The sequence below is a fragment of the Oncorhynchus keta genome, chromosome 34 (genome assembly GCF_023373465.1).
Source record: "Oncorhynchus keta strain PuntledgeMale-10-30-2019 chromosome 34, Oket_V2, whole genome shotgun sequence".
Lineage (NCBI taxonomy): Eukaryota > Metazoa > Chordata > Actinopteri > Salmoniformes > Salmonidae > Oncorhynchus > Oncorhynchus keta.
Genome location: NC_068454.1, coordinates 71,792,722 through 71,864,306, shown reverse-complemented (window position 1 = coordinate 71,864,306; position 71,585 = coordinate 71,792,722). Strand labels below are relative to the sequence as shown.

The following is a 71,585-nucleotide window of genomic DNA, read 5'->3' as shown; positions in this document are numbered from 1 at the left end:
CAAAGCAGGGCAATGTGTTCCTCTGGCTGCTCAATGGAGAGGGGGAACGTGGCATACTATAACCATGACTCATCCCTCCTACCCACAGCCACAAAGTTAGCAATAGCAGCAACAGCAGCTTCACTGTTTAAAGTAGTCATACGGCCCTCTCTTCAAGGGAAAGACTTTGGTGTTGCTTTGCTGTCATTCTGAGGCAGGGAGGCCTTGAAATAAGCTATTCATATATCTGAAGTAAAGAGTGATGTTGTTGCTATGGTGAATGTGTGATGAACCCTAATTATCTGAATCTGAGTCAAATGAGCCTTAAACTGAGGAAATATAGAACCATGGCTTGCCTATCTTCTCTTGTGATTTGTAATGTCTCACAGAATAAATGAGAGGCAAACTCTGTAATCACACTGAATCTCTGAAGGGCCTCACTTTTGAACGCTGCTCGTCAGTATTTAAGGTCTAGACAAACATTGTATATGATTAGAGCCGGCAGGCAGTAGGCGACTCACTGAAGGCGGTAGAATACGTTTAGCCTTTGAGTGTGCGATAAGATGTATATGTCAGTTATATGTCCATCTGTCAGTATCAATCACCTTAGCAACAGCACTGTGCTGGAGAAACCACAGTGAATAAAGATCAGTCCAGGATAACAGCTCTATCAGGCTTATCAGTTAGGCTGTTTGCACTGTACCAGAACCCCAGACCCATAAGCATAGCTTACAGGAGACTTGGGACATGTAGTTTTTGTATCAGACTTGAAATAGAACAGCAATTTCATAATGACATGTCTGTCTACTGATCAATCATCCATACCATTTCAAAATGTCTATTAGCCTACCCATGTCACACTAGTGAGCAGAACATAACTGAGCCATGCTGTACTGTGTTGGCCTGGTTACGCATCACCATAGTTGCAGGAGCCATGCTGAAAAGGACAATGTGAAAATAAAATATCCAAGCCTGCAAGCCTACGGTTTGGGTTAGCACAATAGCGTGTGAAGGGTACCACCAAGATGTTGAATAGAAATGGTAATTCAAATGTAATTCCCCACACACCACTGCATGTGCACTGATGCATTTTCCATTACAGAAGGCCAGCACACCAACTAGTCTACCAGTCCCAAACATATTATCTTGCAACATTAATTTAACAAAATACTAAATATTCTGATTTAGTAAAAAAAAAAAATCAATAGGCTAATGGGAGAGGATATGTAAAGCTATTATCCCATCATTAGGCCTGACCACCCCTCCAGCCATCAAAGCACAGCTGGACCACAGCTGGATGATGAGCACAACAGACATTAACAATCTGGCTCTAGAAAAATGTATTGAATACAATAAAGGAAGGACCACATGTTATGTTGTTTTCCATGAGCGTAATGCCAGATAAAATACTGAATCTCAGCGGATTTAACTGGGTCCTCCCTCTTGTATAAGACTGCCTGGACACCAGCGCTAAACAGAATAGAAAGGGGAAGAAAAGTTGCCGATGGCCGAAAAGTTGCTTTAGGCCTATAGGTTACGGACTTTTTGTTTGGATATTACAAACAACATACAGAACACTGTTATAGAACAGCGTGAGTAACGAACTGAATTCATAAAAGCAGGTTTTTACAAATACGTCTGCGTGACGAAGAAACAGTATTTATAATACTTGGACATGGCTCTGGCTCATATGCGCACGTTCTGTCTGTCTCGCATAGGCCTATACTATAGGCTACAAACTGAAAGCACATTACATGCAAGTTCGATATTTGTTCTATAAACACAATTAATAGCCTAATAAAGATGGTACACTTTGGAGTATTTTAGTTAGGCTACTCAACGTTTTCCCAAATCTGAGAAACTCTTGTCAGGAAATATAATAATATGACTATAAAGAAAAGCATATGCCTATAAAGGAATTAAAGTTATTTTAAGGTCTTACTAGAGATAGGCTACTACTACTGGAAAATAGAGTGATAAGTTTGTCTTGGTTAAAGATGCGAAAAAAAAACATTTTAGAAATTACTTAGACAAGATTAGCCTATTGTTTTCTTTAAGGATGATGTAATGAATATAATAAATAACGGTTAACATACTTTTGATGAAACTACAGCTGAGCATTCACTCGAACTCTAATTGTTAGAAAATGAAAACTTACCTCCAACACGCGTTAAACCCAAATGGAGATGTGTGTAGGGGGAAAAACAGGAAATGTCGGGCATGGAGCGACACACAATAGACGAACGTACTCTTAAATCAGACAGACGCCAACACCCTTTTTTCACTGAGGCTCAACAGGTTTGCTCAGCTTGAAAATAGGCTGAGTTTAAATTGAAGTTGCATGCGTTGGATAGGAGGAGGATTTTATTCTTTGTTTGTCATTGGTTGCTTTCAATGACCTGTTGTTGATATACCAAATCATTAGCCTATGTAAAAACGGTGATATGGCAGATACCAAATCGAACATTATCACATCAATATATTCAAAATAGTTGTGTACAGTACCTGCTTTGGTTACATATTGTATCGTGAGAGCATGCACAGTGCACATCTCTGAACACAAACAGTTGAACATGTTGTTTATTTCTAACAATGGTGTTCCGTGGTATTTATTTGGCTTTTCATTAATAAGAATTTAAACAAACAATTGAAGGCTAATCGTTTTAGCTCAATACAACTCTGTTTGACCATAATGCCTAGAGCCTATAGCTAAATGAAATGTATTTCAGTTGTTCATTCATACATCTCACTACCACCGTAAAACACCTTAAAATAAACCCATTTCTTTTAGCCAATAAAGAAACAAAACAGTAAATAGATGCATTGTGGTCCACCCTCCATCCACTCTCACATCCATTCAGGTGTCATTACATTGTCATGGCCAGAACCCTGCCCCATTCCCACCCCCGGATATTCATCATTAGAACAACAGCAACCAGTTAGTCAGATTCCATCTGAGATGCTTAGAGTTCACTTGTGTCATCTTCAGATTTTCTTGAGTTGTTGGAGAAAGAAAATAAAAAATGGAGATTGGAACAAGATACATTTTTTACACACACAGTACAACAGTACAATGTGACAATCATATGAAAGGAAATTTCTGATACAGTATAAATTAGTTGTGAAGCGTCTATGTAGGCCTAGTATAAACATATGGATAGAACATAGGCTCTTACTTGTTCTTTCTAGTGCATTTGGGATCTGAAGAGAGAATAATGAGATGTTACTACAAACACTGTTAGAGTCTGGGTTTATCCTCTTGAGTTACATTCATAATGTAAGAACGTATTAGTAATTGGACTATGTGTACTTACTAAGTAGGACGAACAATCCACCTGCTACAAGCAAGCCTGCAATGATCAGGCCTCCAATTCGTAGTCTCTCATAGTCTGGGAAAGTCAACATTCAACAGCTCAGGGTCACACAGGTACAATGATTCATCCAATGACAGAAGCATATTTCTGATGTCATTTCATATCCAATAAGAATATGGTCACTATGTTCATTTTGTTTGGTGGTGGTGATTTATCAGTTCCATTTGAACGAGAGTAGAGGAATGAGCTACTTACTGTAAACAAATGGATCTGCAGAGGGGGGGGGAGGGGAGAACAGATAATGAACCTCAAGCAAATAAAACACATGTTGCTCTGACTGTCTGCACAGTGTGTGACTGGTTTACGTGGCAGTGATCAAATCTGCTGAAAATAGTTAGTTCTCATTCACAGTCACATAAAAATAAAACCTCATGAAAAACAGAGTCTAACAAAGGGCAAGTTTTGACCAACCCGCCAGACAACTGGAGACAACACTAAATCACATTTGTCTTACTTGCTTCAATTTCCACGAAGAATGCACAGAGAACTAGGAGAGAAAAAGAATAAACATTTTTTAAACATTTGGCATTTGGTGGATGGATCTAAGTTTATATGTAGTTTTGATCATGTTAAGGGTCAGGGTCAACCGTCATTTCTTGGAAGGACACAAAAGGTCAATGTCAAGTGCATTAAAACAATCCTTCTAAGGCTAAGCAGAACTTGTCTGTTGTTTCACTGATTTGTAGTGCCTACTGTAGCTTTCCATACTAATGTCCATAAAATCTTTAATAATATTTATTTATTTTGAAGAATTCATCTGTTGCATTACCCCATACATTTTTATCATGAAAATGTCTGATTTACCTGCCAGCATAACCAGAACTGAGAATTGGCTCATCTTGCTTGGGGGCAAAAGGAGAAAGGCATCTGTTATAACAGCATAACATCTCACAAGTTTAGGTCCAAGAGGCTTCTAAACAGCTTCTACCCACAGGCCTGAAGACTAATCAAATGGCTACCCAAACTATTTGCATTGCCCCCTTGTTTTACACTGCTGTTCCTCTCTGTTATTATTGGGCCAATAGTCACTTTAATAAAACAGTTTCTTGAAACTGCATTGTTGGTTAGGGACTTGTAAGTAAGCATTTCACTGCTGTATTCGGCTCATTTGACAAATAATATTTGATTTGATTTGACATACCAGTAACAGTTGTGGCCATTCCTAGAATTTAACACCATTTTGAATGAACCCTTGTTATTCCTAGCTGAAGAGGGATTATACTGTTTAATTATACTCGTATGATCAATAATGAACTAATATCATTAAAACCATTGTGTCTATGTTGCCCTCCTGCACAGTCCCATCCTTGTTCCCAAACACAGTGAGGATGAAGGGGTAAAATGTCCTTGTGGTGCGAGACAGACACCGAGATGCAGCAGGAGGGCATTGTGGGTGTTTGGAGAGAAAACAGCAGAGGGAGGAAATGTGGGGCGGACGCCACAGGCCTCAGGACACCCTTGGCCCGACCTTGGTCACTCACTGGAGTTTACACTGCAATGTTTTGGAAATATAGAAATACGACACCCATCTCCTTCATTCTGGTAAAAACTAGTTTGTTTAACAATGGACAATTCCACCATTTGAAGACCGAGTCAAATGTAGTAATCCAACTTCTCCTACCAGAGTTTTTAGAATGAGTTTTCTACTTTTCTAATACCCCAACTCCAACTCACGATGTTGGGAATGAATCCTACATTTAAATACTAGTATGTGTATGGTTCACATCAGATACACTATGGGTGACATTGTGAACTACAAATAGTTATTTATTTAAAAAAAATAGCATTTATATACTGAAACATAACACATACATTTGAATTTATAGAGGGAAACAGAATATTTCCGATCTTATTCTAATATTATATTCCAATATGCCCAGAATGCCATTTTCCTTGTTGCAGACTAATAGTAGTGAAGGTCACCATGCTGATCAGCATGTCTTCACTCAAGGTCAAGGATACCTATCCATATATTTACTACCTGACAAGTGCCTTTCGTAGGGAACACACCAACCTAGCTCATATAACAACACAGATGGTTGTAAAACAGGGCCTGGGAAAGCCAGTGAATCCCCTTCTTACCTGAGAACGAGGTCTGTCTTGGCAAGGGGTCTGGGGATGTCTGCTGGGTAGCTCAGGTCGTCCTGCTGACTTCACACACCTAGTCTTTTCTCTTTCCTTTTACCTTGAGGAATAGTCCCTCCTTTTTGTTGTCACCTAAAACACACTATAGGACGATGAGATCCCGTGTGCAAAGCGTGTGTGGTGCATCCAGTTGCACTGTTGTGACCCAAACACAGGCCTGTGCCCTTCTGTTTAGGGTTAAAAACACTGGGTGGGACGAGGTACTGAGTTGCAATACCAAGACCTACTGAGCTCTCATACTGATCACTATTTCATTGAATGTCTTTCGGTGGATTCGCTTTATGGTCAGTTATATTAAACCTTGTGCATGTCCTACTGATAAGCAGAATGAATGATAGAGAAGCATACAGTTTGAGCGGGAGAGAAATGGATTTGGGGCGTTCTTGAAATATTTGAATGCCTTACAATAAATCACCATGATTACGCCACAGTGAGATACATTAATCCAGGAAGTTTCCTTCCAGTCCAGTAACCATCCTGTCAGCCAAGAACCTTTCAATGTCATTCTGAGACATTCTAAGATGTCATTCTAAGAAGACAATCTAAGAGGACACAGAGACATTATGTACAGTACAGAATCGTAGCTTTGGCTGAAGTAGGAGTTAGAAAAATCTAAATATTTTTGTAGTCTCTTTGATAAATGGATGTGTTAAAAAAATGTTATATGGGTAATACAAAAGGCCAACACACAACACAGTATTAACAGGAGTAGCCATTAGCCAGAATGTATTGCATCAATACAATCTAATAGGTTCCCTAGAATAGAGATGCACTACATAATGTGTGGACACCTGCTTGTCAAACATCTCATTCCAAAATCATGGGCATTAATATGGAGTTGGTCACCCCTTTCCTGTAGGCTCGTAACGATATCAACATTTTACAAACGATAAGATACCCGGCCAAGTATCACAATGCCACTCGGGCTCCTGAGTGGCGCAGCGGTCTAAGGCACTACATCTCAGTGCTAGAGGCTTCACTACAGACACCCTGGTTGGAATCCACGCTGTATCACAACTGTCTATGATTGGGAGTCCCGTAGGGCAGTGTAGGCCGTCATTGTAAATAAGAATTTGTTCTTAACTGACTTGCCTAGTTAAATAAAGGTTAAATAAAAAATAAAACATATATATATATACCACGGTGGAAAGAAATCTGTGGCCAAGCATCCTTTTTTGTCCTGTCCCCCGGACACTTGTTCACATTTTCCAAGCGTTGTCCAAGAACCAGTCACTGAAATTCACACCTCTACTCAATACAAAACATTGAATTTAACTTCACACTTTCTAGTGTATAATAGAATACTGCATAGAATGGCTGATTTGCTCATATTCACAAAGACCTACCTGTGGTTTGGCTGGAGGAATGGGAGGAAGGAATAAACATGCATAATGATCTTGTCACGTTCTGACCATAGTTCTTTTGTATTTTCTTTGTTTAAGTGTGGTCAGGGCGTGAGTTGGGTGGGCAGTCTATGTTTTCTGATTCTATGTGGGGTTTCTTGTTTGGCCTGATATGGTTCTCAATCAGAGGCAGGTGTTAGTCATTGTCTCTGATTGAGAACCATATTTAGGTAGCCTGTTTTCTGTTGGGGTTTGTGGGTGGTTATTTTCAGTCTTTGTGTGTCTGCACCAGATAGAACTGTTTCGGTTGTCACTTTTGTTGTTTTGTAATTTGAAGTGTTCAGTTTTTGATTATTATTAAATTAAGATGAACTCTAACCACGCTGCATGTTGGTCGTCTCCTTCTTCCACCCAAGACAGCCGTTACAGATCTGCATGTCATTGAGTCAGTAAGGTGAAAACACTACATGAAACCTTATTGCCTCTTCAGTTAACAGACACACTCTCCCTCCCTTCCTCACACACTCTGTCTCCCTCAATCTTATAAACACACACATACACACCACTCTCTCCCACAGACACACACATACAGTGCAGCATTCAGACACGTTCATTATTCCACATTATGTTACATTACAGCCATATTCTAAAATGTAAATTCCCTTCATCAATCTACACACAATACTCCATAATAACATAGCAAAAGCAGGTATTTTTTTGTGTGCAAATGTATTACAAATAAAAACCTGAAATACCATATTTACATAAGTATTCAGACCTTTTACTCAGTACTTTGTTAAAGCACCTTTACCTCCTTGAGTCTTCTTGGGTATGACACTATAAGCTTGGCACACCTTTATTTGGGGGGTTTCTCACATTCTTCTCTGCAGATCTTCTCAAGCTCTGTCAGGTTGGATGGGGAGCGTCGCTGCACAGCTATATTCAGGTCCTCCAGAGATGTTCGAGTCTCTGGCTGGGCCACACAAGGACATTCAGAGACTTGTCCCGAAGCTGTCCTATTGTAAAGTGAACCCTCGCCCCAGTCCGAGGAACAGGTTTTCATCAAGGATCTCTCTGTACTTTGCTCCATTTGTCTTTCCCTAGATCTTAACTAGTCTCCCAGTCCCTGCCACTGAAAAACATCCCCACAGCATGATGCTGCCACCTCCATGCTTCACCGTAGGAATGGTATGGGCCAGGGGATGAGCAGTGCCTGGTTCCGTGGCAGTTAGTATTCAGGCCAAAGTGTTCAATCTTGGTTACATCAGACCAGAGAATCTTGTTTCTCATGGTCTGAGAGTCCTTTAGGTGCCTTTTGGCAAACTCCAAGCAGGCTGTCATGTGTATTTTACTGAGGAGTAGCTTCTGTCTGGCCACCCTACCATAAAGGCCTGATTGGTGGAGTGCTTCAGAGATGGCTTTCCTTCTGGAAGGTTCTCCCAGCTCCACAGAGGAACTCTTGAGCTCTGTCAGAGTGACCATCGGGTTCTTGGTCACCTCCCTGACCAAGGCCCTTCTTCCTCAATTGCTCAGTTTGGCCAGGCGGCCAGCTCTAGGAAGAATGTTGGTGATTCCAAACTTCTTCCTTTTAAGAATGAAGGAGGCCACTGTGTTCTTGGGGACCTTCAATGCTGCAGAAATGTTTTGGTACCCTTCCCCAGATCTGTGCCTCAACACAATCCTGTCTCGGAGCTCGACGGACAATTCCTTCTGCCTCATGGCTTGATTTTTGCTCTAACATGCACTGTCAACTATGGGACCTTTATATAGACAGGTGCCTTTCCAAATCATGTTCAATCAATTGAATTTACCACAGGTGAATTCTAATCAAGTTGTAGAAACATCTCAAGGATGATTAATGGAAACAGGATGTACAGTATCTGAGCTCAATTTCGAGTCTCGTAACAAAGAGTCTGAATAATTATGTATTTTTATTTTGTATAAACATGTGGTATTGTGTGTAGATTGATGAGGAACATGTTTATTTAATCCATTTTAGAATAAGGCTGTAATGTAACAACACGTGGAAAAAGTGAAGGGGTCTGAATACATTCAGAATGCACTGTAGGCACACTGCTCTCAACGTTTAAAATGTTAGGCAACAAACAGAATTGAAATAGCCCCAGAAAGAAATAGATTTTTGTATATAGTTTAGTCTTCCATTTGGACCTACTGTATATGAACCCTCCCTTTTGAAGCACATCTCATGAGTAGCAGACCCATTTCCTTCCTTCCTGTGCAATGCCCAACAATGTTGTTTGTTGTCAAACTAATAATTAGCAACCCGGGATTAGTTTGTTAAATTATATTTTTTTAAAGACAAGCTGTTTTCTTTGCTGTAAAGCTGCAAGCATGCCTGTTGCGTGCTCCATTTCCCCTCTCTGACACTTATAGGCTGCATGACAGTGAACTGGTCTGTGCCCTAGGTTATAACACTCCATTAAATGATCCAATGTATTAACATTGCTCGCTTTGTCCGCAGCTCCAATGTAACACAACTAACAGAACACTCATCAGGGTCTGGGTCTGCAACCCCGCTGATATGCGCATGAAAATGATATGGATATTATTGGACCTACACATACAAGAGACTTGTGGCTGTTCCTTAAATTCAACTGAATTTATAAACAAAACAGACTTTTATAAAAATGTTATAACAGGCGCCAGCAGGTTTTTATAGCGGTAGGTTTAAAAAGTCAGTTGTATCATATGAAACAGTACTACAGTATTCAAAAATTCAACAATGTTAGTATTATCATGACATCATGGTACCATAATATTACCATGGTACCAGTATACCGTGCAACACTACTTTGCTGTTATAACAGACTCCACTCTTCTGGGAAGGCTTTCCACTAGATGTTGGAACATTGCTGCGGGTACTTGCTTCCATTCAGCCACAAGAGCATTAGTGAGGTTGGCACTGATGTTAGGCGACTAGGCCTGGCTCGCAGTCGGCGTTCCAATTCACCCCAAAGGTGTTTGATAGAGTTGAGGTCAGGGCTCTGTGCAGGCCAGTCAAGTTCTTCCACATCGATCTCGACAAACCATTATGGTGAAACAGGAAAGGACCTTCCCCAAACTGCCACAAAGTTGTTGGAAGCACAGAATCATCTAGAATGTCATTGTATGCTGTAGTGTTAAGATTTCCCTTCACTGCAACAAAGGGGCCTAGCAGGAACCATGAAAAACAGCCCCAGACTGTTATACCTCCTCCACCACACTTTAAAGTTGGCACTATGCATTGGGGCAGGTAGCATTCTCCTGGCATCCGCCAAGCCCAGATTCGTCCGTCGGACTGCCAGATGGTGAAGCGTGATTATTCACTCGCGAGAACGTGTTTACACTGCTCCAGAGACCAAAGGCGGCAAGCTTTACACCACTCCAAGTGACGCTTGGCGATGCGCATGGTGATTTTAGGCTTGTGTGCGGCTGCTCGGCCATGGAAACTAATTTCAAGAAGCTCCCAAATAAGTTATTGTGCTGATATTGCTTTGAGAGGCAGTTTGGAACTTGGTAATGAGTGTTGCAACCAAGGCCAGACGATTTTTACAAGATTCAGCACTCAGCGGTCATGTTCTGTGAGCTTGTGTGACCTACTACTTCGAGGCTGAGCCGTTGTTGGTCCTAGACGTTTCCATTTCGCAATAACAGCACTTATAGTTGACCGCGGCAGCTCTAGCAGGGCAGAAATTTGACTAACTGACTTGTGGTAAAGGTGGCATCCTATGACGGTGCCACGCTAAAAGTCACTGACAAACCCAACTTTTATTACTGATGATAAGTGAACAACAAACAGTAAGACCATTCTACTGCCAATGTTTGTGTATGGAGGTTTTATACACCTGTGGCTGAAATAGCCAAATCCACAAATTTGTAGGGGTGTCCACGTACTTTAGTATATACAGGTATAGTGCATCTTGTCCAAATGGCTCTATTGTTATAAATAAATGATAGATAATCACATACAGATCTACAAGTGGAGATAAAAAAAACTGTCCCTCCCAAGCCAGTTTTGGAGTGAAGAGAAGCATGACAACCGTCAGATTGAGATCATGCTCACCACACAGAGAGGGAGGGGCCTTGAATACAATATAATCCTTTGGAATATTCCACCTCTATTCCCAACTCACAGACACAGCTATCATAGCTCAGAGATCAGAACTCCTGTCTGTCTGTCTGTCTGTCTGTCTGTCTGTCTGTCTGTCTGTCTGTCTGTCTGTCTGTCTGTCTGTCTGTCTGTCTGTCTGAAAACAAATAAAATTCAAATGTATTTGTCACATGCTTCGTAAAAAACAGGTTTGTCTTCCTGCCTGCCTGTCTGTCTGTGTGATCATGTGCTTCTCATTTGGAATAGTGTGGAAAGTAAATGAAAACACAAAGCCATGAAAAAGGCTAACACAGTGAACTGAACAACAGAGTCAAGAACCTTATGCTCACACCTCTATGGTGGCTCCTCAGAGGGGACACATGACTGAACCTCTGCACATTATTGGCATGGTGACATGCTGCTATCTGGGACTATTTATATCCCCGCGGCATCTGCGGAGGAATACGTATCCAGTTCTTCACGAGTGATAATACAATGATGTGAGTGGTTATATACTAGTTAGAGGGACCATCAGTGACATATGAAGACCTGACATGAGAAAGAGGGGGTTACCACCATGAAGGACTGATAAAACTGTGAGATAAAGTCCATTCGGTGGTGTCCAAGTTTGTGTGTGTATTGGGGCCAACATACGTGTGTTCCATTGTTGTACTTAACTAGTACAACTGCATTCCATGAAACCAGAATAGTTTTAAGACATTTATTACTGATGATAAGTGAACAACAAACCCAACTTTTCCACAATGTTCAAAACTGACCATATAGCAGAGAGGAGGAAAAAGCTGTAGAACACAAACACATCTATCACTAATTGATTGGAAGACTGCATACCTACATACCCAGTGGTGTAAAATACTTTAAAGTACTACCTATGTAGTTTTTTGGGGTACCTGTAATTCACTTGACTATTTATGCATATTTTTTTGCAATTTATACTTTTACTTCACTTACATTTCTAAAGAAAATCATGTACGTTTTACTCCATACATTTTCCCTGACACCCAAAAGTACTCGTTACATTTTGAATGCTTAGCAGGACAGGAAAATGGCCCAAGTCACGCATTTATCAAGAGAGCATCCCTGGTCATCCTTACTGCCTCTGATCTGGTGGACTGACTAAACACAAATGCTTTGTTTGTAAATTACTATATCTGAGTGTAAGAGGGTGCTGCTGGCTACACCCCCCACCCCCCCCCCAAAAAAGGTTTTTGATGCCGTCTGGTTTGCTTTTTAAAAGAAATGTGAAATTATTTATACTTTTACTTTTGATACTTAAGTACATTTTAGAGATTACATTGACTTTTGATACTTAAGTATATTTAAAACCAAATAATTGTAGTATTTTCCTCAAGTAGGACTTTACAGGGTGACTCACTTTTACTTGAGTCCTCTTCTATTGTGGTATCTTTACTTTTTCTAAAGTATGACATTTGGGTACTTTTTACACCACTGGGCATACCTCAGCTACAAAGTCTACAGAACCAGTGGCCACAGGGAAAGGATTGTTGTATGCTCACACAAGAGACAGTCAGGGTGGGCTATCCAAAGGTTATAGGGTAAAGTAAACACGCAGGTACAACACAAACATAAGACATTCCCTCCACAAAAACCCTTCTCTCTTCTTAGCACAACAACCCTGAAACAGGTTCAGTATTTTTTTTAAAGTATTCAGACAGTGACACATTTTTTGTTGTTTTGGCTCTGTACTCCAGCATGTTGGATTTGAAATTATACTATGACTATGAGGGTGAAGTGCAGCTTTAATTTGAGGGTGAACCGTTTAGAAAAGTGCATAGTTCAATTCATCCCAAAGGTGTTTGATAGAGTTGAGGCCAGGGTTTCCCCATAGTTCCCCATGTTAAGGGACATTAAAGTAGTGTTAAAGTTATTTACCATTCATTTCTATTGGGCACAAAATAATGTGAAACACAACCAAAACAAGCAGCAAAAGCATCTAACAAATTTGTAGAGTCACACGCTTGATGTAGTCATTACGTGCTGTGAATATGGGACCAAATACTTAACTTTCTACTACTTTAATACACATATAAGTGGATTTGTCCAACTGGGGGGACTATGTACAAAAAGTGTTGTCATTTCTAAAGAGTTCACCTGATATGGATACACTCAAATTAAAGCTGACTGTCTGGACTTTAACCTCATAGTCATTGTATCATTTCAAATCCAAAGTGCTGGAGTTCATACCCAAAACAACAACTATTTTCATTGTCCCAATACATTTGGAGCTCACTGTATTCATATATGTCTGCATCATCACTGACACAACTATGGTGCATAGCTTAGACTTAAATAAAAGTGTGGTATGTAGGCATTTATGCATGCACTGACACAAGCACGCTAGTGCTGGCACACTCAAAACGTACACTACTCTTACTTGTTAGGAGGCATATTTGTCACTAAACAAACCATCTAAAGGTCGTTGAGCATTTGACCATATCCGCTGACAAGCCACTCTGAAGATGGGGAGCATGCATAAAAATATAAATACATCTCAAAGAATGTATGTAATTCTAAACAAATTAGCAATGCATATTGTGGGATCTGGAGTGATGTGAGTTGTGTCTGTGTCAGAGTCATACCAGAGCATAGCAGGCCAGCTGAGTCAACATCGCACCACCTCTACTGATCCTCCACTGGAACACTTTAGACAGCTACTCAGACGTCCTGCTCTCTATTGTTTATGCAGTGAAAACAGGTGTTAGCTGGCTGCCAGCATAACGGTAAAACAATGAATGGAGCTATAAAACGCAGTATAAGAAAGGAACATAAACTTCAGTATTCCCGGAGAAGAGGAAAAGTCAGAGACGCACAATTATAGTACATTATTAACACGCTTTAGTAGTATCCCAGCATCATTGAACTTCAGTTCCTGTACTGTCATGGCTGCTCTCTGCTGGACAAATAGTAGAACTGCGGCTGAACTAACGAAGGCAACAAAAAAAACTAAAATCTTAGGAGAGAGAATATGATATATGGTCTTTGGTAAGAAGTTTTCAAAATGCAACATTTAGCTTAACTTCCTACGTTAACTAAAAACACAGGAATCTGATGCTAGTATCAGATACTGCATACTGCTAGATAAGCAAATAATAAAAACAAAATAGAAATTACAATAACAATGTTGCATATGTTAAAACCCCCCACAAAGTGTCAACTTAAGAAGTTGAATAATTAAATCCAACATTATTGAAAGGTGTGTGTTTAATCCTTTGTCACCATTGTGGTGATGTCATCCTCACGGTCTTTTCCCCCTGTTGACACAAACACAAGAAAAGAGACGAGAACCATATGAATATCGCAGGGCAGGGCATCATTCTCTGGCCCATCCTCTGTTAGGGCTGAAGGAGAGAGGTACTTACTGAAACAGAGCTGGAACCTCTCAGATCTCCTGAGCACAGTGTATGACAGACCAAAGACGATGAGGATACCAAAGAAACCACCAATGACGCAGCCAATGAGGGTGGCAAAGTAACTGCCGTCCTCTGAAAATGTATCCGAAGAGGACAGACAGACAGACAGACAAACAGGATAGAGAGACAGACCGACAGGATATGCAGACAGACGGAACAAACAGGATAGAGAGACAGACCGACAGGATACGCAGACAGACAGACAGGATATGCAGACAGCCAGACAAACAGGATAGACAGACAGACAAACAGGATAGAGAGACAGACAGACAGGATATGCAGACAGACAGACAGACAGACAGACAGACAGACAGACAGACAGACAGACAGACAGACAGAGAGACAGACAGACAGACAGGATATGCAGACAGACAGAGAAACAGGATAGAGAGACAGACAGGATATGCAGACAGACAAAGAAATTAGGGTTAGCTAATGATGACAATGTCCAATACCATGCTCAGGGAAGGTGTATTAGAGAGGTGTATTTACCGTACACCCCGAGGTATCCATCCACTAGTGGTCGCTCTGAGCTCTGACATACCACACGTGTGTTATTGTCAGAGCGGGATGTCCCACTGATAAGCCATATTGCAAAGAGCTGCTTACCTGTGTTATCACAGTACCCTTTTATTGACTGAGAGGGAGAGGGAGAGAGAGAGAGAGAGAGAGAGAGAGAGAGAGAGAGAGAGAGAGAGAGAGAGAGAGAGAGAGAGAGAGAGAGAGAGAGAGAGAGAGAGAGAGAGAGAGAGAGAGAGAGAGAGAGAGAGAGAGAGAGAGAGAGAGAGAGAGAGAGAGAGAGAGAGAGAGAGAGAGAGAGATTATATCTTATCTGGTGATGCATAAAGACTCCAATTAGCAAGTAATAAAGAGGCAATGAAAGTCATAGTTTTGCACTCCAACAGGCCTGCTGAATTGAGCTACTGTATGGATTTCTCAGTGATTTCAGCTGTACCAATCGTCATGCTAATTAGGACACCTGCGTCATCCAGGCCTGTACAGAGCAAATACATGCAACCTGGATGGTTGGTATAATATAAGCTAAGGCTGTGCCACTCACCTGGGCAGCAAGGTACTCAGTGTGGTCTCCTGGGCAGATAAGGGTTCTGTTTCCATGGCTACCATAGAGGGTGAAGTTGAGTTGTCTAGGAGGAGGGGACACACCACACTGGAAGGCAGCAGGCTTGCCAACAGTCACTGTTATGTTATTTGGTAGCGTAGTGTAGTTTTTCTGGGCTGGAGGATGGATGATGAGGGGGTATGAGGAAGAGATGGGTACAGTGAATGAGAGAAATGGGAGGGGAGAAGTGACAGCAAGGAGAGAAGCGCAACATAATCAGTCATAGCCTGTGACACAGCCAAGTCCTCATTTGCCTAGGAGGCAAAGCACACTAGTTCTCTTGGAAAGGGTTGTTTGACTGTTTGACTATTCCAATGTGAATTGGTCTGAGATTGTATTTTCCTAATATGAGGGACATCAGTGAAACCAAGGCACCACTGCAAATATTGCTGTCTGTGTACATTCTCAACCTGTACTGTAATATCAGAACACAATTATCTAGGTCTGGATGGCTGCTCTTGAGCCCAACCAATATTGGCTAAAATAAACACAATATGGTAGCGTTACAGTAGCTAACTTTACATGTATGATTGGCAAGACAGAACCAAAGGTCAACCAAGTCAGTCCTACCTGAGCATTGAAGATGAAGCAGAGCCAACAGGAACACAGACAGACCAAGCCCTGGTCCCATCATCCCACATACAGACATTATTCTTCTCTTCATCAACAAAACAACGTTCTACCAACCCCTCCAAGACATCCGCTTCAGTGGACATTCATGTCCTGAGACTCAAGCTGCTGCCAATGATTCCAGCCTGAAAACACAGAGAGAGAGAGAGGACATACAACTCTCCTTGAGCTACGACCTAAACAAATGAGCAAACAACATTATCTATGATGAAGGAACTCTCCGGACTGATTTGCAACAAAGATTCCTGGGAAAGAAAATAATGTGAACAGGTTGAGCAGGGCCGCATTTATCACAGGGAGCGATGAGGTTCTTTCACGTCCTCCTCCAGGTGATCCTGCCAATCCTTTCTCTCTCTCTCTCTGTGTCTCTCTCTCATTCCTTCTCAGAGCACATCCGTAATTTGAGTAAAGACATTTCACTTCCAAAGCAGACACCCAATATTGTCCTTTTTTCCCAAGGGAAAAAGAGACAGTGTCTCACTAAACCACACAGTATAAAGTTCATATTCAAGTAATGCTAAAGCCTTTAGGTTGAAAATATGTTATGTACTTTAGGTACCCTTTAGGTTTACTATCAACAGATGTATTTGCATGGCCAGTGGACATAAATCTATAACACATTTGGGTCTGGGAAAAAACACAGGCTAATGGGGTTGCCTGGCAGGGGTCATGCAGGGCAGTCATGAGTTATCCAATGATTTAATGATATGTTAGATCACATTGACTGTAGAACTGATCATATAGTGAGCCATTTATAGTATCACCTTTCAGGATGTCTGAATAGTTCCGTTCCTGTAAACCAGGAATATTTAGATTCCATAAAACCAGTTTCACAAATGTTTCCAGATACAAGGTGTCATGTGTTACGGAAATGAAAGGCTTTTTACTGAGGCTTCAGCCGCAAAATATAATACTGGTACAGATGTAAGATCTTAATTTGATCACCCGGTTGAAGGAAATGTACAACTTTAAAAAGGCTTCTGGATGTTTGTAATTTCCACTTGATTTTCCATTACGGAAAATGTATCAACCCCGACAAAAATGTACATTAATTATAGTCCACATAATAATTCACATTTCCTGTTGCTGCAGGATTATTTTCCTTCTGAAGCCAACTGTCTCAAATTAAGATCCTATATCTGTAGATGACATTTGACATACTTCATCCAGTTTGTTAAATTAAATCTTTATTTCAATAAAATATTCAATAGAACAATTTACATAAGGAAGAGAGTTTAAATCAGTAACAATAACATCCGTACTAAGAATTTCATAATTTCTTCACAGAAAATATATATACATTCACATCTGTTGAAGTCATCTGCATAGAGACTAGACTTCAAACAATATAAAATGAGGAAATGAAAGCATAAAGACCATCAAAAAATCTTGATAAACTACATCACAATAAACTACAGCAAATTGAGCCATGATGATCAACAGACAATACAGAGTTTTTCTAGTGTTGCTGTGTAGCTACCAATAAGGTAGTTGTGGTTCTCAGCAGGTAATAGGCCCTTAACTGACAAAACACAGCTGAGTATGATCTCTGTAGTGTAGTGCATCATTTTGTGATGAATATGTAATATGACTTGGGGTTGCTAACCGTAATTCCTTAGTAACTTATGAAGCAGAAATGGTTAATAAGAACATCATTCTGGTTGTTATTGCACATTTGAGATTGAAATCCATGGATCACTTACAAATAAACATCCATTGTCAAAAAAATGTGTTACTAATATTTACAATCAAGCCAAACAAATACAACACTGATTTAACTATGAATATCTCATACGTTCTAATTTCTAATCTACACATGTTATAGAAATATCCTTTACATTTCACCTGTTTACTTGTCCCTAAATTCATGTCCCCACCAAAAACAAAACGAAGAAACATGTGTCATTACAGAGCGTAACATTCACTCTGAACTGCAATCTGTGATACAAACAAAGGATAGAGAGACAACTCAAGAGCTGAATATCTGACACCAATGTTTTATTTGTTACAAACATTTTAGGTATCATGGAATTTCAGCTACATGTTGTCTATGTTAAAATCTCTTCAGTAACTTTGGCAATATTTGTTCAAGGGAATCATATAAAGGAGAAACTTCAAGGCAAAACTATCCAGAATGTTATTTAACATCTGTTTGAGCCTTACATTTTGATACACAGGCTTGATGTGTATCATACGTTTGTTGCACCTGAAAAGAGTCAAACTGTAAGGAAACCCTGAATACAAAAATGAACCCTTTGATGACATACAACTAATCCCCATGACAGTAGAACCTGTACATTGGCTGGCAGAGTGGTGATTTTCTATGACTTTGTCATGCAAGTCCCATAAGTCTTTTCATTTGATGCTTTCTCATTTCACAAGACCATAAACATGTTGATAATTCTTTGGTCAAGCTACCACTTCAAGGCTTTCCTCAGGTAATCTAGTTGAATTTACCTATACATCCAATTTCTGCACAAGGTTCCCCTAATAGGATGGGTTTTTGGACAGGTGAAGTGCAGTAAGTCTGAATGGATAATACTTAAAGGTCAGTGCTCCCATGTACGCGCCATTTTGTGCACTCCTGGTGAATTGTGATACGTCTGTGAAGATAAGACAGGAAAAGAAGATTATACTTCCACCTGTGTGCATCTGTGTGTGTGTGTGTGTGTGTGTGTGTGTGTGTGTGTGTGTGTGTGTGTGTGTGTGTGTGTGTGTGTGTGTGTGTGTGTGTGTGTGTGTGTGTGTGTGTGTGTGTGTGTGTGCGTACATGCGGGTATGTCTGTGTACTGTACTCACCCTCATGGCTGAGGAGATCCAGGGTAGGAAGCGGGACACTCTGGTGTAGACGCCAGGCTTCTTGGCCATGGCACAGCCTGTTCCCCAGCTCACCACCCCCAGCAGGCGGTAGCGGCTGGCCTTGGACAGGGAGTCCTCAGCCACAAACGGGCCCCCGCTGTCCCCCTGAGATTAAAAAAAAATAGTCAACCACTCACATACAGTACATTATGGGGCAGTGGCGTAGCCTAGTGGTTAGAGTGTTGGACTAGTAACTGAAAGGTTGCAAGTTCAAATCCCTGAGCTGCCAAGGTACAAATCTGTCTTTCTGACAAGGCAGTTAACTCACTGTTCCTAGGCAGTCATTGAAAATAAGAATCTGTTCTTAACTGACTTGCCTAGTTAAATAAAAAAATAAAAAATCAGTCTCACTTGGGTGGATGGATTATATAAATATTAGCAATTTCTCATGTAGAATCTGGATAGAGAGCAACGGCACATTCAGATGTCAATAATTTACATGTTTGTAAGTGGAAGACAGAATATGGATGGAAGATGTAATTTTTTGTTCAAGTTTATTCATTGACTGCCAGAGCAGGGAAATTAGATGTCACTATAGCTGGTTACCTGACAGGCATCGGTACCACCCTTCTCAAAGCCAGCACAGAACATGCTGGTGGTGATCTGGTTGTCATAGTAATCAGGGGCGTTACAGACAGCGTCGTTGATGATTGGCACGTTAGCCTCCTGAAGAACGTCAGCAAGAGTCCCTAAGAGAGAAAGGGAGTGAGAGATATAGAGAGAACAAAGAGAGAGGAAGAGAAAGAGAGAGAAGGTGTGAGGGACAGTGAGAAAGCGCAAGAGAGAGCTATTAATCACTCCATACACATTAATGATGGCGTGATCCGACAACCATATCTGACCAAAAGATTGTTGATTCCTGGTCAATAGTGCTTGGCACATCTACACACTATGACACTGTCCCTGTTTACATATTCAAAGGTCATGCAGAAAGAGAGAGGAGGGAGAGAAAGAAAGATATAGGGAGAGGCTGTCTTGTCCAATGACAACAATGATACAGCTACTCTGTCTCTCTATGGTTCCAGATGATGTTTTAAACCCAGCTCCTACAGTATCTGGCTCTGGGACCAGATGATGCTTTAAGTCCATATCCTACAGTATCTGTCTCTGGGACCAGAATATGCTTTAAGCCCATATCCTACAGTATCTGTCTCTGGGACTAGATGATGCTTTAAGCCCATATCCTACAGTATCTGGCTCTGGGACCAGATGATGCTTTAAGCCCATATCCTACAGTATCTGGCTCTGGGACCAGATGATGCTTTAAGTCCATATCCTACAGTATCTGTCTCTGGGACCAGAAGATGCTTTAAGTCCATATCCTACAGTATCTGTCCCTGGGACTAGATGATGCTTTAAGCCCATATCCTACAGTATCTGGCTCTGGGACCAGAAGATGCTTTAAGCCCATATCCTACAGTATCTGGCTCTGGGACCAGAAGATGCTTTAAGCCCATATCCTACAGTATCTGGCTCTGGGACCAGATGATGCTTTAAGCCCATATCCTACAGTATCTGTCCCTGGGACTAGATGATGCTTTAAGCCCATATCCTACAGTATCTGGCTCTGGGACTAGATGATGCTTTAAGCCCATATCCTACAGTATCTGGCTCTGGGACCAGAAGATGCTTTAAGCCCATATCCTACAGTATCTGGCTCTGGGACCAGATGATGCTTTAAGCCCATATCCTACAGTATCTGTCCCTGGGACCAGAAGATGCTTTAAGTCCATATCCTACAGTATCTGTCCCTGGGACTAGATGATGCTTTAAGCCCATATCCTACAGTATCTGGCTCTGGGACTAGATGATGCTTTAAGCCCATATCCTACAGTATCTGGCTCTGGGACCAGAAGATGCTTTAAGTCCATATCCTACAGTATCTGTCCCTGGGACTAGATGATGCTTTAAGCCCATATCCTACAGTATCTGGCTCTGGGACCAGAAGATGCTTTAAGTCCATATCCTACAGTATCTGTCCCTGGGACTAGATGATGCTTTAAGCCCATATCCTACAGTATCTGGCTCTGGGACTAGATGATGCTTTAAGCCCATATCCTACAGTATCTGGCTCTGGGACCAGAAGATGCTTTAAGCCCATATCCTACAGTATCTGGCTCTGGGACTAGATGATGCTTTAAGCCCATATCCTACAGTATCTGGCTCTGGGACCAGAAGATGCTTTAAGTCCATATCCTACAGTATCTGTCTCTGGGACTAGATGATGCTTTAAGCCCATATCCTACAGTATCTGGCTCTGGGACTAGATGATGCTTTAAGCCCATATCCTACAGTATCTGTCTCTGGGACCAGAAGATGCTTTAAGCCCATATCCTACAGTATCTGTCTCTGGGACCAGAAGATGCTTTAAGCCCATATCCTACAGTATCTGTCTCTGGGACCAGAAGATGCTTTAAGCCCATATCCTACAGTATCTGTCCCTGGGACTAGATGATGCTTTAAGCCCATATCCTACAGTATCTGTCTCTGGGACCAGAAGATGCTTTAAGCCCATATCCTACAGTATCTGTCTCTGGGACCAGAAGATGCTTTAAGCCCATATCCTACAGTATCTGTCTCTGGGACCAGAAGATGCTTTAAGCCCATATCCTACAGTATCTGGCTCTGGGACCAGAAGATGCTTTAAGCCCATATCCTACAGTATCTGTCTCTGGGACCAGAAAATGCTTTAAGCCCATATCCTACAGTATCTGTCTCTGGGACCAGAAGATGCTTTAAGCCCATATCCTACAGTATCTGTCTCTGGGACCAGAAGATGCTTTAAGCCCATATCCTACAGTATCTGTCTCTGGGACCAGAAGATGCTTTAAGCCCATATCCTACAGTATCTGTCTCTGGGACTAGATGATGCTTTAAGCCCATATCCTACAGTATCTGTCTCTGGGACCAGAAGATGCTTTAAGCCCATATCCTACAGTATCTGTCTCTGGGACCAGAAGATGCTTTAAGCCCATATCCTACAGTATCTGTCTCTGGGACCAGAAGATGCTTTAAGCCCATATCCTACAGTATCTGTCTCTGGGACCAGAAGATGCTTTAAGCCCATATCCTACAGTATCTGTCTCTGGGACTAGATGATGCTTTAAGCCCATATCCTACAGTATCTGTCTCTGGGACTAGATGATGCTTTAAGCCCATATCCTACAGTATCTGACTCTGGGACCAGATGATGCTTTAAGTCCATATCCTACAGTATCTGGCTCTGGGACTAGATGATGCTTTAAGCCCATATCCTACAGTATCTGGCTCTGGGACCAGAATATGCTTTAAGCCCATATCCTACAGTATCTGGCTCTGGGACCAGATGTACGTTTAAGGATGTAGATGCTTACACAGTCACTTACCATAGTAACCTACATTTCCCCAGCCTGTCACTGTCCCCAACTGGCCGTCAATCAGGCGCTGGCCGTAGTGGGGTAAGCACACCGGCTGGATGTAGTCTACAGAAAAGAGAAAGTAAAGAGGAGGGAGGGAGAGATGAGATTGAATTTAATTTAAATGTATACTTGCACAAAAATGGTTAAGATAGTTTATTTGCTGGCTTGTGTGTTGTAATCACTACAGACAATGTTAATCTTGTCGGCTGATGTTGTGTGTTCTTAATTTCCCCACCAGCGTGATATTTTATCATTAGAATAGCTGCAATTCTGAGTCCAACCACCAGATGTCAGACAGGGCCCAATATATCTGTCCTTGATAAACAACAGGAAGTTCACTGCATTGGGGTCCAGAGGACCGAGTTTGGGAAATGCTGTCCTAGAGAGTTTTCGCTCTCACATTATAACAATGTAATGTTTTTCTATGTACTTACAGCGATTCCAGGAAAGGAAAAATTACAGTGAAACAGAGGGCAAACTATTCTATCCAATTCTGATATCATTGTCTTTTGTCCAGGCGACTGCAGGCAGGCAGTAAAGAGGGCCTTTGTTTGGTAGTCTGACTGGAAACCTGAACCCTGAGGAAGGGAATTACCATAGTGACTCGTCCCTCATCTCTATTTCGCTTTATCACTTCTCTCTCATCCCCTTCTCTCTATCTCTCTCTCTCTCTCTCTCCCTCTTCTACCTCTAAGCACACGGTGGCTTTGTCTGATGTGCCTTGAAAAAGAACAACAAATCATCACAGTATAATAAGAATATAACAAAATGGGCCCGGATGTGTTTACCTGTGAAGTGCAGAGGCTGGGCCAGAGCCAGGACAGCGATGTCTCTGCTGTTGTCGTCTATGTTGGGGTCTACAAAGGGCAGGTAGCTGCTGTGATACACCACAGTCTTTACCTCAAGAACTCTAACATTCTTATGGGTGAGCTTGTTGTAGATGGAGCCCAGTAACACCCTCCATCGAGACACCTGTCGGTTCCTCCTGAGAGAGGGCAAATAGAATCCATGAGAATAAGTGTGTGTGTGTGTGTGTGTGTGTGTGTGTGTGTGTGTGTGTGTGTGTGTGTGTGTGTGTGTGTGTGTGTGTGTGTGTGTGTGTGTGTGTGTGTGTGTGTGTGTGTGTGTGTGTGTGAGAGAGTGAAAGAGAGTGAAAGAGAGTGAAGTAGAAAAAGATTCAGGGCTTACTCTGGGAAGCAGTGGGCTGCGCTGACGATCCAGCGGTCTGAGATGATGGAGCCTCCACACTGGTGCACCCCGTCATACTGCAGACTGACCTGCCACGGCCAGCTACCCTGCCTAGCATCTACACCACCTACTATACGGTCCTCTGTCAGACTACGCCTGCCACAGTCTAGACAGACAGACAGACAGAAAGAGAGGGGAGGGAGGGATAGGGAGGAGAAAGAGATATGGATGGGGACGGAGAAGGAGGAGACAGAGAGAGGTAGGGAGAGAGAAGTAAAGAGATAAATAAGAGAGGGAGAGGTACAGGAGAGAAAGAGAGATAGGGAGGAGTAAAGAGAGAGGTAACAGGGGGGATGCAGGAGAGAGAGAGAGTTAAGCTATCCTGTACAACTCTCAGGTTGCTTCTCATCACTTTGTGTAAAAAGAGTATCACGGGACCAAACCAAACCTCTCAGCTGAACCTACCTTGACAAAGCAGACTTAGAACCTGGCCAGTTTCACAGTCACTGAAAAACAACAACAACAACAGTTAGACACAGCAGCCTGGAACCCTACATTCCTGCCCTTCTCTACTTTTCAGCCGGCTGCTGCTTTAATAAACACTGCCTTAAGGTAATCGTCTAGGAGATTTAAGAGTGTTAAAATAATGTCTTACCATGGATATAGAGACTCTTTGATCTTCTTGCCATAGGTCAGCTCCTTCTCATTGACACAGAAGAACTCCTCACGGTCGTTACTGCCTTCAGGGATACTGGACACAGAGTAATTCACCACGCTGGAGGGGACATAAGGCATGCATCTCTTTATTGCAGAGACTTCTATCACTGACAGATCAGTTGAAAGATCCCTGGCCTAAACCCAATGAAGTTACTTAGAGGCGCAGTATGTATAACTTTTTGTAGGACACAACCAAATCCACATAGCAATGTGAGGTAAAGATCTGTCAATCTCATTGAAAGAAAGTCTGAGAAGCGGTAGATCCATTTTGTATCCTATTTTTATGCTTCCTGTCCTTAAATTTAGATTTCGCCTCTTTTTATTTTCAGCTTTGTACACCAGCTGAAAATACGATCTTTTTTGATTTTGAAAATACATTTCACAGCTGTTTAGATTCTCTAAACTATACATTGCTTGCTTTGTGGCCATAAACTTAAATTAGGTAAACCATTAGAATTTTAGCAACCAGGCAAGGGTGGAGCAATTTCTGTGCAGCCTTCTTGCATGGCATAGGGGTATCAGCCCCCCGCACCTCTCTGATTCAGAGGGGTTGGGTTAAATGCGGAAGACACATTTCAGTTAAATGCATTCAGTTGTACAACTGACTAGGTATCCCCCTTTTCCTTTTATCATGCTGTAGATAGTGACTCCCACTTTTGTATTTAATCTAAAGCCTTTCATATCACAATCCATCAATCTCCTCACCTGACAAAGCCCATCTCCTCACAGCTGATGTTGGCCAGGAGCTGGTTGGCCTCTGAGGAACAGAGGTGTCTCCACCGTCGCTCGGCCGAGTCAAACACCCGGAGACGCAGGTCCGAGCTTGGATTGGAGTTCACCTGGACTGGGTTGGAGCAATGAAATACTGGATCAAACAAACCATTCTATCGATTCAGATACGATATGAGGTTGGCTTTGGTGGAGTGGTTTCCCTCTCACTTACCATCATATAATCCTGTGTCTTCTTCTCTGATACAAAATGTTACTAGGATTTGAAAAACAAACAAACCAAAGTCAACAACATGTAATATAAAACTGTAAAGTGCATACACACTCTGTTGATGAAACAGCAAACCTCACAGAGACTGCAAACAAATCCACTGACTGCAATCAAACAATGTTGGTAATATCTGTACCAAAGATGGGAGGATAAATTAAGATAGTTCACTCAGGCCGTTTACCATTGAAAAAATTGGTCAGTTACTGACTACTTAAGGGGGTGGCTCTCCCATAGACACCAATGTGATAGCAACTGGTTCTGGTGTACTTAGTTCATTGACTTCCATTCAAACAGAAACAAATGAGGGAGTGGGATGTTTCCTCTTCCGTCTCTGTCTGTACTATGGAAGAACTAAAACTACATTGCCCATAAAGCACTGCTCATTGCCAAAAGGTACACATCACTACTATGTGAGAACAGAAGCAGAGATATCTCACCTACAGCCCAGACAGCAGCTCCAATCCCCCCCAGTAGCACCACGGTCAGACACACGCCTGCCACGCGACATGGTGTCAGGAAGGTCACCCCCGCGCTTCCTGTAAAAGACAACACACACAACAAAAACAACACACACCACAAAAACATAACATTACGTTCAACATCACACTGAAGGTAGTCTAGCCCAGGAGTGTGAAGGTGAACAACAAGGCACTGGAATGACAAGCCACCCTTGCTGTCTCTGCAGGGCTCCCCTCTCTTCACTGGGATTCTCTGACCCTATCAAGGTTGCTGAGTCATTGGCTTGCTCGCACTTTCCCATTCCGTCCCTAGGAGGGGTACATTACGTTGTGCCAGGCTTTTTTCGGTGGTCTGTCTGTCCTATCTGGTGTAATTATCCTGTCTTATCTAGTGTCCTGTGTGATCTTAAGTATGCTTCATCTAATTCTCCAATCTCTCTCTCTCTCCCTGTGCCCTATGACCATGCCTCAGGACTACCGGGCCCGATGACTCCTGGCTTTCCCCGTCCCCAGTCCACCTGGTCGTGCTGCTGATCCAGTTTCTGCTGTTCTGCCTGCAGTTATAGAACACTGATCTGTTCACCGGTCGTGCTACCTTGTCCCAGACCTGCTGTTTCGACCCTCGCTCCCTCCCCCTTCTCTACTCTGCTGTCTCGACCTCTGAATGCTCGGCTATGAAAAGCCAACTGACCATGTTGGTCATCTATGAACGTTTGAACATCTTGAAGAACGATCTGGCCTTCATGGCCATGTAATCTTATAATCCCCACCAGGCACAGTGAGAAGAGGACAGGCCACTCCTCACAGCCTAGTTCCATTCTAGGTTTCTTCCTACGTTCCTGGCTTTCTAGGGAGTTTTTCCTAGCCACCACTTTTCTACAACTGCATTGCTTGCTCTCTGGGGTTTTAGGCTGGGTTTCTGTATAAGCAATTTGTGACAACTGCTGATGTAAAAAGGGCTTTATAAACAAATGTGATTGATTGACATTTACTCCTGATGTGCTGACTCTTGCACCCTCTATAACCACTGTGATTATTATTTGACCCTGCTGGTCATTTATGAACATTTGAACATCTTGAAGAAGTGAACGTGTTTTAATCAGATAGGTAAAAAGGAAGAGAGAGTGTCTTAATAACACACTGGCAAATTGGCACATTGAAAAAGTACAAATGAATAGGATCAATAGTCCAAAGTCTGCTCCATTTCCATAGAGCTAAAACAAACTGCAAGCTTGATTTCAGTGCCATCTCAAGCCCCAACAAATTGTCACTGTGTCCCCAGCTAGAACACAAGGTTGGGCAGAATGAGAGGTCATTTCATTACATTAAATTGCTGATGATGATGAAAGGTCCATGAACTGACCAGTCACTAACTGTTACAAGTTTGGTTGAACCAAAACAAAGCCACACTTGATCAAGCACCGTTTACAACTTAAGTCACACTTGTGAGACACACTTATGTGCCGCACACACACACACACACACACACACACACACACACACACACACACACACACACACACACACACACACACACACACACACACACACACACACACACACACACACACACACACACACACACACACACACACAGGTGGCATGCGTAAATCTTCTGTGTTTGCAGACAGGAATCTGAGGTGCAGAGAGTGGAGTTCTGGAGTGATCATTAACCTTGCAGGCTGGCCAGCCAGCTTCAGCCTGTGTGGAGACATGCCACACACCAGACCAAACCAGCAGAGCAGACCACAGCAGAGACACTGACTGCAAGGCATGATAAGTTCCTGACTCAGCGCAAACAAACCAACTGTCTGTGTGTGGATCCAACTCAGGTCTAACACATGTCTATAAGAATGCTCTGTAGGTAATACACAGTTCTACAAGTCTGTTCTTACTGTGTAAGTATACGCAAGTCTTTATGTATGCTATTGGGCCAAGACGTTTCACTGATCTGGTCGTGTGACCCTAGCTATGTGGGCAACAAACCAGTCTGATGGACACTTAAGAACAATCTCCTAAATACACACATCAATACATGCCCAATAGTGAAGACATCATTCAACCATTCGACACCAACAACACAAACAGTTGCACCATATTTCAAATTTTTACATTTTAGTCATTTGGCAGACGCTTTTATCCAGAGCGACTTACAGGAGCAATTAGGGTTAAATGCCTTGCTCAATGGCACAGACAGATGTTTTACTTAGTCGACTCAGGGATTCGAACTAGCAACCTTTTGGTTACCAAAGCTCTTAACCGCTAGGCTACCTGCCACCCACTACCTGGATCACCAAAGCTGCTTGTACAGATACAGCCTGCTGGATGAGCATGTCTCTTATCAATAACATAACACTCTTTCCCATTGTATCTTAAACAAGGAAAATGAGCATCAACCTGATACTCTGCCAATTAAAAGAGAGGAAAATCAACATTGCAAACAAAGGAGGGAGACTGGAATTCAGTGAGAAAACACTGGGGGTCCTGTAAGGCCATGGGGTCTGCCGTCTGTACTCAATACCTCAGGATATGGGCACAGTTTACAGGCAGCTGATGACTCTTCAGAGTGATGGGGAAATCCTCCACTTTTTTCCCCCTTACTCACCACTGTCAATCAGTGTGGACCATGCATCAACAATAAGATACATGGGTTTTTACTGAGAGAGCGTTAAAATAAAAACATCAAGTACAGTTGCTCTTAAGATTAAAAAATGTATTTGGCTTTTGTATACAGTACGGTTTTCATTTTTTTTTTTTTACCAATATTTAATTAGGCAAGTCAGTTAAGAACAAACTCATATTTACAATGACGGTTTACCAGAAGGCAAAAGGACACCTGCAGGGCGGGGACTGGGATTAAAAATATATATAAACCCAGCAAAAAAAGAAACGTCTCTATATCAGGACCCTGTCTTTCAAAGATAATTCATAGAAACCCGAACAACTTCACAGATCTTCAATGTAAATGATTTAAACACTGTTTCCCATGCTTGTAAAATGAACCATAAACAATTAATGAACATGCACCTGTGGAACACTAACAGACACGGTCATGTTCTGACCTTACCTCTTTTGTTATGTCTTTGTTTTAGGATGGTCAGGGCATGAGTTGGGTGGGTTGTCTATGTTAGTTTTTCTATGATTTACTATTTCTGTGTTTGGCCTGGTATGGTTCTCAATCAGGGGCAGCTGTCAATCGTTGTCCCTGATTGAGAACCATATTTAGGTAGCCTGTTTTCTATTGTGTTTCGTGGGTGATTATTTTCTGTTTTCTGTTGTGTGTCTGCACCAGCCAGAACTGTTTTCGGTTGTTTCTCTTTGTTATTTTTGTTATTTCCGTGTTCATTCTAATAAATATGGACACATACCACCTTGACCTTGGTTCTCACCTTCTTCCACCAACAACGGCCGTTACAGACAGTAACAGCTTACAGACAGTAGGCAATTAAGGTCACAGTTATGAAAACTTAGGACACTAAAGAGGCCTTTCTACTGACTCTGAAAAACACCAAAAGAAAGATGTCCAGGGTCCCTGCTCGAGTGAACGTGCCTGTACTGTGAGACACCTAAGACAGTGCTACAGGGATACAGAACGGACAGCTGATCATCCTCACAGTGGCAGACCAAGTGTAACAACACCTGCACAGGATCGGTACATCCGAACATCGCACCTGCGGGACAGGTAAAGGATGGCAACAACAACTGACCGAGTTACACCAGGAACGCACAATCCCTCTATCAGTGCTCAGACTGTCCGCAATAGGCTGAGAAAGGCTGGACTGAGGGCTTGCAGGCCTGTTGTAAGGCTGGTCCTCACCAGACATCACCGGTGAGGACAACGTCGCCTATGGGCACAAACCCACCGTTGCTGGACCAGACAGGACTGGAAAGAAGTGCTCTCCACTTACGAGTCGCGGTTTTGTCTCACCAAGGGGTGATGGTCGGATTCGCGTTTATCATCAAAGGAATGGGCGTTACACTAATGCCTGTACTCAGGAGCGAGGTTGATTTGGAGGTGGAGGGTCCGTCATGGTCTGGGGCGGTGTGTCACAGCATCATCGTGCTGAGCTTGTTGTCATTGCAGGCAATCTTAACGCTGTGTGTTACAGGGAAGACCCCCTCCTCCCTCATGTGGTACCCTTCCTGCAGGATCATTCTGACATGATCCTCCAGCATGACAATGCCACCAGCCATACTGCTCGTTCTGTGCGTGATTTCAAGCAAGACAGAAATGTCAGTGTTCTGCCATGGCCAGCGAAGAGCCTGGATCTCAATCCCATTGAGCACGTCTAGGACCTGTTGGATCGGAGGGTGAGGGCTAAGGCCATTCCCCACATAAATGTCCAGGAACTTGCAGCTGCCTTGGTGGAAGAGTGGAGGAACATCTCACAGCAAGAACTGGAAAATCTGGTGCAGTCCATGAGGAGGATATGCACTGCAATACTTAAAAACTCTCTGGAATATGTGGGACGGTAGCGTCCCACATCGTCAACAGCCAGTGAAAGTGCAGGGCGCAAATTCAAAACAACAAACATCTCATAATTAAAATTCCTCAAGCATACAAGTATTTTACACTAATTTAAAGATAGAATTCTCGTTAATCCAGCCACAGTGTCTGATTTCAAAAATGCTTTACAGCGAAAGCAACACAAATGATTATGTTAGGTCACCACCAACTCAAAGAAAAACCCAGCCATTTTTTCAGCCAAAGAGAGGAGTCACAAAAAGCACAAATAGAGGTAAAATTAATCACTAACCTTTGGTGATCTTCATCAGATGACACTCATAGGACTTCATGTTACACAATGCATGTATGTTTTGTTCGATAAGGTGCATATTTATATAAAGGAAATCTCATTTTACATTGGCGCGTTACGTTCAGTAGTTCTAAAACATGCAGTGATTGTGCAGAGAGCCACATCTATTTACAGAAATACTCATTCTAAATGTTGATGAAAATACAACAATACAATTACATAAAATTAGGGATATACTTTATAGTGTTTTCTATCCTAAGCTGTCAATTACATGCATATTCTAGCATCTTGTCCTGAGAAATAGCCCGTTTACTTTGGGAACGTTATTTTTCCAAAAATGAAAATAGTGCCCCATAGTTTCAAGAGTCTCTGCATGTCTGGCAGACATATCAGTGTGGATGACGGATCACCACCTCAAGCTGAACCTCGGCAAGACGGAGCTGCTCTTCCTCCCGGGGAAGGACTGCCCGTTCCATGATCTCGCCATCACGGTTGACAACTCCATTGTGTCCTCCTCCCAGAGCGCTAAGAACCTTGGCGTGATCCTGGACAACACCCTGTCGTTCTCAACTAACATCAAGGCGGTGGCCCGTTCCTGTAGGTTCATGCTCTACAACACATATGTCAGAGTCAAGGCCCGCGGGCCACATCCGGCCCGCGAGAAGGTTTTTACGGCCCCTGGGATGATCTTGATTTATTATTAGAACCGGCCCGCAGACCGCAGCAAGCCGGCAGCCCGCAGATCTTTTACACGCACCAATACTACATTTCCCACAATGCAACGGTGACGCACCGAGCAGTAGGCTGCTTCATTTCAATATTTATTGGCACAGCAGTTGTCAGCATCACAGTAAAATTAACTTTCAGATACCCATCAAAAATGGCAAAACGGAAGGTGGACACTGAGAACCGGGGTTTCAAACAAGGTGGGAGTCGGAGTATTTGTTCACGGAGGTAGCTGGAAAACCTGTGTGTCTTCTGTGTGGAGAAAGTGTGGCGGTACTGAAAGAGTATAATCTGAGACGACATTATGAAACGAAACACGCGGACAAAAACAAGAATATGGACATGGAACAAAGGCTACAAAAGGCAGAGGAATTAAAACGAGGCCTCAAATCTCGACAGGCTCTGTTCAAAAGCCAAATCACAAGGCCAGGCTGCTGTCAAGGCCAGTTTTATTTTGGCAGAAGAGATCGCTAAATCAGCCCGGCCATTTACGGAGGGGATTTCATCAAAAACTGCATGATTAAAGTTTGTGACGAAGTTTGCCCAGAAAAAAGGCAACTCTTTTTAAATGCGAGTCTGAGCAGAAACACCATTGCCGAGAGAGTAGACCAGTTGTCCATCAATCTAAAAGAGCAGCTTGTGAAAAGGGAAAAGATTTCATTGCATATTCCTTGGCTGTGGATGAGAGCACCGACATTTCTGACATTGCCCAGTTGTCAATTTTCATCCGCGGAGTGGACTCCAGCCTAAGCGTGACAGAGGAGTTTTTGGCTTTACGTCCTATGCATGGCACAACTACGGGGCATGATTTGTATGAAGAGGTGTCAAGATGTGTAAATGAGATGGAGCTGCCTTGGGAAAAACTCGTGGGTTTGACAACCGACGGAGCACCTGCGATGTGTGGACACAGGAGCGGACTGGTGGCGAAGATACGGGAAAAGATGCAAGAGGAAAACGCGACAGGTGAGCTGACAGCTTATCATTGTATCATACACCAGGAAGCGTTGTGCGGTAAAGCCTTGAAAATGGAGCATGTAATGAGCATCATCACGCGCACAGTTAACTTTATCAGAGCCAAAGGTTTGAATCACCGCCAGTTCAAGGCATTTCTGACGGAGTTAGAAACGGAGCATGGTGATTTGCCTTATCACACAGAGGTGCGATGGCTAAGCCAGGGAAAGGTGCTTCAAAGATGTTTCGAGCTTCGTGAGGAGATTTGTCTGTTCTTGGACAGCAAAGGGAAAGACACAACACAACTCCGAGACGAAATGTTTCTGTGTGAAATGGCTTTTCTGTGTGACATTACGAGTCATCTGAATGCAATGAACTTGCAGCTGCAGGGTCGGGATCGTGTCATCTCTGATATGTACAGTACAGTGAAGGCATTTAAAACCAAACTGACTCTGTGGGAGACGCAGATGCGGAAAGAAAATTTGAGCCACTTTCCCAGCTGCCAGACCATGAAAGAGAAGCTCTCTACCAGTGCGTTCCCGAGCGCACAGTTGGCTGATAAAATAGGTATGCTTGCCGCTGACTTTCGCTCACCACCAAACCTCCAAATGGAGTTGATTGACCTCCAATGCAATGATGCACTGAGGGCAAAATATGCGGCAGTGGGTGCTGCGGAGTTCGCCCGTTTCCTCCCCCGACACAATGCCCCAGCTGCGCATCCAGGCTGCTCAAACGTTGTCTATGTTTGGCAGCACATACCTGTGTGAACAACTGTTTTCTTTGATGAACTTGAACAAAACATCACACAGAAGTCGACTTACTGCTGAACACCTCCACTCAATTCTGAGGATTTCCTCAGCTCAGAGCCTTACCCCGAACATTGATGAACTTGTGGAAAAGATGGGACACCACCAAGTATCACCCTCAACCTCAAACAAGTGAACATTACTGTGCAATCACATATTTAGAGTTTTTACTCAGTTCAAGTTTAAAAGTTAAAGTTTAATATTTGTTTTCACTGCATGTTACTTCTCCTTAAACAAAGTGTTGTTTTTGATTAATAGATTTTTGCACTTTATTTTATTGTATTTCAATCCAATTATATTTTAAAAATATTTCAGTTGAGTGGATGATAGAAAATTGCTATTATTGTTTTTTTCTTTGAAGTAAATTTAGCCCACTTTTGCTAAAATAGAAAATATAGGCTACTGATGGTGCCTTGAATACCGGTTTCTTTCATTTAATGTTCATGTTATGGGGATTTTTATATAAAGGAAATTTGTCTTTTGTGTCTGTTGAAAATTAAAGATTACTGACAGAGCCATAAGAAAATATTGCTTTATTTATCTGATCATATTGGAATATATTTGTTAGGTTTTCAGTAGGTTCAATTAGGTTCACTAGACTATATGCGTCATTTAAAAATTTTTCAATGAACATTCGAACAGTCCGGCCCTCGGCTTGTAGCTAAATTTTTTATTTGGCCCTCCGTCCATTTGACTTTGACACCCCTGCTCTACAACATCCGCAGAGTACGACCCTGCCTCACACAGGAAGCGGCGCAGGTCCTAATCCAGGCACTTGTCATCTTCCGTCTGGATTACTGCAACTCGCTGTTGGCTGGGCTCCCTGCCTGTGCCATTAAACCCCTACAACTCATCCAGAACGCCGCAGCCCGTCTGGTGTTCAACCTTCCCAAGTTCTCTCACGTCACCCCGCTGCTCCGCTCTCTCCACTGGCTTCCAGTTGAAGCTCGCATCCGCTACAAGACCATGGTGCTTGCCTACGGAGCTGTGAGGGGAACGGCACCTCAGTACCTCCAGGCTCTGATCAGGCCCTACACCCAAACAAGGGCACTGCGTTCATCCACCTCTGGCCTGCTCGCCTCCCTACCACTGAGGAAGTACAGTTCCCGCTCAGCCCAGTCAAAACTGTTCGCTGCTCTGGCCCCCCAATGGTGGAACAAACCCCCTCACGACGCCAGGACAGCGGAGTCAATCACCACCTTCCGGAGACACCTGAAACCCCACCTCTTTAAGGAATACCTAGGATAGGATAAGTAATCCTTCTCACCCCCCTTTTAAGATTTAGATGCACTATTGTAAAGTGACTGTTCCACTGGATGTCATAAGGTGAATGCACCAATTTGTAAGTCGCTCTGGATAAGAGCGTCTGCTAAATGACTTAAATGTAATGTAAATGTAGGTAAGAACACATTCTTATTTTCAATAATGGCCTAGGAACGGTGGGTTAACTGCCTCGTTCAGGGGCAGAATGACAGATTTTCACCTTGTCAGCTCGGGGGATCCAATCTTGCAACCTTACAGTTAACTAGTCCAACGCAATAACGACCTGCCTCTCTCTCGTTGCACTCCACAAGGAGACTGCCTGTTACGCTAATGCAGTAAGCCAAGGTAAGTTGCTAGCTAGCATTAAACTTATCTTATAAAAAACCATCAATCATAATCACTAGTTAACTACACATGGTTGATGATATTACTAGACCTTATCTAGCGTGTCCTGCGTTGCATATAATCTGACTGAGCATGCAAGCCTACAAGTATCTAAATTATCTGACTGAGCGGTGGTAGGCAGAAGCAGGCGCGTAAACATTCATTCAAACAGAACTTTTGTGTGTTTTGCCAGCAGCTCTTCATTGTGCGTCAAGCATTCCACTGTTTATGACTTCAAGCCTATCAACTCCCGAGATGAGGCTGGTGTAACCGAAGTGAAATGGCTAGCTAGTTAGCGCGCGCTAATAGCGTTTAAAACGTCACTCACTCTGAGCCTTCTAGTAGTTGTTCCCCTTGCTCTGCATGGGTAACACTGCTAGGATGGTGGCTGTTGTCGTTGTGTTGCTTGTTCGAGCCCAGGGAGGAGTGAGGAGAGGGACGGAAGCTGTACTGTTACACTGGCAATACTAAAGTGCCTATAAGAACATCCAAAAGTCAAAGGTTAATGAAATACAAATGGTATAGAGGGAAATAATCCTATAATTCCTGAGGCTGGTGTAACTAGCACGTGCTGTTATCGTTGTGTTGCTGGTTCGAGACCAGGGAGGAGCGAGGAGAGGGACGGAAGCTATACTGTTATACCTCTTTACCTGGGAATACTGAAAACTCATGTTAAAAGGAACCACCAGCTTTCATATGTTCTCATGTTCTGAGCAAGGAACTGAAACGTTAGCTTTCTTACATAGCACATATTGCACTTTTACTTTCTTCTCCAACACTTTGTTTTTGCATTATTTAAACCAAATTGAACATGTTTCATTATTTACTTGAGGCTAAATTTATTTTATTTATGTATTATATTAAGTTAAAATAAGTGTTCATTCAGTATTGTTGTAATTGTCATTATTACAAATACATTTTTTTAATCGGCCGATTAATCGGTATTGGCTTTTTTGGTCCTCCAATAATCGATATCGGCATCGGCGTTGAAAAATCATAATCGATCGACCTCTAGTCCAAATAGCTTCTTTTGTTAGGGTGTTTGGTAAACATATCCAAAAGCGCGTTCAGGTCCTGCCGAACGTCGGACGAAAAGTTCAAAAAGTTCCATTACAGCCAGTAGAAACTTGTCAAACTAAGTATAGAATCAATCTTTAGGATGTTTTTATCATAAATCTTCAATAATGTTCCAATAGAATTCCTATGTCTGTAGAAAAGCAATGGAACGAGAGCTAACTCTCTCGTGACTGCGCCTCAGAGCCTGTGGCAATCTGCCAGACACCTGGCTTTTCCTCTCTCATTCGGCCCCACTTCACAGTAGAATCCTCAAACAAAGTTCTAAAGACTCGTGACATCTAGTGGAAGCCTTAGGAAGTGCAACATAACCAATATCCCACTGTATCTACAATAGGGGCTGAGTTTAAAAAAACTACAAGCCTCAGATTTCCCACTTCTTGGTTGGATTTATCTCAGGTCTTCGCCTGCCATATGAGTTCTGTTATACTCACAGACATCATTCAAACAGTTTTAGAAACTTTGGAGTGTTTTCTATCCAATACTACTAATAACATGCATATATTAGCATCTGGGACAGAGTAGCAGGCAGTTTACTTTGGGCACCTTATTCATCCAAGCTACCCAATACTGCCCCCTGTCACCAAGAAGTTAATGCAGATAGTGGCCACACGAGATACTGACTGTTACTTTTGATGTTGATCTCCCCCCCCCCCCTTTGTTCAGGGACACATTGTTCCATTTCTGTTAGTCACATGTCTGTGGAACCTGTTCAGTTTATGTCTCAGTTGTTGAATCTTGCTAGGTTCATACAAATATTTACACATGTTAAGTTTGCTGAAAATAAACGCAGTTGGTTGTGAGAGGACATTCTTTTTTTGCTGAGTATATATAAATATAGGACGAAACACACATCACGACAAGAGAGACAACACTACATAAAGAGAGAACTAAGACAACAACATAGCAAGGCAGCAACATATGACAACACAGCATGGTAGCAACACATGACAACAACATGGTAGCAACACAACATGGTAGCAGCACAAAACATGGTACAAACATTATTGGGCACAGACAACAGCACAAAGGGCAAGAAGGTAGAGACAACAATACATCACGCAAAGCAGCCACAACTGTCAGTAAGAGTGTCCATGATTGAGTCTTTGAAAGAAGAGATTAAGATAAAACTGTCCAGTTTGAGTGTTTGTTGCAGCTCGTTCCAGTCATTAGCTGCCGCTAACTGAAAAGACAAGCAACCCAGGAATGTGTGTGCTTTGGGGACCTTTAACAGAATGTGACTGGCAGAACGGGTGTTGTATGTGGAGTATGTGGGCTGCAGTAGATATCTCAGAAAGGGGGAGTGAGGCCTATAAATCAGCATCAACCAGTGGGTCTTGCGACGGGTACACAGAGATGACCAGTTTACAGAGGATGATAGAGTGCAGTGATGTGTCCTATAAGAAGCATTGGTGGCAAATCTGATGACCGAGTGGTAAAGAACATCTAGAAGCTCGAGAGCACCCTTACCTGCCGATCTATAAATGATGTCTCCGTAATCTAGCATGGGTAGGATGGTCATCTGAATCAGGGTTAGTTTGGCAGCTGGGGTGAAAGAGGAGCGATTACGATAGAGGAAACCAAGTCTAGATTTAACTTTAGCCTGCAGCTTTGATATGTGCTGAGGGAAGGACAGTGTACCGTCTAGCCATACTCCCAAGTACTTGTATGAGGTGACTACCTCAAGCTCTAAACCCTCAGAGGTAGTAATCACACATGTGGGGAGAGTGGCATTCTTCTTACCAAACCACATGACCTTTGTTTTGGAGGTGTTCAGAACAAGGTTAAGGGTAGTTGGAAGGCTTGTTGGAAACTAAGAAAACTTTGTTGTAGAGTATTTAACAGAAACTCCAGGGAGGAGCCAGCTGGGTATAAGATTGTATCATCTGCATATACTGTAAATGGATGAGAGAGCTTCCTACTGCCTGAACTTTGTTGTTGATGTAAACTTAGAAGGGTGTGGGGCCTAGGATCGAGCCTTGGGATACTCCCTTTGTGAAAGGCAGTGACTGAGACAGCAGATTTTTTTGACTTTATGCACTGCACTCTTTGAGAGAGGTAGTTAGCAGACCAGGCCAAAGATTCCTCAGAGACACCAATAAGACACACAGTTGATCTGCATAACATAGAGTGAAGCTCTGTTAGTGTGATGACTGTACATTATATAATAAAATGGACTATTTTGGTGCAGTCACCTATGGCAACCGCAGAGAACCCTGACTCAGCACATGTTATAGGCTGCTGATTCAAGGGCTTTTCCAGATATCAGTCTGGAGCCATGATACACTGGCTCATGGGTGTGCTGGCTTTTGTTCAAACCCAGCACTAACGTGCATGAAGACCATGATTAGTTGATTGTTAGAAACAGGTATGGTCTAGAGTGCAGAACCATTCATACCCAGTCGCATTGCAGAACCCTGCACTACATATTTTAATTAGAACATTCCTTCTCTGTACAAAAGCGATTCTCAACCTTGTTGATTTTGAGGAGACATTCTACTGATAACAAACACTTTCCATGACTACAAAACCCATCCCAAACCCATCCACCTATGTCCTGTGAGGCCGCATCAATAGATACATGTGTTATTGTTCCTGCGCATGACTCTCAGTAATGACAGGGGTGAGGAAGTGACCACAGATCCTATTGACATAACTTTATCTCAGGCCAGTCTCCCTCTCTTCCAGTATTCCAGCTACTGGTTCCAATAAAGCCCCACATTTCCTAAACCCACTCCAGTGGATTCTGGAGTCACAGGCCTGGAGCTGGAGAACAAGCCCTGCTATTGTTTTAGCCTCTACCTGAGTACAATCTGTGTGTGGGAAATACACATATCCTTAGCTGAAGGGAGATACATAAGGTGAAAGGCCTAGTTCATTCCCTTGTGTCTCTCTCAGGAAGATGGTATTCTGCCTCATTTCACAATAGAAAGACAATTTCATAAAGTTACATATGTTTCTGAACTGTGACTAAAATATCTCACACATCAATCAATGAGTAATGGAATGCCACAAATCAGCTATGTTTCAACCCAGACCAAAACAAAACCAGACAACACAACAATCACCAGTCATGCTGTAACTGTTTCAGCTACACTGTACAGGAACTGTACAGAAGGAAACTGAGATGTTGTTCATTGGATGGTGACTCGGGTTTGACAATGGCTTTACATTGAAACATAGAATCTGTCAGAGAGTCCTGGTGAGCATCTCTCTGGCAGATTCTATCTTTCAATGTAAAGCAATGCTAGAACCCACTGGATTTAGTGAACATTGTTAAATGATTGATATTGGTGAAGGATAATGTTCTCCATTCAGAAATAACTCTAGACTCAACAATTAGATAATAAAAGAGGTTCCTTGTGTTATAGATAATAATAAATATAGAATCAAAGATGCATGGATAAAGTATCACTCCAATCTTAGAAAAATGGGTTTCTAAAGGGTTCTTTGGCTGTCCCCATTGGAAAACCCTTTTAGGTTCCAGGTAGAACCCTTTTTGTTTCCAGGTAGAACACTTTTGGGTTCCATATAGAACCCTCTGGGGAAAGGTGACCACATAGAATCCATAGGGTTCTATCTGGAACCAAAAAGTGATCTTCAAAGGGTTCCCCTATGGGCACAGCAAAATAATCATTTTAAGTTCCAGATAGCACCTTTTTCTAAGAGTGTGTGTCGTTTTATAAAAGCAAAATTATTTGAAAGATCTTCGGCAAAAACAGACTGTATGAAAAAAATGATATTTAAAAGGATCCTAATCTAGATCACAAACTCGACACCACAAAAGGTAGCTTACCCCATCAAACAGCAAGCAGTGGCCAGTTCTATTAATCTTTAACGCTGATGTCTGATGTCAAATATAGAGGGAAAATATGTGGCAAGCACAATGTCTGGATGTGTGTGGAACACTCACCGTTCTTTTTCTCAGTCATTTTTTCTTGCTCAAAAGTTGAAAATGAAAAGAGTTAGCTGAAGTTTAGAGTGGCCCTGCTTCACAGCTCCTGTGATGGTCAATTTGCCACCCAGTCTTATTCCCAGCCTGTATAAATAGATGGCACGGAACATGAACGTTAATACACTTTTTGACTGGAGAGAGGTGGGTTAAACAAGTTAAATAAACCAAAGGGCAAAGTGAGTTGTTTTTAGCAGATTTGACATAATAGTCCAGGCTGAAGGGGAAATTGACATTTTTCTATGGAATAAATGTGTAATAAACATGTCGCTACTGATCAGGGGTAGCTATATTGTAATTTACCACAGAATTTGGATATGCTGTTTCTCCTCAGTATGCATACTAGCTAGCTACCAATAGGCCTACCATCCAGCATAGAATGATTAAGCCTACATACCTTTTATATCGAGAAAATCATAACAATGACCCTTAGACGTGAACACTGGACAGAATGTAACCGTTACTTTTCCATATGTATTTTCATGATCAAAAACAACTCACATACTTTAAAATGACAGAGTAACGCTAGTAGGTTACTCAAAATCCATACCATTCTCAGAGTACTAACCTCTCTTTTGCAACAGGTGTATGTATGACTGCTTGTCAAGTCAAGCGTGAAAAAATGAAGTTACAATCTCGGCGATTACTCTCGAGGCTCGCTGTTCCCTCCGGGGTAGAAGTATGAATAGGCTGTAAACTCCACCATGGATATTCCCAATACTTCGACAAGTGGTTGTATGCCTACAAAAGAGTACGAAAAGAAAACGTTCCTCACTTTCTCCCCTTCTGCGAAAGAAAACAGTTCTCCGTTCAAAACTGAGAATAAAATATAATTTCCGATAGATAAAACGTGTAGCTACCAACGTATTTACACAGTTGTTTTTCCGGTAAAAACAAGACAGCTCAGCAGTTCGACTTGTTCTGCGCTCATTGCCTTTTCGAAACGGTCAAGGTAGCACACATGTGACGTCATGAGATATCGGTCAAATGGCACCTGCAGAGCAGAGCACAGGCTTAAAGCCCTTGTGTTTTTAATGACCATGGTTAGTCAAGTGTAACCATTAACAACCCCTTCAATTGATTTACCGTTTCCTAGTTTCACATGTATGTGTTAAGTTTAGCTAATGTTCGAGGCGCTAGATTATTACATTATATTACATATTACATATATTAGATTATTGCATTATTACATTTTAAGCCAGCAACAGTGCCTTGACTTTTTGTTGCAGGCTTATAATGTCAATTGCTTTCTACACGTCTATTTTTGTTTCTCAATATCCTTGACCAGTTCCTAGTTAGGAAAAAGAGAAGTGAGTGACAGACAGAAAGACAGACACTGCCGAGGTCTTCGCTGCTAATGTAAAGAAGGACAGTGAGTAAGGGAGTGGGGGAGCGTCAGAGATGGCTTTGGGAGTCTTCCAGACTGGCTGGATGAGGCTGCTCTCTCTTATCCTGCAAGGTAAGACTGTCATCATATTCATCATTATCATACGCAGCACACTTTTAGCATGGTATGTGAATAGACATACCAAGTATTGTATTGTAAATCATATTCATTCATTCCTTGTATCCCAGGCTGCTGTGTGGGTGTCCTCTGTAGTGACTGGGCTGTGCGTGTCCCTTCCGCTCCCCTGTGTGCCGTGGCCGGCTCGTCTGTGCTCCTCCCCTGCTCCTACGACTACCCTCAGCCCTACAGGGTGCTGTCTGAGATGTGGTGCCGGGACCAGAGCCGCTGCATCACCCCCAGGTACGTGTACCATAGCCAGGGCATCTTCCCTGAGCCAACCTCCCAGGGCAGAGTGGAGTACCTGGGGAAGGAAGGAACCAGGAACTGCTCCCTGAGGATCTCTGATCTGAGGAGGTCTGATAGCGGGACATACGTCTTCTATTTTATCACCAACCACCCAGTGGAGAAGCCTCCTGGACAGCCTGGAGTAACCCTGCTAGTGGCAGGTAAGACCACAGTGCTTATTATATGTTTTTTTGACACGTATTTGGGTAAATACGCCTTGTGGTCAATGATTATATGTAGATAGCAACTGACCAGTGGCGAGTTAATAAAGTCGTATTGAGTTAATAAAGCCTCATACAGACATGGTCTCTTTTTTGCTTTCTTTAGTAAGGCAGCTCCAAAATGCAGGTGTTTCAGCCTAGCTCAGTGCTTTCTGTGGTGGTGGTGGGGCAGGCAGCGTAAAATACAGAGCATAGGGGTTAGTAATGTTCTCTTGGCTCAGTGTTCTGTCACTCATGGGGACACTATGTCACAACAAAATCTACAGGGGAGAGCTCGAAAATTCATGCCCCCTGGGTGCTGCCACAGATTTACATTAGAAGTGCTCATACAAGAAGGCTCAAGGTCATTGGACACAGATAGAATTACGTCAAATCACGTTATATCTACCGATGCTTTGATTGGACTGATCATGTCAACATAATACTTTCAAAATCTTAGCTAGCAAGCTAGATAAGCAGTCTTCATCATGAATCAAGTCGACAATCTACTGGCAAATCCTTTTCAATCCTTGTCATATGAATATAAATTATAGATAAAACGTATCGGGGCTCATTGGTCAATTCAACAATAAGTTTGGAAGCAATCAGTGGCTAACTGCAAGCATTGCAAAGCAATCATTAGCCTGCTATTCAGCGAAGTGGATGTGTGGTCCCAAGTCTAAGATTAAGGGTCTCTTTTCCTAGTTTAAAATAATAAACTTTCAACATTGGCCATGCTGTCAATGAAGCATGATTTTTACCACGCTCAAAACATCTGTTAACTCGGAACTGCAAAATCTGACTTTAGTGAGTTCAAGACAACTCAGAACTCGGGGAAATACAATCTACGACTGGGAAAATACGTTTTGAACTCTCATCCAGATCGGAATTGTAAATCCGGAACTCGGGCCTCTTTCTAGAGCTACGACCTGAAGATCACTGACGTCATGATTCACTGACATCATGATTCAACTTTTTTTCTTTGAGTTCCCAGTTGGTATTTTTGGCATTTTATTAGGATCCCCATTAGCTATTGCAAAAGCAGCAGCTACTCTTCCTGGGGTCCACACAAAACATGACATAATACATTAACATTAATAGACAAGAACAGCTCAAGGACAGAACTACATATGTAACGGATGTGAAACGGCTAGCTTAGTTAGCGGTGCGCGCAACATAGCGTTTCAATCGGTGACGTCACCTGCTCTGAGACCTTGAAGTAGTAGTTCCCCTTGCTCTGCAAGTGCCGCGGCTTTTGTGGAGCGATGAGTAGCGATGCTTCGTGGGTGACTGTTGTTGACGTGTGCAGAGGGTCCCTGGTTCGAGCCCGGGTATGGGTGAGTGTACGGTTTAAAGTACACAGTTGTCTTGAAAGCACCAAAAATCCAGAGAATGGCAGACTTTGATGACAAAGTATGATGACTAGTGAGCACAGAACAACAAGGTGAGTCCAAAAATGTCTTCTGTGCTGCTGCATAAATGATGTAATATGCCAGGGAGATATGTATACTGCCGATGTTCTGAATTCTGTCACTGTACGTTTCAAAAGTACTGAACAAATAGTTATATTGACTAAATCAAATCAAATTTATTTATATAGCCCTTCGTACATCAGCTGATATCTCAAAGTGCTGTACAGAAACCCAGCCTAAAACCCCAAACAGCAAGCAATGCAGGTGTAGAAGCACGGTGGCTTGAAAAACTCCCTAGAAAGGCCAAAACCTAGGAAGAAACCTAGAGAGGAACCAGGCTATGTGGGGTGGCCAGTCCTCTTCAAATCAAATCAAATTGTATTTGTCACATACACATGGTTAGCAGATGTTAATGCGAGTGTAGCGAAATGCTTGTGCTTCTAGTTCCGACAATGCAGTAATAACCAACAAGTAATCTAACTAACAATTCCAAAACTACTGTCTTATACACACAAGTGTAGGGGGATAAAGAATATGTACATAAAGATATATGAATGAGTGATGGTACAGAGTGGCATAGGCAAGATACAGTAGATGGTATCGAGTACAGTATATACATAAGAGATGAGTATGTAAACAAAGTGGCATAGTTAAAGTGGCTAGTGATACATGTATTACATAAAGATGCAGTAGATTATATAGAGTACAGTATATACGTATACATATGAGATGAATAATGTAGGGTATGTAAACATTATATTAGGTAGCATTGTTTAAAGTGGCTAGTGATATATTTTCATTTCCCATCAATTCCCATTATTAAAGTGGCTGGAGTTGAGTCAGTGTGTTGGCAGCAGCCACTCAATGTTAGTGGTGGCTGTTTAACAGTCTGATGGCCTTGAGATAGAAGCTGTTTTTCAGTCTCTCGGTCCCAGCTTTGATGCACCTGTACTGACCTCGCCTTCTGGATGATAGCGGGGTGAACAGGCAGTGGCTCGGGTGGTTGTTATCCTTGATGATCTTTATATATATATATGATCTTTATGGCCTTCCTGTAACATCGGGTGGTGTAGGTGTCCTGGAGGGCAGGTAGTTTGCCCCGGTGATGCGTTGTGCAGACCTCACTACCCTCTGGAGAGCCTTACGGTTGTGGGCGGAGCAGTTGCCGTACCAGGCCGGTGATACAGCCCGCCAGGATGCTCTCGATTGTGCATCTGTAGAAGTTTGTGAGTGCTTTTGCTGACAAGCCAAATTTCTTCAGCCTCCTGAGGTTGAAGAGGCGCTGCTGCGCCTTCTTCACGATGCTGTCTGTGTGGGTGGACCAATTCAGTTTGTCTGTGATGTGTATGCCGAGGAACTTAAAACTTACTACCCTCTCCACTGCTGTTCCATCGATGTGGATAGGGGGGTGTTCCCTCTGCTGTTTCCTGAAGTCCACAATCATCTCCTTAGTTTTGTTGACGTTGAGTGTGAGGTTATTTTCCTGACACCACACTCCGAGGGCCCTCACCTCTTCCCTGTAGGCCGTCTCGTCGTTGTTGGTAATCAAGCCTACCACTGTTGTGTCGTCCGCAAACTTGATGATTGAGTTGGAGGCGTGCGTGGCCACGCAGTTGTGGGTGAACAGGGAGTACAGGAGAGGGCTCAGAACGCACCCTTGTGGGGCCCCAGTGTTGAGGATCAGCGGGGTGGAGATGTTGTTGCCTACCCTCACCACCTGGGGGGCGGCCCGTCAGGAAGTCCAGTATCCAGTTGCACAGGGCGGGGTCGAGACCCAGGGTCTCGAGCTTGATGACGAGCTTGGAGGGTACTATGGTTTTAAATGCCGAGCTGTAGTCGATGAACAGCATTCTCACATAGGTATTCCTCTTGTCCAGATGAGTTAGGGCAGTGTGCAGTGTGGTTGAGATTGCATCGTCTGTGGACCTATTTGGGCGGTAAGCAAATTGGAGTGGGTCTAGGGTGTCAGGTAGGGTGGAGGTGATATGGTCCTTGACTAGTCTCTCAAAGCACTTCATGCTACGGGGCGGTAGTCGTTTAGCTCAGTTACCTTAGCTTTCTTGGGAACAGGAACAATGGTGTCCCTCTTGAAGCATGTGGGAACAGCAGACTGGGATAGGGATTGATTGAATATGTCTGTAAACACACCAGCCAGCTGGTCTGCGCATGCTCTGAGGGCGCGGCTGGGGTTGCCGTCTGGGCCTGCAGCCCTGCGAGGGTTAACACGTTTAAATGTTTTACTGAAGGAGAGGCCGCATGTTTTGGTTGCAGGCCATGTCAGTGGCACTGTATTGTCCTCAAAGCGGGCAAAAAAGTTATTTAGTCTGCCTGGGAGCAAGACATTCTGGTCCGTGACGGGGCTGGTTTTCTTTTTGTAATCCGTGATTGACTGTAGACCCTGCCACATACCTCTTGTGTCTGAGCCGTTGAATTGAGATTCTACTTTGTCTCTATACTGACGCTTAGCTTGTTTGATTGCCTTGCGGAGGGAATAGCTACACTGTTTGTATTCGGTCATGTTTCCGGTCACCCTGCCCTGATTAAAAACAGTGGTTCTCGCTTTCAGTTTCACGCGAATGCTGCCATCAATCCACGGTTTCTGGTTTGGGAATGTTTTAATCGTTGCTATGGGAACGACATCTTCAACGCACGTTCTAATGAACTCGCACACCGAATCAGCGTATTTGTCAATGTTGTTGTCTGACGCAATACGAAACATATCCCAGTCCACGTGATGGAAACAGTCTTGGAGTGTGGAATCAGATTGGTCGGACCAGCGTTGGACAGACCTCAGCGTGGGAGCTTCTTGTTGTTTTAGTTTCTGTCTGTAGGCAGGGATCAACAAAATGGAGTCGTGGTCAGCTTTTCCGAAAGGAGGGCTGTGCCGGGTGGAGATTATAACAGAACATGGCCAAGATGTTCAAATGTTCATGAAATTACCAGCATGGTCCAATAATAATAAGGCTGAACAGTTGAAACTGGAGCAGCAGCACGGCCAGGTGGACTGGGGACAGCAAGGAGTCATCATGTCAGGTAGTCAGTCCTGAGGCATGGTCCTAGGGCTCAGGTCCTCCGAGAGAGAGAAAGAAAGAGAGAAAGAGAGAATTAGAGAGAGCACACTTAAATTCACACAGGACACCGAATAGGACAGGAGAAGTACTCCAGATATAACAAACTGACCCTAGCCCCCCGACACATAAACTACTGCAGCATAAATACTGGAGGCTGAGACAGGAGGGGTCAGGAGACTACATCTGTCCTCGCTTGCTCATTAATGTCTTAATCAAAATTATGGATTGCCTCTTATGCCATAGTTTGTACATCTCAATTGTCAGAAGAAACCACATTTGTTTAAGCAAGTTAGCCATATTAGCTATGGTTTTTAAAAGGCAGTAAATTGGGCTGAATGAACTGTTTCTCTGCCAGACAAGGCTCAGCTGATGTAGCAATGGTAAGGTGTTGGGACTGCTGTTGGGACTCTGCTGCCGGGACAGCTTTATGTAGGCCAGTTTGTTGGCACGGTTTGTCACCGTTGTCGTGAAAATAATATATTGTTTAGTGTTGTGTTGTGGAGTGGCTTTGCTGGCATGCAGCCCACAATTATTTATTTTTTGCCCCACCAAGATTTACATGCTAAAATCGCCACTGTATACTGTAGCTAAGAAAGTAATACAACGTATATGTTTTGTAGTAAGCTATTAGTAGACCATGTACCTCACCCTAATAATTTGGTCCCTTTCCCCTCATAACTTAGCCACCTGTTCTGACTTGGTGGTGCACCTATAGGCTGTTTTTAAGAAATGTCATCACTGAATATTGTAAGAGCTTTCATTGTCTACTCATATGCCCCTTTATTTATCCTTCGGTTCTAACTTGGTGTACAGGGAGAATACTGTAAGAACGGCCAATGTTCTGAATTCTGTCTCTGTACATTTCAAAAGTGCTAAGCAAAGAGTTATATTGACTACGTCCATCTTAGCTCGCTCATTAATGTCTTAATCGAAATGACGGATTGCCTCTTATCCGCTCATCGTTCCCTTATGCCATAGTTTGTACATCTCAATTGTCAGTAGAAACCACATTTGTTTAAGCAAGTCAGCCATATCAGCTGTTTTTTTTAAAGGCAGTAAATGAGGCTGAATTAATCGTATCGCAGCCTCTGGTAAGGATTCACTCCATGGTGATGAGAAGAAAGCTCTGCTGTTGGGACAGCTTCATGTAGGCCCCAACATTTTGTGGGCACCGTTTGTCCCCATTAGAGTGCAATTAATGTATTAGTTAGTGTTGTCTTGTGTTTTAAAAAATGTTGCGTTACTGTAATGCAGGGATGCTGTAATGCATCGTTACATGTTCAAAACACTAACATTTAATATCAGCATTCAAGGTTGTTTCCTGTACATACAGTACCAGTTCAAAAGTTTGGACACAACTACTCATTCAAGGGTTTTTTATTATTTTTACTATTTTCTACTTTGTATAATAATAGTGAAGACATCAAAACTATGAAATAACACATATAGAATCATGTAGTAACAAAAAAATAACAAATCAAATTATATTTTAGATTCTTCAAAGTAGCCACCTTTTGTCTTGATGATGGCTATGCACATGGCATTCTCTTAACCAGCTTCACCTGGAATGCTTTTCCAACCGTCTTGAAGGAGTTCGCACATATGCTGAACATTTGTTGGCTGCTTTTCCTTCACTCTGCTGTCCAACTCATCCCAAACCATCTCAATTGTGTTGAGGTCGGGTGATTGTGGAGGCCAGGTCATCTGATGCAGAACTCCAAATAGTTCTTATACAGCCTGGAAGTGTGTTGGGTCATTGTCCTGTTAAAAAAAACAAATGATAGTCCCACTAAGTGCAAACCAGATGTGATGGAGTATTGCTGCAGAATGCTGTGGTAGCCATGCTGGTTAAGTGTGCCTTGAATTCTAAATAAATCACTGACAGTGTCACCAACAAAGCACCCCCACACCATCACACCTCCTCCTCCATGCTTCAAGGTGGGAACCACACATGCAGAGATCATCCATTCAACTACTCTGCGTCTCACAAAGACATGGTAGTTGGAACCAAAAATCTAAAATGTTGATTCATCAGACCAAAGGACAGATTTCCACCAGTCTAATATCCATTGCTCGTGTTTCTTGGCCCAAGCAAGTCTCTTCTTATTATTGGTGGCTCTTAGTAGTGATTTCTTTGCAGCAATTTGACAATGAAGGCCTGATTCACACAGTCTCCTCTGAACAGTTGATGTTGAGATGTGTCTGTTACTTGAACTCTGTGAAGCATTTATTTGGGCTGGAATTTCTGAGGTTGGTAACTCTAATGAACTTATCCTCTGCAGAAGAGGTAACTCTGGGTCTTCCTTTCCTGTGGGGGTCCTCATGAGAGCTAGTTTCATCATAGCGCTTGATGGTTTTAGTGACACTGACTCAACTCCAGCCACTTTAATAATGGGAATTGATGGGAAATGATGTAAATATATCACTAGCCACTTTAAACAATGCTACCTTATATCATGTTACTTACCCTACATTATTCATCTCATATGCATACGTATATACTGTACTCTATATCATCGACTGCATCCTTATGTAATACATGTATCACTAGCCACTTTAACTATGCCACTTTGTTTACATACTCATCTCATATGTATATACTGTACTCGATACCATCTACTGTATCTTGCCTATGCTGCTCTGTACCATCACTCATTTATATATCCTTATGTACATATTCTTTATCCCCTTACACTGTGTATAAGACAGTAGTTTTGGAATTGTTAGTTAGATTACTTGTTGGTTATTACTGCATTGTCGGAACTAGAAGCACAAGCATTTCGCTACACTCGCATTAACATCTGCTAACCCTGTGTATGTGACATTTACATTTTACATTTAAGTCATTTAGCAGACGCTCTTATCCAGAGCGACTTACAAATTGGTGCATTCACCTTATGACATCCAGTGGAACAGCCACTTTACAATAGTGCATCTAAATCTTTTAAGGGGGGGGGGTGAGAAGGATTACTTTATCCTATCCTAGGTATTCCTTAAAGAGGTGGGGTTTCAGGTGTCTCCGGAAGGTGGTGATTGACTCCGCTGTCCTGGCGTCGTGAGGGAGTTTGTTCCACCATTGGGGGGCCAGAGCAGCGAACAGTTTTGACTGGGCTGAGCGGGAACTGTACTTCCTCAGTGGTAGGGAGGCGAGCAGGCCAGAGGTGGATGAACGCAGTGCCCTTGTTTGGGTGTAGGGCCTGATCAGAGCCTGGAGGTACTGAGGTGCCGTTCCTCTCACAGCTCCATAGGCAAGCACCATGGTCTTGTAGCGGATGCAAGCTTCAACTGGAAGCCAGTGGAGAGAGCGGAGGAGCGGGGTGACGTGAGAGAACTTGGGAAGGTTGAACACCAGACGGGCTGCGGCGTTCTGGATGAGTTGTAGGGGTTTAATGGCACAGGCAGGGAGCCCAGCCAACAGCGAGTTGCAGTAATCCAGACGGGAGATGACAAGTGCCTGGATTAGGATCTGCGCCGCTTCCTGTGTGAGGCAGGGTCGTACTCTGCGGATGTTGTAGAGCATGAACCTACAGGAACGGGCCACCGCCTTGATGTTAGTTGAGAACGACAGGGTGTTGTCCAGGATCACGCCAAGGTTCTTAGCGCTCTGGGAGGAGGACACAATGGAGTTGTCAACCGTGATGGCGAGATCATGGAACGGGCAGTCCTTCCCCGGGAGGAAGAGCAGCTCCGTCTTGCCGAGGTTCAGCTTGAGGTGGTGATCCGTCATCCACACTGATATGTCTGCCAGACATGCAGAGATGCGATTCGCCACCTGGTCATCAGAAGGGGGAAAGGAGAAGATTAATTGTGTGTCGTCTGCATAGCAATGATAGGAGAGACCATGTGAGGTTATGACAGAGCCAAGTGACTTGGTGTATAGCGAGAATAGGAGAGGGCCTAGAACAGAGCCCTGGGGGACACCAGTGGTGAGAGCGCGTGGTGAGGAGACAGATTCTCGCCACGCCACCTGGTAGGAGCGACCTGACAAATAAAATTTGATTTGATTTGATTTGATTTGATTTTTGCGACTGCACTTGAAGAAACTTTCAAAGTTCTTTAAATGTTCCGGATTGACTGACCTTCATGTCTTAAAGTAATGATGGACTGTCATTTCTCTTTGCTTATTTGAGCTGTTCTTACCATAATATGGACTTGGTCTTTTACCAAATAGGGCTATCTTCTGTAAACCACCCCTACCTTGTCACAACACAACTGATTGGCTCAAACACATTAAGAAGGAAATAAATTCCCCAAATGAACTTTTAACAATGCACACCCATTAATGGAAATGCATTCCAGGTGACTACCTTTTGAAGCTGGTTGAGAGAATGCCAAGCGTGTGCAAAGCTGTCATCAAGGCTGGTTACTTTGAAGAATCTCAAATCTAAAATATATTTGATTTGTTTAACATGATTCCATATGTGTAATTTCATAGATTTGATGTATTCACTATAATTTTACAATGTAGAAAATAGTAAAAATAAAAACCCTTGAACGAATCGGTGTGTCCAAACTTTTGACTGGTACTGTACATTTAGTGTGTAACTATTTGACTCATGAGAACAGGAGAGCTGTCTGCACAGAGATCAGGTCTGACCACAAGCCTCAGAGGTTCCAATGAAATGGATGTCACCATAATTTCTGAGTCACTCTGAGGAGAGGAGCCATTGCTTCCTTGTTTCAGTATGATCACATGATTCAGAGAGACTCTCATAGTGTTCCTACAGTTCCTCAGAAAGTTTGTTAATGTCTTAATATTTACAAATTTTCTCATTAACTTACTGAAAGTCTTTGAGTAATAATGACAATGCTATTGATATCTGTATGTACAGTACCAGCTGTTGACAACAACAGTGAAAAAAGCTCTCTTGTAACTAAGAAGTTATTATACTTTAAAACCTGATGGTATAGTTGCATGCCCTACGACCACAAAGACTGTATGCAAAAATTGCGGAATTGTAGCAGGAAGTCACATGGTCTTGACTGTCGGTATGGAATCGTCCTTTGGGTGACCACCCCGCCGCCTCTGGCTCATAATAATTCCCAGACAGCCACCACTACAAACACAACAACATATGGATATACATTTCAGTGTATTTCCATTTAAAACAGGAATAGACAAATAATCTGATGTGCCCTGTCCTGTTATCTGTCTGGTATGTCTTATTGGGCTCCCGAGTGGCGCAGCGGTCTAAGGCACTGCATCTTAGTGCAAGAGGCGTCACTACAGTCCCTGGTTTGAATCCAGGCTGAATCACATCCAGCTGTGATTGGGAGTTCCATAGGGTGGCGCACAATTGGCCCAGCGTTGTCCGGGTTTGGCCGGAGTAGGCCATCATTGTAAATAAGAATTTGTTCATACATTTCTTGCCTGGTTTAATAACTAAGAAAATTGCTTACACATCTCGTCTACTTTCAGATAATTCCAGTGAAGTCGCAGTGTCCCTCAGTCCCGCTGGTGATGTTGTTGAGGGCAGCTCAGTGACGTTATTCTGCTGTAGTACTGCCCACACTCCAGGTGAGGGCTACACCTGGTACCAGACTGGAGGCTCCACGGCTGGTGATAAGAGACAGATGATGACCATCACCAATATCAGCACAACAGACAGTGGAAACTACTACTGTGAGGCCCTGACCACTAATAGACCAATCTACTCCTCAGCGTTGTCTATTGATGTCCAGTGTAAGTACTTTGAAATCACAATCACAGATACTGAATGAATCAGTAACAATGTTTGTCATTTTTTTTTGGGACGCTCTTTGACAGGTTAGTCTGTACCAGACATGTCTCATTGTTACCCAAATATAGGAAATTATACTGTAAAATAAAGTTTTTTTTTTTTTTTTACCTTTCTCTGCCTTCAGATGCTCCAAAGAACACATCAGTGTCAGTCAATCCTTTTGGGGATGTAGTGATGGGCAGCTCTGTGACTCTGTCCTGCAGCAGTGATGCCAACCCTGCAGTAGAGCGCTACACCTGGCTTCAGAGGACAGAATCCCAAGCTTCACTGAGAGGGTCAGGGCAGAGTTACAGCATCACTAACATCAGCCTTGAGGACAGTGGGCAGTACTGCTGTGTAGCGATGAACAAGCATGGATCACAGAGCTATACTGTAACCATGACTGTGGGGAAAGGTAGGTACAAGGGGATATTATTGAACATATACATCATTTGTAGTCTAGTCTGTAATAAAACATCACGATTATGCCACCTGTTATTGTACATTTTCCATTGAAACAAATGACAGTATGTACACGAGTGTGACGCTATCCCTGGCCTATAGAGCTTACAGTAGTTTATTCTCTGCAGTAAATGGCCAGTCCTCCATATTGTGGATCTTGGTGGTGCCAGTGGGGATCCCCATCGCTCTGACACTGATCATCATTATAACAGTGGCTTGCATTAGGAGGTGAGTGATAAAGTTACAAATACAGTGATGTGATCTGTAATCTCTGTATGTATTGGTTTGCGCTGTATATAATTCTACAACTCCTGTACCTTTGAGTGTTTTCTTTTCATTTGATATCTACAGTATAACTTTATATTGTCTATTAACTGTATTGTACTCTTCCATCTGATGTGTTTAGTGGAAACAGAAAACATTATCAACCAACACAGAGAATCTCCAGTAGAAAATAAAGACAATATACCAAGTTTATTAAATGATACGTCCGATCCATAACAACTTTCCCCTACAGGAAAACTGTCCCAGGATCAAGTCAACAAGGTTACAGTCTTACAGAGACCACCATCCAGCAGCCATTACCCTAATACTACACAAAGGATGACCATAACAAATGAGACACTTAACAGGAACTGAAAGGGAACTGAATTAACTCTGGTGGGAGATGTTGTGCCCAGTTTACTGCCACACGGTGGCACTGTTGTGTAGCTGTGTCCAGCTGTATTCGTCAATAACATGTACAGTAATATCTGTATAATGTATTGTGCACCTCATTTCAGCTCTCAACTGTAGAAAATAAGTAATTTCACTGTAATAGGCCTACTGTAATTTACTTATTTTATGATGGTGAGTTGTTGAGGACTGGATGACCAAAAGTGAAACGGCAACCAGAGATTAGTTTCAATATGTAAATATATAATTAAATTGAATTACAATTATATAAAAATGGATCATAACATACTGTATATATATATAACATAACCATGTCACAATGCCAAGCTACACCACCCCAGGCTGAGCTCTGCCTATTTTTATTTTATTTTTAAATGTAACCTTTACTTACCTAGGCAAGTCAGTTAAGAACAAATTCTTACTTATAATGATGGCCTACCCTGGCCAAACCCCAACGACGCTAGGCCAATTGTGCGCCGCCCTATGGGCCTCCCGATCACAGACAGATGTGAAACAGCCTAGATTTGAACCTGGTATTGTAGTGACACCTTTTGCGCTGAGATGCAGTGCCTTAGACCACTGTATTATATACAAGTTCTTCAAGTTTGAGTTGAGTAGCAAAATAAATAAGTCAACAACAGGTTGCAAGTTCAAAAATAATAATTCTCCTCCATTAGTGAATAGAAACTGAATTACTGAGACTCTCAGCCTGGTCAAAAAGGTCATAACAGTACATAATTAATAAAAGCAACAAACCTGTCAAGTTCTGACCCTAGTTCTTGTGTTATTTCTTTGTTTTTAGTTGGTCAGGGCGTGAGTTGGGTGGGTATTCTATGTTTTGTGTTTCTAGGTTGTGTTTCTGTTTCGGCCTAGTATGGTTCTCAATCAGAGGCAGGTGTCGTTAGTTGTCTCTGATTGAGAATCATACTTCGGTAGCCTGGGTTCCACTGTTGGTTTGTGGCTGTTTGTTTCCGTGTCTGTCACCACACGGTACTGTTTTCCTTCATGTTCACATTTATTGTTTTGTATTTCTTAGTGTTCAGTTTATGTTTTAAAATAAACGATATGGACACTTACCACGCTGCGAGCATCCTTCTCGCTACTCAGACGAAGAGGAGGAACGTCCTTGCAAAACCAAACAACCAAAAATACAGGTTTTGGTGCAGTCGAGGGAAGATCTAACAAAATATTAATTCAACTTCAATTCAAGATAAATAAACAATATTCTCTCAAACTTAGTCAGATAGTTACAAACTAAACCCGTCACATGGCCACTTCTCTCTTACCAGCACCTTCCCCCAGGCGGCTGCACCTCAAACAAAAAAATTAACGGTCGTCAAATGAAATTTTAGGATCAATCATTCAATTTTAACAAGATAGAAGCATGCACAAACAAAGGGTGCTCATCGTCACACCCGATACACATACTGTACATTACAAGTACAATACAAGACATTTACAGTGCCCTCGGAAAGTATTTAGACCCCTTGTCTTTTTTCACATTTTGTTAGGTTACAGCCTTATTCTAAAATTGATTAAATAGTTTTTGCCTACAAAGCTATATAAACAATGGCTTTGAGTGCTATCTAAAAACTTAGTAGTAAACATCCACGCTCCAAAGTTGATTTATAGTGGAATATCTGACTAGTCTTATCTCCTTCACTCCCCCGCAGAGTTCTGTCTCAGTCACATTTATTTTTATAATATGCAGAGAGAGGGAGAGAACTAGAAAACAACTGTGGAACAATTCTAAACCTCTATAATGAATATACAGTGGGGAGAACAAGTATTTGATACACTGCCGATTTTGCAGGTTTTCATACTTACAAAGCATGTAGAGGTCTGTAATTTTTATCATAGGTACACTTCTACTGTGAGAGACGGAATCTAAAACATAAATCCAGAAAATCACATTGTATGATTTTTAAGTAATTAATTAGCATTTTATTGCATTACATAAGTATTTGATACATCAGAAAAGCATAACTTAATATTTGGTACAGAAACATTTGTTTGCAATTACAGAGATCATACGTTTCCTGTAGATCTTGACCAGGTTTGCACACACTGCAGCATGGATTTTGGCCCACTCCTCCATACAGACCTTCTCCAGATCCTTTAGGTTTCGGGGCTGTCACTGGGCAATACAGACTTTCAGCTCCCTCCAAAGATGTTCTATTGGGTTCAGGTCTGGAGACTGGCTAGACCACTCCAGGACCTTGAGATGCTTCTTACGGAGCCACTCCTTACTTGCCCTGGCTTTGTGTTTCGGGTCGTTGTCATGCTGGAAGACCCACCACGACCCATCTTCAATGCTCTTACTGAGGGAAGGAGGTTGTTGGCCAAGATCTCGCGATACATGGCCCCATCCATCCTCACCTCAATACGATGCAGTCGTCCTGTCCCCTTTGCAGAAAAGCATCCCCAAAGAATGATGTTTCCACCTCCATGCTTCACGGTTAGGATGGTGTTCTTGGGGTTGTACTCATCCTTCTTCTTCCTCCAAAAACGGCGAGTGGAGTTTAGACCAAAAAGCTCTATTTTTGTCTCATCAGACCACATGACCTTCTCGCATTCCTCCTCTGGATCAACCAGATGGTCATTGGTAAACTTCAGACTGGCCTGGACATGCGCTGGCTTTAGCAGGGGAACCTTGCGTGCGCTGCAGGATTTTAATCCATGACGGCGTAGTGTGTTACTAATGGTTTTCTTTGAGACTGTGGTCCCAGCTCTCTTCAGGTCATTGACCAGGTCCTGCCATGTAGTTCTGGGCTGATCCCTCACCTTCCTCATGATCATTGATGCCCCACGAGGTGAGATCTTGCATGGAGCCCCAGACCGAGGGTGATAGACCGTCATCTTGAATTTCTTCCATTTTCTAATAATTGCACCAACAGTTGTTGCCTTCTCACCAAGCTGCTTGTCTATTGTCCTGTAGACCATCCCAGTCTTGTGCAGGTCTACAATTTTACCCCTGATGTCCTTACACAGCTCTCTGGTCTTGGCTATTGTGGAGAGGTTGGAGTCTGTTTGATTGAGTGGGTGGACAGGTGTCTTTTATACAGGTAACGAGTTCAAACAGGTGCAGTTAATACAGGTAATGAGGGGAGAACAGGAGGGCTTCTTAAAGATTGGTTGGTGGTGCCAGTGGGGATCTCCATCGCTCTGACACTGATCATCATTATAACAGTGGCTTGCATTAGGAGGTGAGTGATAAAGTTACAACATGTTTAAGAGTTAAAATTAAAGTGATGTAATCTCTATGTTTTATGAGTGGCGTAGCTGTCTTAAGTACTGCATATCAGGTGCAGTTAGGTCACAGTTTTGAAGACTTAGGACACTAAAAGAGGCCTTTCTACTGACTCTGAAAAGCACCAAAAGAAAGATGCCCAGGGTCCCTGCTCATCTGCGTGAATGTGGCTTAGGCATGCTGCAAGGAGGCATTTGGACTGCAGATGTGGCCTGGGCAATCAATTGCAATGTCCTTACTGTGAGACGCCTAAAACAGTGCTACAGGGAGACAGGACGGACAGCTGATCATCCTCGCAGTGGAAGACCATGTGTAACAACACCTGCACAGGATCGGTACATCGGAACATCACACCGGCATCACACCCGCCGGACAGGTTCAGGATGGCAACAACAACTGTTACACCAGGAACGCACAATTCCTCCATCAGTGCTCAGACTGTCCGCAATAGGCTGAGAGAGCTTGTAGGCCTGTTGTAAGGCAGGTCCTCACCAGACATCACCGGCAACAACGTAGCCTATGGGCACAAACCCATCGTCGCTGGACCAGACAGGACTGACAAAAAGTGCTCTTCACTGGCGAGTCATGGGTTTGTCTCACCAGGGGTTATGGTTGGATTCGCGTTACACAGAGGCCTGAGCTTTACACCGAGGCCTGTACTCTGTAGCGGGATCGATTTGGAGGTGGAGGGTCCGTCATGGTCTGGGGCGGTGTGTCACAGCATCATTGGACTGAGCTTGTGATTGCATGCAATCTCAACGCTGTGCGTTACAGGGAAGACATCCTCCTCCCTCATGTGGTACCCTTCCTGCAGGCTCATCCTGACATGACTCTCCAGCATGACAACGCCACCAGCCATACTGCTCGTTCTGTGCGTGATTTCCTGCAAGACAGGAATGTCAGTGTTCTGCCATGGCCAGCGAAGAGCCCGGATCTCAATCCCATTGAGCACGTCTGGGACCTGTTGGATCGGCGGGCTAGGGCCATTCCCCCTAGAAATGTCCGGGAACTTGCAGGTGCCTTGGTGGAAGAGTGGGGTAACATCTCACAGCAAGAACTGCCAAATCTGGTGCAGTCCATGAGGAGGAGATGCACTACAGTACTTAACGCAGCTAGTAGCCACACCAGATACTGACGGTTACTTTTGATTTTGACCCCCCCTTTGTTCAGGGACACATTATTCAATTTCTGTTAGTCACATGTCTGTGGAACTTGTTCAGTTTGTGTCTCAGTTGTTGAATCTTGTTATGTACATACAAATATTTATTTAATATGTTAAGTTTGCTGAAAATAAACGCTGTTTACAGTGGGAGGACGTTTCTTTTTTTGCTGAGTTTATCTGTGGCATGTACTCGGTAGCTCTGCCCATCACATATTATACACAGGTTCTTCAAGTTGGGGTTGAGTGGCAAAATAAAATAACAGTACATATTTAATAAAACAAACTAACTAAACAACCAAAAATACAAGATCTGGTGAGGTCAAGGGAAGATCTTACAAAACTTAAATTCAAGATAAATCAACAATATTTTCTCAAACTTTGTCAGACAGTTACAAACTAAACCAGCCACATGGCCACTTCCCTCTTACTTGCACCTTCCCCTGGGCGGTCACACCTCAAACTAAAAATTAAACAGTCAGCCAATGAAATTTCAGAATCAATCAATCACAAGCAATGGAAGCTCACCGAGACACATGCATTACAAGTACAGTACAATACATATCTATTGCTATAACTACCCATTAATTGCATACTTTACATATCTTAACATGTGTTCCAATGCTGCTTAGTTTATTCAACATTATGAAATGATATGTTCAGGCTTCAGGTTTGGCAACAGTGGAGTAGATAACAGAATGGTCCACCTCTAATCTTTCTTCTGACCTGCAAAAAGCAAATAGAGTTGCCGTATGAGTATATTCACACATTTCAAATAAACAGACTTCCAGAAATAGGTTACATTGAAAAGGACTGAACTGATTGTGAGTGCACTCTTACCTGGCAGTAGGACTGGGGAGGGGGAACTGGATGTTGGCATACTGTAGGTTGTCTGTCACCTTGGCCTGTTTGGTTTTCATCTTGGAGTAAACCACATCATCCTCATGGAGTCCTGAGAGTTGGGCCCTGTCGATGGAGCTGCAGAACTGCTGGAAGTCAAAGGTAGCGTAATGAGGGTCAGGAGGGTTCTGCAGAGCTGGTGGCTCGACCACAGAGTACAGAGAACTGTCTTGGGGGTGGGTGTGAGAGGGAGGCAGTTGAATGTTGGCATAGAGGGCATTTTCCCGTTCCTCCGTTCTAGCTTCCTGTGTTGCTGGGTCTTTACTGGTCCTTCTACTGAATAAGACTGGGTTTTGATCATCCTGAAATATGGAATTAGTCAAAAACAATACAAAATGTTTGATATATTGACTGCTCACTGTAGCTTCATCCATTGGTTAAACTAAGTAACATGTTACCAGGAAAGAATGAAAGCTTGCGCTTGAACATTGTTCAAATACCATGAACCTCCAGATAACATTGTTGCACTGACATGCTATTGGTATGTTGAATTGGAGTGTATATGCTGTGTTCCATTGACCTTTTTGTCCACAGCAGTCTTTTGACATAATTTGAATGGGCTCTTCCTGTCAAAGAAAACAAACTTCTTTGGGGAACAAATCGGTATCACAAGGCCATCATACTCTACATTATGTTATTGAATTGAGTAAACAATGTTTCAGAGACTTACCACATCCATAGGAACACAAGAAGTATGATCACCATGAAAACTGTGGCCGCGGAACTGATGTAAACTGGCATTTGAACAGTATTTGTATCTGAAAATGACACAGGATACATGAAGGCAAAAAAATTCAAGTCAAGGGAATTCCCACTTGAAGTGTATTGGTTCAGGACATTTCACTGGACAGTAGAACATAACATTTGATTCCATACTGACCCTGCAGGATCAGAGACAGAACAGTAGAGTTGTGAGCCCCTTCTTTGTTCCTGGCCTCACAGAAGTACTGTCCACTGTCAGAGGAGGTTAGAGAGGTCAATCTCAACATCTCTCCTGACCCTGTCTGTGAGGTGTCTGTTCCATCCTTCTTAAACCAGGTGTAGTTCTCCACTGCTGGGTTGGCATGACTGCTGCAGGTCAGGTTCACAGAGCTTCCCTCTACCACTGGACCAGAGGGACTTATTGACACCAAGGTGTTCCTTGGGGCATCTAAAGCAAGCATAAATATTCAAACGTTGATACAGTTGAAGTCAGAAGTTTACATACACCTTAGCAAAATACATTAATACTCAGTTTTTCACAATTCTTGACATTAAATCCTAGTAAAAATTCCCTGTCTTAGGTCAGTTAGGATCACCACTTTATTTTAAGAATGTGAAATGTCAGACTAATAGGAGAGAGAATGATTTATTTCAGCTTTTATTTCTTTCATCACATTCCCAGTGGGTCAGAAGTTTACATACACTCAATTAGTATTTGGCAGCATTGCCTTTAAGTTGGTTAACTTGGGTCAAACGTTTCGGGTAGCCCTCCCACAATAAATTGGGTGAATTTTGGCCCATTCCCCCTGACAGAGCTGATGTAACTGAGTCAGATGTGTAGGTCTCCTTGCTCGCACACGCTTTTTCAGTTCTGCCCACAAATTTTCTATGGGATTAAGGTCAGAGCACTGTGATGGCCACTCCAATACCTTGACTTTGTTGTCCTTCAGCCATTTTGCCACAACTTTGGAAATATGCTTGGGGTCATTGTCCATTTGGAAGACCCATTATGTTTTGAGTTGTTGCTTCAATATATCTACATAATTTTCCTTCATCATGATGCCAACTATTTTGTGAAGTGCATCAGTCCCTCCTGCAGCAAGGCAACCACACAAAATGATGCTGCCAACCCCGTGCTTCCAGTTGCGATGGTGTTCTTCAGCTTGCAAGCCTCCCCCTTTTTCATCCAAACATAACGATGGTCATTATGGCCAAACAGCTCTATTTTTGTTTCATCAGACCAGAGGACATTTCTCCAAAGAGTACGAACTTTGTCCCCATGTGCAGTTGCAAACTGTAGTCTGGCTTTTTATGGCAGTTTTGAAGCAGTGGCTTTTTCCTTGCCGAGTGGCCTTTCAGGTTATTTCGATATAGGACTCGTTTTACTGTGGATATAGATACTTTTGTACCTGTTTCCTCCAGCATCTTCACAAGGTCCTTTCTGTTGTTCTGGGAATGATTTGCACTTTTCGCACCAAAGTACGTTCATCTCTAGGAGACAGAACGCCTCTCCTTCCTGAGTGGTATAACAGCTGCGTGGTCCCATGGTGTTTATACTTGCTTATTATTGTTTGTATAGATGAATGTGGTACCTTCAGGCATTTGTAAATTTCTACCAAGGATGAACCAGACTTGTGGAGGTCTACATTTTTTTCTGAGGTCTTGGGTGATTTCTTGTGATTTTCCCATGAAGTCAAGCAAAGAGGCACTGAGTTTGAAGGTAGGCCTTGAAATTTGTCCAAAGGTACACCTCCAATTGACTCAAATGATGTAAATTAGAATATAAGAAGCTTCCAAAGCCATGACATAATTTTCTGGAATTTTCTAAGCTGTTTAAAGGTACGGTCAACTTAGTGTATGTAAACTTCTGACCCACTGGATTTGTGATACAGTGAATTATAAGTGAAATAATCTGTCTGTAAACAATTGTTGGAAATATTACTTGTGTCATGCACAAAGTAGATGTCCTGACTAACAGTTTGTTAACAAGTGTCACGACATCCGCCGGAGTTGGTCCCTCTCCTGGTTCGGGCGGAGTTCGGCAGTCGACGTCACCGGCCTTCTAGCCATCGCCGATCCACCTTTCATTTTCCATTGGGATTGTCTTGTCTTCCCTCACACCTGGTTTCTATTCCATCAATTACATGTTGTGTATTTAACCCTCTGTTTCTCCCATGTCTTTGTCCGGAATTGTTTATTGTAAGTGCTTGTGCACGTTATGTCTGGTGTGTGTCGGGTTATGTACCCATTTATTGATGGTTCTGTTTTCTGGTGGGTTTTTAATATTAAGAATGGTATGAAGAAAATACTGTTACTCGGAAAGTGTAGACAATCTATGAAGTTTACATCCAAATGTTGTATAAAATATACAACCCCTCGACAACATTCCGCTGAAAAGGCAGCGCGCAAAATTCAAAAATAATAATAAATAATAATAATAATAATAATAAGAACAAAAGGACCACTTGTGATGTTAATTGGACATATTGGAGTGCCAACAAAAGAAGCTTGTCAAAGGTAAGGCATGATTTATATTTTATTTCTGCGTTTTGTGTCGCACCTGCAGGGTTGAAATATGCTTCTCTCATTGTTTACTGTTGTGCTATCATCAGATAATAACATCTTATTCTTTTGCCGAAAAGCCTTTTTGAAATCTGACGTGTTGGCTGGATTCACGAGTGTAGCTTTCATTTGGTATCTTACATGTATGTTTTAATGAAAGTTTGATTTTTATAGTATTTTATTTGAATTTGGCGCTCTGCATTTTCCCTGGCTATTGGCCAGGTGGGACGCTACCGTTGGATTTGTTTCACATTTTTTGGTTACTACATGATTCCATATGTGTTATTTCATCTTTCTGATGTCTTCACTATTATTCTACAATGTAGAAAATTGTAAAAAATTAAGAAAAACCCTGGAACTTTTGACTGGTACTGTATATATTGTTGTGACATGACTTTCATTCATGTGATGACTGTTATTTATCGAATCAACTAACTACGTTTAATTGTCACGCACTTCTTGGCTGCTTTTCCTTCACTCTGCGTTCCGACTCATCCCAACCATCTCAATTTGGTTGAAGTTGGGGGATTGTGGAGGCCAGGTCATCTGATGCAGCACTCCATCACTCTCCTTCTTGGTCAAATAGCCCTTAAACAGCCTGGAGGAGTGTTGGGACATTGTCCTGTTGAAAAACAAATAATAGTCCCCCACTAAGCCCAATCCAGATGCGATGGTGTATCGATGCAGAATGCTGTGATAGCCATGATGGTTAAGTGTGCCTTGAATTCTAAATAAGTCACAGACAGTGTCACCAGCAAAGCACCCCCACACCATAACACCTCCTCCTCCATGCTTTATGGTGGGAAATACACATGCAGAGATCATCCTTTCACCCACACCGCATCTCACAAAGACACGGCGGTTGGAACCAAAAATCTCAAATTTGGACTCCAGACCAAAGGACACATTTCCACCGGTCTAATGTCCATTGCTCATGTTTCTTGTACAAGCAAGTCAATTCTTCTTATTGGTGTTCTTTAGTAGTGGTATCTTTGCAGCAATTCGACCATGAAAGCCTGATTCACACAGTCTCCTCTGAACAGTTGATGTTGAGATGTTTCTGTTACTTGAACTCTGTGAAGCATTTATTTGGGCTGCAATTTATGAGGCTGGTAACTCTAATGAACTTATCCTCTGCAGCAGAGGTATCTCTGGGTCTTCCTTTCCTGTGGCGGTCCTCGTGAGAGCCAGTTTCATCATAGAGCTTGATGGTTTTTGCGACTGCACTTGAAGAAACTTTATCATTCAAATACATTCCAGGTGATTACCTCATGAAGCTGGTTGAGAGAATGCCAAGAGTGCAACGCTGTCATCAAGGCAAAGGGTGGCTATTTGAAGAATCTCAAATATAACATTTATTTAGACTTTTTTCATTACTGCATGATTCCATATGTGTTATTTCATAGTTGTGAAGTCTTCACTATTAGTCTACAATGCAGAAAATAGTACAAATAAAACCCTTGAATGAGTAGGTGTTCTAAACCTTTTGACCGGTAGTGTAATTAATTTAATTGGGTAACAATTAAACATAGTTAGGTGATTAGATGAATAACAGTCTTCAGATTAATGAAAGTAAAGTCACGAGACTCTTACCACACGTTATTTTGCCTTTATATTTCACAAAACCAAAACACTGAACTTTCATCCATATTAATGGTTCCAGTAAATAAAGTGGATCGGAATATTTTCATTGGTGCTCTCAGAACAGTTTTGAATTAAGTTAGTAGCCTATAGTTCACTGTTATTTCCTCTCACCATGCCCTACCATCATGTACGTCAACCTCAAACTGCTTAACTTCCCCTAAAAGTCACCACAATCTAAACACACAGCCAGGCTCAGCAAATAGAGACTGCAGTTCATCATGGAAAATTCAAATGTCTTATCTAACACATTCACATTCAGACCAAACTGACAAAGACTGTTATGCAAGAACACTATTTCCTTAACATCATTCTTTCATAATTCCCTGCTATTATTTTTACACAGTAATGCGATGAGATATGTGCCCTTCCAAGACAGACGCAGCACCTCGCTCGTGCAGACTTTTGAACGCAGATAGTTGCTCCATTATGATAGAATGATATGATCTGCTCACGTTAAGTATATCAGATATTCACTCACATTTGACATCAAGAGACGTTGGAGCAGAGTTGAGATTCTCTTGACCTTGAACAGCACATCGGTATCTGCCAGAATCCTCACTGCTGGCCAGGAACTCTGTGTTGGATACTGAGTGTCCATCCCTGGACCAAACAATAGTGGGATGGTCACTTGGTGTACAGGTTGTGACACACGTTAGTGTCACCCTCTCTCCTGCTCTCACAGTTGCAGGCTGTACTTTGGCTGTCAGCCCTGGTTGAGAGGAGAAAGGAACAGAGTGATCACTGAATGTTTTTTGAAGTGTTATCAGAGTCTGATTTTCTTCTGGTATCAAAATGACCTGTCAAACTTAGTGAAACCCATGTTTTGCTGCTCCATGCATTCGTTTCGCCACCTTTATTAACCGTCTCAAATCTGAAGTGGTATTGTGTTGCGTCACTACTAATTAGGTTATTAATTTTCAAAGTGCAGTTGTTGTCTTTGTTTCCAAGGTATTCTACACGTCCTCTGTATTCCTGGGCCAGAAAGAGATCATTGTTCTTCCTTTGACTCGAGAAATACCAGAAGCTCTTTGTAATAGTCTGATCTGAGGGGAAGGCATAACTGCATGCAAACACCACTGATGACCCTCTTAAGGCACATGGAGCTGTATCGTTAAAGGTCACCTTCCAATTACTCCCAGAAACACCTTTAAAAAACAACAACAACAAAGCAAACAACAGTTAGTTGTCACACATATCTACAACACTAATGCAAATACATACAGTGCCAATTTGCCATTTACAGGTAATTAAAATAACATGTAATATATTGTCGCTGTCGGATGAAAACTTTGTAACTCCATTTTTGCCAACTTTCATTTTTGTACATATATTGAAAGCAGTAACTCCCCTCAATGTACTCTGAACATTTCATGACTCTAGGACCAAGAAAATATATTCAAATAGCTCCTGAATTTTCATAATTGTATATTAATTTATGGGAAAACATGGTCATATTTTCCATCTCCTGAAAAATTCCTGTTTTGGAGATGAGGGTATCAGACAGTGATGATATGCCATTTAGCAGATCCTTTTATCCAATGTGACTTACAGTTAAACCATCAACCCTGGCGGTGCAAGCGCCATGCTTTACCAACTGAGCCCCGTGTCTCCTACCACATGCTGGTGCACAAACAGACTATCAGTCACTTCTGTATTTCTGTGAGTTAATCGAGTGAGTTACTCTTTATTCTCAGATAAAGTCCTTTGAGGTGAATCATTTGCTAAAAATACATCTCACCATCAAGGCAACAAAACAATGACATTAGAAGAAGAATATAACATATCCCCTCTGACCTCTGCAGTAGTTCCCTGTTAATCTCTTATGAGCCATACACAGGAGTAGAACGTTTATAAATCAGTACTGACATCCACAGCATGATAGAGCATTAGAGCAAAAATATATTCTACTCACCTAGCAACGTGAGAGTAATCACCAGCATCACACTGATCATTTTCAAGAGCCACATCGCATCAAACTGAAACACTGATGCAAAATAGCACAGAATTGAATTACTTAACTTAATACTTAATAAGTCAATCATCAAACTGGCTCAAACAGTGTTTTCACTGAAAGCAGGTGTAACATTTGTCTTTGTCTCTGAAGAGTTCTCTCACAACTTGGATACAGCTCTAAATCATCTAGTCATTCTGTCTTTAAATTCTCACAACAGATAGATTGAACATCACTGCGCACCAATGTTGCACCAGTTAAAGGAAAGAAGACGCATGAAACTCCACAGAGAGAAACAACACTACTCACCCTCCTGCAGAACATGTCCAGAGAGAATGACCAGCAAATAACCATGCAAATAAATACCTTGGAGAGATGTGATAATAACTATGTCGCAAGCAGAATGTAGACGATTGGGTTGAGAATTACTTGTCTCCTTGTGGCCTTTTGGTGCTATTGTCCTTCCTGTTATCATTCACTTTTTATATTGCTGTGTACTTAACATAGAAATATTATAATAATTTCTTCCCCTAACCTGGACAACACTGGGCCAATTGTGCACTGCCATATGGGACTCCCGGACACGGACGGTTGGGATATGGCCGTGTCTGGGATAGGGTCTGTTGTGATGCCTCTAGCACTAAGATGCAGTGCCATAGACCGCTGCGCCAATCAAGAGCCACTAAATATACACTGAAGAAAAATATAAACGCAACTTGTAACAATTTCAAAGATTTTACTGAGTTATACAGTGAGGGAAAAAAGTATTTGATCCCCTGCTGATTTTGTACGTTTGCCCACTGACAAAGAATATTGCCAACTGACAAAGAATCTATCATTTTAAAGGTAGGTTTATTTGAACAGTGAGAGACAGAATAACAGAAAAAAAACAGAAAAAACACATGTTATAATGTTATAAATCAATGTTATAAATTGATTTGCATTTTAATGAGGGAAATAAGTATATGACCCCCTCTCAATCAGAAAGATTTCTGGCTCCCAGATGTCTTTTATACAGGTAACGAGCTGAGATTATAAGCACACTGCTGAGATTAGGAGCACACTCTTAAAGGTAGTGCTCCTAATCTCAGTTTGTTACCTGTATAAAAGACACCTGTCCACAGAAGCAATCAATCAGATTCCAAACTCTCCACCATGGCCAAGACCAAAGAGCTCTCCAAGGATGTCAGGGACAAGATTGTAGACCTACACAAGGCTGGAATGGGCTACAAGACCATCGCCAAGCAGCTTGGTGAGAAGGGGACAACAGTTGGAAGAAACACAAAAGAACTCTCCCTCGGCCTGGGGCTCCATGCAAGATCTCACCTTGTGGAGTTGCAATGATCATGAGAACAGTGAGGAATCAGCCCAGAACTACACGGGAGGATCTTGTCAATGATCTCAAGGCAGCTGGGACCATAGTCACCAAGAAAACAATTGGTAACACACTACGCCGCAAAGGACTGAAATCCTGCAGCGCCCGTAAGGTCCCCCTGCTCAAGAAAGCACATATACATGCCCGTCTGAAGTTTGCCAATGAACATCTGAATGATTCAGAGGACAACTGGGTGAAAGTGTTGTGGTCAGATGAGACGAAAATTAAGTTCTTTGCAATCAACTCAACTCACTGTGTTTGGAGGAGGAGGAATGCTGCCTATGACCCCAAGAGCACCATCCCCACTGTCAAACATGGAGGTGGAAACATTCTTTGGGGGTGTTTTTCTGCTAAGGGGACAGGACAACTTCATCGCATCAAAGGGAAGATGGACGGGGCCATGTACCGTCAAATCTTGGGTGAGAACCTCCTTCCCTCAGCCAGGGCATTGAAAATGGGTCGTGGATGGGTATTCCAGCATGACAATGACCCAAAACACACAGCCAAGGCAACAAAGGAGTGGCTCAAGAAGAAGCACATTAAGGTCCTGGAGTGGCCTAGCCAGTCTCCAGACCTTAATCCCATAGGAAATCTGTGGAGGGAGCTGAAGGTTCGAGTTGCCAAACGTCAGCCTCGAAACCTTAATGACTTGGAGAAGATCTGCAAAGAGGCGTGGGACAAAATCCCTCCTGAGATGTGTGCAAACCTGGTGGCCAACTACAAGAAACTTCTGACCTCTGTGATTGCAAGGGTATTGCCACCAAGTACTAAGTCATGTTTTGCAGAGGGGTCAAATACTTATTTCCCTCATTAAAATGCAAATCAATTTAGAACATTTTTGACATGTGTTTTTCTGGATTGTTTTGTTGTTATTCTGTCTCTCACTGTTCAAATAAACCTACCATTAATATTATAGACTGATCATTTCATTTCTTTGTCAGTGGGCAAACGTACAAAAACAGCAGGGGATCAAATACCTTATTCCCTCACTGTAGTTCATATAAGGAAATCAGTCAATCTAAATACATTTATTAGGCCATAATCTATGGATTACACATGACGGAATACAGATGAGATTTTTGAATTATTAGGATCGCCAGTAGCCAACACCAATGGCGACAGGGAGTCTTACTGGGGTCTGACATAACAAAAAAGACATTACAGTCAAAAGACTAGAATTTACATACATTTAAAAATATTATAATGTAGTGTGTGTGTACTGTATATCTATCAGTTACACTTACATGTCAGTACATACACACAACAAGTTGGTCACATGGGGAGCGTTGTGCAATGAGGTGTTGCGCTATTTGTTTCCTCTGACACATTGGTGCGGCTGGCTTCTGGGTTGGATGCGAGCTGTGTAAAGAAGCAGTGCGGCTTGGTTGGGTTGTGTTTCGGGGGACGCGTGGCTTTCGACCTTCGTCTCTCCCGAGCCCATATGGGAGTTGTAGCGATGAGACAAGATAGTAACTACTAACAATTGGATAGCACAAAATTGGGGAGAAAGGGGGGTAAAAAAAGAATACATTAAAAAAAGAAGAGGAGGCGGAGAAAAAGGTGCCAGAGGGCGGGCTGCCTTCTTAGAATTCGTAGGTAATCGAATAAACTCCCACTTCCTTCCATTCTGCTAGCAAACGTGCAATCTTAGGAGAATAAAATCGTTGACCTACATGCAAGATTAAACTACCAACGGGACATTCAAAACTGTAATATCTTAGGCTTCATGAAGTCGTGGCTGAATGACGACACTATCAACCGGAGACTTTAATGCAGGGAAACTTAAATCTGTTTTACCAAATTCCTATCAGCATGTTAAATGTGCAAAACAAACAAAAACAAAAACCCTGGACCACCTTTACTCCACACACAGAGACACGTACAAAGCTCTCCCTTGCCCTCCATTTGGCAAATCTGACCATAATTCTATCCCCCTGATTCCTGCTTACAAGCAAAAATTTCACCAGTGATAAGATCAATAAAAAATGGTCAGATGAAGCAGAAACAGGACAGTTTTGTTAGCACAGACTGGAATATTTTCCTGGGATTCCTCCCATGGCATTGAGGAGTACACCACATCAGTTATTGACTACATCCATAAGTGCATCGATGATGTCGTCCCTATAGTGACCGTACATATATACCCCAACCAGAAGCCATGGATTACAGGCAACATCCGCAATGAACTAAAGGCTAGAGCTGCCGCTTTCATGAGGCGGGACTCTAAACCGGAAGCTTATAAGAAATCCCACTATGCCCTCCGACGAACCATCAAACAGGCAAAGCGTCAATACAGGATGAAGATCAAATCGTACTAAACCGGCTCTGATGCTCGTCGGATGTGGCAGGGCTTGCAAACAATTACAGACTACAAAGGGAAGCACAGCCAAGAACTGCCCAGTGACACGAGCCTACCAGACGAGCTACACTACTTCTATACTCGCTGTGAGGCAAATAACACTGAAACATGCATGAGAGCACCAGCTGTTCCGGAAGACTGTGTGATCATGCTCTCTGCAGTCGATTTGAGTAAGACCTTTAAACAGGTCAACATTCAGAAGGCCGCAGGGCCAGACGATTTACCAGGACGTGTACTTCAAGCATGCGCTGACCAACTGGCAAGTGTCTTCACTGACATTTTCAGCCTCTCCTTGTCCAAGACTTTAATATCAACATGCTTTAAGCAGACCACCATAGTGCCTGTGCCCAAGAACACTAAGGTAACCTGCTTAAATGTCTGCCGACCCGTAGCACTCACGTCTGTAGCCATGAAGTGCTTTGAAAGGCTGGTCATGGCTCACATCAACACCATTATCCCAGAAACCCCAGACCCACTCCAATTTGAATACTGCCCCAACAGATCCACAGATGATGCAACCTCTATTGTACTCCACACTGCCCTTTCCCACCTGGACAAAAGGAACACCTATGTGAGAATGCTATTCATTGATTACAGCTCAGCGTTAAACACCATAATGCCTTCAAAACTCATCAATAAACAAAGGACCCTGGGACTAAACACCTCCCTCTGCAACTGAAAAACCCTACGAGGGTTTTTGCTAAACACATGCCTGAACCCACACACAACCCACCTATTAATGAATAGTTGTTAGTGGTAAATACTCTGTCTGATTTAGAAGTGTGGGGTCTATTTATTTGATTTGGGTGTGTTCTTCATGGATTAGAAAGGATGCTGTACACAAATGAACATTTCTATTGTCAGAGTTTTGGTTTCACACAAACCCAATGTAAACCTGTTACACAAAATGTTTAAAATGTTTGAAATATCTTTAAATAATGCATGATGTACAGGAAAACAAACACTGGGCTTACTGATCTCTGACCTCTGTTCTGACTCCCTGGTGAGGCCTGATCACCCTCACCAGAAAGACAGCAGATATTGTTTTTTTATGGGCTATGTAAAAACAAATAATTAAGAAGACTTATAATTCATCAATAGTCCAATGGGTGATTCGGACCATGAGAAGGACAGAGAGAGAGAGCTGTCTCTAGTCTATTTTACCATTACCTTATGGGATACAGTTATTTCCTTATGGAGTTATCAAGAGATAATTGGATTTGTTATTCTAATTTGTATTTTTTTAATTTAACACCTGTTTTGAGAGTTGTGCCCTTCAGACACAATCAGACTCCTCCTGTCTGGGCTCCACCATGGTTATCTGAGGTTCTGAGAATACGACTGGTTTTCTGAGAACACAGGCTGTCGCAGGCCTGATGAAAACAGCCACCTGTCAGAAGATGCTTAGACTCGTTCACCTTGTTATGACCCTATACTTGTGATGAAAGGTCAAGTTTCGGTCAAACCCACTTCTGAGCTTTTAATTGTTGACAAGATGGTTGCTGCTGTCAGGGGGAGTCTGGCACGACACACACACAACCTGTTCTTCTTCCTTTCACCACAGAGAATTCTCATTCATGTGTTTATTTTCATTCGATCAATTTCTTTATTCACATTCATTCACATACACCCTTCGTTTTACCTAAAACCGACCTATAGTTTCTTACCTAACTTAATTCACTTCCTCTACATAAGCTGGTATTATCCTATAGGATTTTTCACGCATACCCTTCGTTTTTACCTAAAAACGACCCATGAGCAAGCAACATTTGCCCCACACCAGGCCAGGCAGCTCAGCCAGAGAGCGCAAACAACCGCACCTAGTCAAACCACACAAGGTCCCCAAATGAATGGTTCGGTGAGAGGGGCAGTCCAAATCACACACACCCAACACAGGTCACCCGCTCAGGTTGATTGGGCTGTGTTTACGCACATCCCAAAACAGATCCTGAGACAGTCGAGCCTGGTCAAGCAGAATCAGACGGAATAATTCCTCCCAATCAAACCAGACACGTGGGTCCGTTCGAACGGTCTGACCAGAACGAGTGCAAGCCTCCTCCACTAAACACCTGACTCCAGTAAGGTTCACAGCTCCTATTCACTTAGTCCCTACACATGCGCACATACATTTACTTTTAAAACCATCGCAAATTCACACATGCATGCAATTCATTGAATTCAAAAGTTCTTTAGCTTTTACTGGGTTTTTAGGAAATTTTAAAGAGAGACCTACGTGACGCCCTTCTCGCTGAGACAGGATCTCTGAAGCAATCTATACAAACATTTCAACTACGTAAGAACAAGCTTACCTTTTTTATAGTTGTGTGGCCACATTTGTTTGCAAGATTGTCCAAAGAAACTATCACCAGCCCGGAACGTCAGTCTTTGCGATCCCTGTCCCTCCTGGCAAAGCTCGCCAAATTATGTCGTAGAGAATCATTTCAATATATAACACTTACAAGAACTTGTGAATTCAATATAGGCTTTTAATACAAACATATCAGAAGCCTAGATGGTCCGTGGAACACACACTTTCCCAGAGCACTGGCTCTGTCTTTATACACACACAGTATATGAGTCCATTCCATATGTTAATGAAGTGACTTCCCTCAAGTCATCGGTCACCATTATCTTTCAGTCCAGGCTTCTTCCATGTTCTTGCCTAATAACGCCTTTATCCGCTCT

At 42.5% G+C, this 71,585-nt stretch overlaps 5 protein-coding genes across 9 annotated transcripts in view; 1 reads left to right on the top strand and 4 right to left on the bottom strand.

Annotated features, from left to right (window-relative positions):
• LOC118367792 (phospholemman-like) overlaps positions 1-2,285 on the bottom strand; it is a 13,786-nt gene extending 11,501 nt beyond the window's left edge. Inside the window, exon 1 of one of the 2 annotated variants that reach the window (XM_035751435.2) lies at positions 2,138-2,285. The gene's annotated coding sequence lies outside the window, so the exon portion shown is untranslated. The remainder of the gene's footprint in view (positions 1-2,137) is intronic. The other variant, XM_035751439.2, reaches the window with a different exon arrangement.
• Positions 2,286-17,289: 15,004 nt separating this feature from the next.
• On the bottom strand, positions 17,290-40,628 carry LOC118367645 (serine protease hepsin-like). Of its 2 annotated transcripts, XM_052494638.1 has the most exons (14): positions 40,527-40,596; positions 40,235-40,407; positions 39,628-39,753; positions 25,733-25,831; positions 25,239-25,280; positions 25,001-25,139; positions 24,234-24,353; positions 24,044-24,084; positions 23,579-23,744; positions 23,179-23,375; positions 22,358-22,453; positions 19,539-19,681; positions 18,933-19,097; positions 17,290-18,736 (listed from the first exon to the last, which is right to left on the bottom strand). In XM_052494638.1, exons 3-14 carry the CDS (start codon positions 39,644-39,646, stop codon positions 18,683-18,685), a joined length of 1,281 nt encoding a protein of 426 aa, XP_052350598.1. In that variant the 5' UTR covers positions 39,647-39,753; positions 40,235-40,407; positions 40,527-40,596; the 3' UTR covers positions 17,290-18,682. The 2 variants fall into 2 exon arrangements, with proteins under 2 accessions (XP_052350598.1, XP_052350596.1); XM_052494636.1 differs by having other exon boundaries at positions 40,235-40,628.
• Positions 40,629-40,816: 188 nt separating this feature from the next.
• On the top strand, positions 40,817-53,768 carry LOC118367790 (B-cell receptor CD22-like). Its single transcript, XM_035751432.2, has 6 exons — positions 40,817-41,125; positions 41,242-41,619; positions 51,561-51,824; positions 52,007-52,276; positions 52,452-52,551; positions 52,841-53,768. Exons 1-6 carry the CDS (start codon positions 41,068-41,070, stop codon positions 52,911-52,913), a joined length of 1,143 nt encoding a protein of 380 aa, XP_035607325.1. The 5' UTR covers positions 40,817-41,067; the 3' UTR covers positions 52,914-53,768.
• LOC127915211 (uncharacterized) lies at positions 45,770-51,527 on the bottom strand. The gene is made up of 2 exons (XM_052494639.1): positions 46,011-51,527; positions 45,770-45,895 (listed from the first exon to the last, which is right to left on the bottom strand). The coding sequence occupies exon 1, from the start codon at positions 49,866-49,868 to the stop codon at positions 49,119-49,121; it is 750 nt and encodes a 249-aa protein (XP_052350599.1). The 5' UTR covers positions 49,869-51,527; the 3' UTR covers positions 45,770-45,895; positions 46,011-49,118.
• A 3,793-nt stretch (positions 53,769-57,561) lies between the features above and the next one.
• LOC118367789 (B-cell receptor CD22-like) lies at positions 57,562-65,600 on the bottom strand. 3 transcript variants are annotated; one of them, XM_035751431.2, is made up of 9 exons: positions 65,476-65,598; positions 65,128-65,199; positions 64,013-64,360; positions 63,694-63,924; positions 59,188-59,457; positions 58,978-59,065; positions 58,828-58,873; positions 58,248-58,609; positions 57,562-58,133 (listed from the first exon to the last, which is right to left on the bottom strand). In XM_035751431.2, the coding sequence occupies exons 2-9, from the start codon at positions 65,180-65,182 to the stop codon at positions 58,067-58,069; spliced, it is 1,467 nt and encodes a 488-aa protein (XP_035607324.1). In that variant the 5' UTR covers positions 65,183-65,199; positions 65,476-65,598; the 3' UTR covers positions 57,562-58,066. The 3 variants fall into 3 exon arrangements, with proteins under 3 accessions (XP_035607324.1, XP_052350594.1, XP_052350595.1); XM_052494634.1 differs by lacking the exon at positions 64,013-64,360 and having other exon boundaries at positions 65,476-65,597; XM_052494635.1 differs by lacking the exon at positions 57,562-58,133 and having other exon boundaries at positions 58,463-58,609; positions 58,780-58,873; positions 65,476-65,600.
• Between the last annotated feature and the right edge of the window lie 5,985 nt (positions 65,601-71,585).

Bases quoted from the DNA above. Each gene is read 5' to 3' on its own strand.
- LOC118367645 (XM_052494636.1), bottom strand. The intron at 23,376-23,578 runs GTAAGCCCTGAA...GCCCTCTCTCAG, and splicing joins GCAGCCCACTGCTTCCCAGA to GAGGAACCGACAGGTGTCTC. The intron at 19,098-19,538 runs GTAACCAGCTAT...TTTTAATCTCAG, and splicing joins GTGGTACCGATGCCTGTCAG to GGGGACAGCGGGGGCCCGTT.
- LOC118367790 (XM_035751432.2), top strand. From the start codon at position 41,068: ATGGCTTTGGGAGTCTTCCAGACTGGCTGGATGAGGCTGCTCTCTCTT. The intron at 52,277-52,451 runs GTAGGTACAAGG...TATTCTCTGCAG, and splicing joins AACCATGACTGTGGGGAAAG to TAAATGGCCAGTCCTCCATA. The intron at 52,552-52,840 runs GTGAGTGATAAA...TTTCCCCTACAG, and splicing joins ACAGTGGCTTGCATTAGGAG to GAAAACTGTCCCAGGATCAA.
- LOC127915211 (XM_052494639.1), bottom strand. From the start codon at position 49,868: ATGACGGATCACCACCTCAAGCTGAACCTCGGCAAGACGGAGCTGCTC.
- LOC118367789 (XM_035751431.2), bottom strand. From the start codon at position 65,182: ATGTGGCTCTTGAAAATGATCAGTGTGATGCTGGTGATTACTCTCACG. The intron at 63,925-64,012 runs GTCATTTTGATA...CCTCTCAACCAG, and splicing joins GGTTTCACTAAGTTTGACAG to GGCTGACAGCCAAAGTACAG. The intron at 59,458-63,693 runs GTGAGTGAATAT...TGCTTGCTTTAG, and splicing joins AACGTCTCTTGATGTCAAAT to ATGCCCCAAGGAACACCTTG.